We start from the raw sequence: 72,089 nt of genomic DNA on the forward strand, positions 1-72,089 counted from the left end.
TCACCATGTTCCAGGCATTATTCTAAGAGCTTGATAGGTATTAAGTCTCTTCATTAATCATTATAACCACCCCTCTGGGGTAGGTACTATTATCCCCAATTTGCACATTAGGAAAAGAGACACAGAGAGGTTACATGATTTTTCCAGTGTTTTACTACTAACAGATGAAAGAACTGTGATTTGAAACCTCCAGAATATGTGTTTTTTAACTACTGTGCTATGCTGTTAGTCCTGGTTGCTTAAAAGATGAAAGTGTTGAAAATGCCAACTTTCAGTGCCCATCATTATTTGGGACTATTAATGTCTGGAAAGAGATGAATGTTATGACCTATCTCTTTTACCTCAGGAAAATACAATGAATATTTTATAAGTATATACATTTATGCATGTTATATATAGTCACCTACTACAGTAAGAATAGTTATGACTACATTATAGTTCTGGAATTTCCTTATGATTTGTCCTCTCCAAGGATTTAGACATTTCTGGATAATTCTAGAAGAGGCTAATGGAAATGTCCAAGTGCAGATAAATTTGTAGCTCTTATTCCTTTGGTCCCCCTTCACCTTGGGGGGCTGATTATCTCTTTGTATTCCATGCTTTTCCACATTCAATATGAAACCACAATGTACTCATGATTAACTTAGATTGCGGATAATTTTTTACAGCCAAGAATTATCAGTTAGCCTGCACTCAAAATTCTCTCCATGAAATAATATCAGCAGAGCTAGAATTCTTATTATGACTTAGATGTGAATAAGCATGTATCTTTCTAATGTGGTTTGGCTCTGTGTTCCCACCCAAATCTCATCTTGTAGCTCCCATAATTACCACGTGCTATGGGAGGGACCCAGTGAGAGAAGATTGAATCATGGGGTGGGGCTTTCCCGTGCTATTCTCATGATAGTGAATGGGAAGATCTGATAATGTTATAAACAGGAATTTCTCTGCACAAGCTCTCTTTTTGTCTGCTGCCTTCCATGTAAAATGGGACTTGCTCCTCCTTGTCTTCCACCATGATTGTGCAGCCTCCCCAGCCATGTGAAACTGTAAGTCCAATAAACGTCTTTCTTTTGTAAATTGCCCAGTCTTGGGTATGTCTTTATTAGCAGCATGAAAATGGGCTACTATACTTTCTTTGTTTTCCAAAACTAATTTCATATTGCTCCCATATTTTTGTTTTACCTATTTCTTTTAGTGGAAGAAAAAAGAAGTAAAACTTTCCAGTTATGTTTAAACTCTAGTTTAAAATTATCTCTTGTAGGTACAAATACAGTCAGTTCAGAGTTGACACTCACTTTCAAGGATGTTTTGTCCTGGCTGATTCCGATGGTGTGTGAATTGCTGGTTTGGATCCCGGGTATGTCAGCACCTGCCGCAGATCACTGCAGACCTTGTCCTTGTCTCTTCTTGTGAGGTCCTTACTCTCTGAGGTCTCATTGTCCTAAGCACTTCTCCAGTCCCCTGCTCCTATTAGCATCTATGACAGAATGTTGCTGTAAAAAATTTCAAAGGTAAAAATATGTAACTGATGCACCTTAACCAAGATTAAAATGCAGCTGATTTGGGAGAGAAGAACCCTTCAATCAAATCAGTGTGGTGGAAAGGGGTCAGAATACTGAGAGGAGAGCATTTGGGGGAAGACTTTCTTTAGATAATGTGGTGCTAAACCTGTGAACCAGGGTTCTCCAGAGAAAGAGGACCAATAGGATCTATGTGTGTATAAAGATATTTATTTTAAGAAATTGGCTCATGTGACTGTGGATAGTGGAGTGAGTCCAAAATCTGGTGGGGGAGGCCAGCAAGCTGGAGACTCAGGAAGGAGTTGTAGTTCAATTCCAAAATCAATTCCTGGAAAACCAGGAAGAGCCAATGTTGCAGATGAGGCCCAAGTCAGTCTTATGGAGAATTTTCTCTTGTGGGAGGTCAGATATTTTTTCTATTCAGGCCTTCATCTAACTGGATGGGGCCCACCCACATTATGGAAGGCAAATTAATTTACTTAGGCTCCACTGATTTAAATGTTATTCTCATTCAAAAAACACCTTTACAAGAACATCCAGAAGAATGTTTGACCCAATAAGTGGGTACCATGACAAGTGCCAGCATAACCTCTCCCCTTGTTTACTTGGCACCCATATGCATCTTTTAAAATCATACTTAGCTCCCAAAGACAATTACAAGGTCATACTTCCACCTAACATTGTACAACTATCCTGAGTACAACAAAAATGCACTAACCATTTCCAAATAAGATGATGCAAAGTCCTTTAATGATGTTTACTCTTCTTGATATTCCATAACTTGAATACTATGGTGTAAAGTTAACAATAATTACATTCTATGATATAAAGTCAATATGTCTATGTTATGTGAAAAGGGGATAAGAGAGGGGAGATATACACATGCATATACACATATTCATAACAAATTAAGAAAGAAGTATTCATGATATTATGATAATTACAGGTCCTTATCTTTGTAACTGGTCATGTGGCTGTAGCAGGTATTTATAACTACCTTCTTCCACGGCTCATTCCGTATTCTCTTTGCCCTCAGCAAGTATCTTAGCTGGTCATACTTCTTTACCTGGTTGGGTGTTCTAAATCTTAATTCCCGAAGGTTCTGGGCCATTAGGAGTCTTGCCTGAATTGAATTGTTATAGTTTTCCATTGGTATAATCCAGGATGTGGTAACACTAACAGATGCTCTAAGAGATCTTGTGTATTCTAGATATATTCTTCTTTCTCACCTGCATTGTAGCAGGGCAGTCCAATTTCTCCCTAGTCCTCCAAGCACTTTGGGCAAGGAATTCTCTACTCCTAGCTTTAGGCCTAATTAAGAGTTGGGGCCTGCATGGAACTTCTAGGAGAGCTTACAGCTGGTGCTACTGTGAATTGTGGGGCTTCACTTATGTCAGCGAGAATTAAAGAAACCTGAGTAAAGATGAAGAGAGTTGCTAGAAAACTGCATTTAGGAAACAACTACATGTCCACAATAGCCCAGCAGATAATGCACATTTTCCATGGACCAAATGTGGGCCACATTAAGGTTAGACTTGTCCCTGAATTAATTTAGGTTCTACTGAAGAGAAAGGGAAGAGCTTCCAGTAGTGACAGTCTGTGCAGAGTGGGCCACCAGAGAACCAAGCTGAGGAAGACTTGTCCATGTCATTGAAGCTGTTCCTGGCAAGCTCAGAGAGGAGGGAAGCTCTGAAATCCTCACAAAGTACCTGGGTGAAATATCTGCCAGGCCCAGAGAGCATGGTGTTGCTCTATCACTTTCATGCCATGTGGGATATGATGCCACGCTGAACACTTGAGCTTCTCTGAGATGCTCCCAGCCTCTTGGATACACTCAGGAAAATGGGGTACTCACTCACAATGGCCTCAGATTCCTATGAAACTATCTGGGTGTTTCTGTGCCTTTTTCTCCCGCGGAGGTCGTGGATTGCCACGATGTTTCTATCCTGCTCTTTTTTTCCCTTTATTCCTTCATTTCTTCTCACTGCTGGAAAGGTTCTCTACTTCATACTTCTCTCTGGCAGAAACTTTTGCCTTATGTTATGGCTGATTATTTTTCTACTTCTTCTTAGTCACATAATCCTAATGCAAGAAAGGATGCAGGGGACTAATGTATTTTTAGCAAAAACACAAAACACAAAACACTTTGGGAGTAAACTTTTGACTGTTTCTTCAGAAAAGCTTCTCTCCTTTGTGTTGCTAAGATCAGTGGAATTTTATGGGCTTGCCTTGCTTAAGGTAGGGATGTTTGGGTAGAATTCCCATTGCATTAAAAACCTTAACTCATGGTTACTTCTTGCATTACATGATTACTTTATCTCCCTTTGTCCAGTTATGGATCTCTTTTGTTCCTTTTTCTTTTCTCTATTTAATAATCATAAGGTTATTTATCCAGCCTGGGTTAGAGAAGAATTATAATAACCTTATTTCAATGCTTTACTCTTCTTCTTATAAGTCGTTTTTAGAAGCCAGGATCAATCATTAGATTCAAAAGGATGGGTAAGTTGGACAAGAATTAAACTCTTTGAGAAGATACATGCAGGAGATAAAATTCTAGATTTTTCCTAGACAAAAAAGATAATTGAATATTCAATGACAGTGATATCTAATAACTTTAGCATTTTGTCTCAATAGATAGTGAATTTTTTCTGGTGGGGGGGATAGAGGTGTATTTTCAATAGAGATTTTAATTGTGTAATTTGACTTCTAAAAAAATAGGATGCTAGATGGAATGTCTGTATGTGCATTTTCATTAAACATTCTTTTTAATCAGATATATTTAAAGATTCTTGTTTGGGTTAAGTCAGATTTGTCAGCTCTTCAATCAGTTTGTAGTACATTGTAAAAGAATATACTCAAAACAGAGCTAAGCTGTCAAGCTGTGACAACTTGGAATGAGGAAGATTTTCAAAAATTATGAGTGAGATATTTTAAATGTCTCCTTGACATCCACAGCACTATTCAAAATACTTCATCAGAGGCATGTGCTTTCAAAATGTACTTGAAAATTAATGTAAGGAGTGTAATTTGTCAGTCTTTGTCTTAGCAAACGAGGCACTGACAGTCACGGAGCATTCTTAGTAATATAGCACTGACTCTCCCCACCTGGCGCTGCCAGGCTGCGGGAGAGATGGAGTGACCTCTTCAAGGGACAGTGAGAAGGGCCTTAAGCAAAGCAGAAACATAAGAGGCTTGATTCCAAGACCTGTTGATACCTGTTTGAGCTGATGGCAAACGGCAAACTCCATTTGTCCTTTGCCAAGAGGACTGTGTGATTTAGTGATTCCTCGAAGGAGCCATTTCATCCTTAGCTGTATGTTGGGTACATGAGCTATTTGTCCTGACCTCAGCTTATGATAGGGAAGGCTGTGGCAAAGAGACAAAGCCTTGACTATTTATTTTAAATAAGTCCCTTAAGGGACGAAGGAATATCTCAGGCCAGGGGCAGTCCTAAGTTAGCTTCCTCTAAATTCAAGGAAACCTTTCCAACACCTGACCTGGGAGAAACCTCCAGGGAGGCCACTTAATTGGAGAAGGGGCTACGAATGAATCATATTGAGCCATGAACTTTCACGTTTCTTTTCACTGCTTCTCCCTGCCCAGTAAATGCATGTGTTGTGTGCTTGTCTGCGACCAACGTTTAAGAAATCAAAGTGGGAAAGGTACCCAATGCTGGATATTGATGAGAGAGATGTAAAATTGGTTTTAAGGTGGTTCGGCCTTTCATGTGCGTAGAGTTTCTGATGTTTTAAGGTGCACCAAAGGGAAATTCACAGTAGGGACTCATGACAGTGACCCAGAACCCAAAAGTCAGGAAGGCTGGAAATCGGGTTCTAAGAGCCAGGCAGCTAGTGTGTATCAGACCATGGTGGCTTCTTTTCTGTAAATGTGTCTGCCTTTCTCTCTGTGTACAGAGGAAGGAGATGTTTCAAGAAGTGAGGAATGGCCAACATCTTAGATGCTGCGGCAGCATCATGCTAGAACAATGGGGTCTGTGGAAACAGCCTTTGGGCTGAGTGATGAGAATTAACTCAAGGAGGGATGTTTTAGTGGGGGTGGGAAAGCCACAAACTTGTGCGGGAGTGAGTTGAGAAGTGTAAGACAAAAGAATATGGAGGCGGGACAGCTTTTTGGTTATATATATATATATATATATATATATATATATATACACATATTTTTATCATTCCCTAGGTAACCACTTAGGAAAAGGGGCTTTAGAAAGGAGATAGATGTCAAAGGATACAAAATAGCAGATATGTAGGATGAACAAATGTGGATATCTAATATACAATATGAGGACTAAAGCTCATAAAATTGTATTGTCCTAGGGATTTTTGTTAAATAAGTAGATTTCAGCTGCTCTTGTCATACACACAAAAAGGAACTGTGGGAGATGGCAGATATGTTAATATGCTTCACCACTGTAACCATTTTACTATCTGTAAGTATCCCATAATACCTTGTTATAAACCACAAATAGACACAATCAAATTTATCTAAACAAATAAAAGAAAGGTTTGATACTTAGCCTGAAATTATACATCTAGTGAGTGGAGCAGATGTAGGATTCAAACATATGAATGTCTTCCCTGAGGGACAGGGCTCTTAGCTGTGATTATTTTTTCCACTGATTTCATCAGGGCTGTGAAGATGTGGTCACTTACAGAATCGAGAGCCTTCTTCGTCCCAGGGTATGGTAAGTCACACAGGTCATATACAGTAGAGGTAGCTTCCACGGTTTGCTTAGTCTCACAGAAAAATAACATAGCTCAGGGAACGAGTTTTTATTTTTAATCCAGTTATTTAGCTGGACTCACCATAGACATAATTGTCTAATTTGCCCTAGCCCTCCCACATCACTTGAAGTAAATATACTTTTTGAGTGGCCTACTTTTCCGTATCAGGGAAGGTGTAATGATAGAGTATTTTGCTATTTGACTTGTACGTTCTATCTGTAGCTTCTAGAATAAAAGAATAATAGAGACAATTAGTTCTGCTAAATGCATCTTGGAGTCATGTGTTAGCTTATCTATGGATTTTCTCCTTAGATGTTTAAATATTCCCCCTGCAATTTAGGTTTCATCAAACAAAGGAGATCTGATTTAAGATAATTCTCTTGGTAAGAAAGCAATTGCTGCTGCAATCTGCCATTCACCCAGAGCCATTGATCCCAGGATAAACATCCATTTATCAGAGAATTCAAAATAAAACACAACATATGCTGTTGTTTATAGCAAATTGATGAGCAGAATTCCGCATTCTTCCCAGGTTCTCTTATCTAACCATTATTTCATTTACTTTGGTGAAAATTAATGTAAAATATTAGTTTCATCTCTTTTTACTATTATTCTTAATTCAAGCTACAAAGCTAGTTAACATTGTATAAAGTCAGTGTATTATTTTAATCTCATTGTACAGTTTTGTTTATCTAAAATAGTCTTTTTGAAATATTAATAGGTGTTTAAAAATGGTCTCTTTTATAAGCCACTCCATCCTTCGAAGCCATTCATTCTGCAACGTGTTAGTTAGGTGCTTGGGAGGAATTCAGGCATTTGGATTGTGACTTTGGCCTTGTGTGGTGACCTTCTTGCGGCAACCATATAATCATCTTCTGAAAGCTATAGTTCAGGTATAAAAGGGTTGTGGCCATGAAAAAATGCTTTTCATTAGAGTTGTCATTGGATTTTGCAATCTGCACATAGCAAGCAAAATGACCATGAGATGATAATTAAGTGGTCTCTTTATTATTTCAGAGAGGAAAAAAGTTCACAATTATGGTGATTGCAAAGCCTCTGAATTGGAGATAAAAAAATACAACATAAAACACTTGTGTGAGCATAGATTCACTCCTTTCATTTTTTAAATGTAGATGATATTTTTTCTTGAATACTGACTGTCTTGTAGGACAAGAAGCTCTTGACTGAAGGTTGGCATTAAAATACTTGCTGTCTAACAACAGTATAAGCAGATTGTACAAAGGAGACTAATGTTTAATCACCGAAGTTCAAAACCAAGGTTTCTCTCTACAATGGGTGTGTGGAGCCTCTAAAAGATGCAACAGATGGGTACCTCAAATTTAAACTCTTTTGATGATGATTAAGGATTTTCTGCTTAAAAATGATGAAAATAAACTTTCACTGATAGTCTTTGAAGATAATAGGAGAAGATCTATCAGAAAATTATAAATTTTTTGTGGGATTCATTTTAAAGTAAGTGGTTGTTGCTTCTCTGTACTATGTGATGCTACTTTTCTGCCTTTTAATATACGTTTTCACTTGAGCTCACATAAAACTCAGAATGAAGCTGTAGTTATACATAAGAGTGTGTGCATTATTTCTCATACTTTACTAAATTGAAAACCTGATTTTTTTAAATCTCTGGTGAAAAAAAAATAGAGATGGTCCCTACAGAACTGTTAAATCATTTGTCTTTCTTCTCTCAGCTGTTGATTCACCACCTCAAGCAAACAAAACTTACCAACGACCCACAAGACATGGTGGACACGTTCATATATCTGTCTGCTAGTTTTCTCATCTGTAATCTGAATGAGATTATGTGAAATTTCATAAACATCAATTATGAACATTTAAAAAAATTCCTAATAAATTCTTTTTTTTTTTTTTGAGACGAATTCTCGCTCTTGTCCCCAAGTCTGGAGTGCAATGGCACAATCTCGGCTCACTGCAACCTCTGCCTCCCAGGTTCAAGTGATTCTCCTGCCTCAGCCCCCCGAGTAGCTGGGATTGCAGGTGCATACCACCATGCCCGGCTAATTTTTTGTATTTTAAGTAGAGATGGGGTTTCACCATGTTGGCCAGGCTGGTCTCGAACTCCTGACCTCAGGTGATCTGCCCGCTTCGGCCTCCCAAAGTGCTGGGATTACAGGAGTGAGCCACCGCACCCAGCCAAAATTGCTAATAACTTCTTAAATTGCTTTCCCCATGTCATTGAGGAGTTGTTTTGAAAACTTCTTTCCACTGCAGTAGGTCCTTAAAGCATTTCCAGGGAGTTGCCACCCAGGGTTTTACTACCAGAGAAAGGCTCTCTTGAACACATTCACCTTTGATTATGCTTAATGTGTTTATTAACAAGAAGTACATTATGTCTTCTTATAAAATTTGTTATTTTGGTTGTATACCAATGCTTTGCTAATTCAGTAACCACATATCTAATAAATTAATTCTGTATCTTTATTGAGTCTCAAAAAGCATACCATGTAAAGTGCTTGCTTAGTATCTGCAGGATAACTTTTTATATTATAAACTATCAATAATTATTGATTGGACTAGAGAAAGCTGTGAAATTCTAGAGGGGTAAATTTGTACTAAGTATAAATGAAACATCACATAACATCATAGAAGACTTTTTCAGCTCCAGAAGGGCTTTAAAAAAAAATCATCAGTGTATTTTGTAGTTTGGATGGCATACTAAATATGGATGAAAAAAATCGATATTAAATGCATTTATTTAAATTAAAAAATATACATCATATCCAAATGCAATAGCTCAATGGTTGCACTAGAACAATCTAAAAGTTGTTAATTCCACAGCATGAAGCCCTATATATGCAAAATGAGATGAAATCTACTATGTGCCAGTGCTCCAGATTGCTGGCTGCTTTTGCCTTCTGATATATGTGAAAGCTCAGTAAAATGTGCTATGTGAGAAAAGAAGTGAGTGAGTTTATATTATTATTTCTAGTAGAACAAACTGCATTACTTTGTTTATAAAAAGCTTTAGAGGTCCATTGTTTGCTTTTCTCCTATTTTTATTTTAGATTATAAATTCCTCCCAGAATTTAGTGTAGTTTTAAAAAAATCATTACCTTTAAGGAAGTAGTCATAAATCTACATATATTAGCCTTCTTAAAGCTGTATTTGCATAACTGATTTGAAAGTAACATTTGTTATAAGCTTAAGTCTCGATGCTATTATCCCATGGCAGTTAATTTCAACCACTGTGAAATGTCAAGGGTGACCTGTTTATAGTGACTCTCATTCTTTTCCCTTGCCAAAGCAGAAGGCACTAGATAAGCACCTAAATTCTAGGAAGTTGAGGAACAGGCACCTGACACCCCTGATGATTGATTAATCTCCTTCTCCCCCAAATTGAATCAAAGGCATCCACAGCTGTTGGGTGGTCCCACTCTTTATTCCCTTTGACACTTCCTATTGGCTGCTACTAGAGTTAAATCCTGAAATAGACATCTAATAATGGACTTCCACTGCCCTCAAACTTTTGAAGTGTCTTTCCTAGATGGTACCTTGAAATCCTACCCATTCTTTAACGTTCACCTCTAATCTCATTATCCAAGTTGGAATTAATTATTCTTTCCTTCATATTTTTATGACACTTGGCTTTTCTATGTTGTAAGGACAACCTCACATTAGTTGCTATACATCTACTTTTTTTGAATTGATGCTCACTTGGGACACTAGAGTGTGAGGGATTAAGTGAGCAGGGATTTTGTTTATTTTGTTCACTATATCCCCCAGTGTCTAGCACAGTGTTTCCACACCTAATAGGTGCTTAATAAATATTTCTGGAATGGTTGAATGATTCCAATGGGCTTTCAAAGTTTTTTTCTTGTGGTAAGCTTTAAAGAATATCATTGTCTTGTTCACCTCAATATTCCCAGTACAGAGGGCACTTAGCACCTTGCAGAAACAAGAGGCTTTATAACTATTTGTTCCATAAATAGGTGGTTGGCTGAATAAATGAATAAAGCTGTTTTCTCCAAAGCCCAAGATGCTCTAAAAGGCAATTGATCTTTGAAAGGTATAATCCTGAGTATTTAAAGAAATTTTGTCATAAATTGAGTAATTAAAGTAGTAATATACCCACAGCACTAAATAAATAGCTGAACACAAGACAAAACAAAGTGTTCTATAACTTGAAGTGTTCCCACATGAACAGACAGTTTTCAAAAGAAGACTACATGTAGCCAACAGTTATATGAAGAAAAGCTCAACATCACTGAGCATTAGAGAAATGCAAATCAAAACCACAATGAGATACCATCTCCCATCAGTCAGAATGGTTATTATTAAAAAGTCAAAAAACAACAGATGCCGACAAGGTTGTGGAAGGAAAGAAATGCTTTTTACACTGTTGGTGGGAGGATAACTTACTTCAACCATTGTGAAAAACAGTGTGGCAATTCCTCAAAGACCTCAAGACAGAAATACCACTTGACCCAGCAATCCCATTACTGGGTATATACCCAAAGGAATATAAATTATTCTGTTATAAAGAAACATGCACGCATATGTTTATTGTAGCACTGTTAACGATTGCAAAGACATGGAATCAGTCTAAATGCCCATCAATGACAGACTGGATAAACAAAATATGACATATATGTATATGTATCTGTGTGTATATCTATATCTGTGTATATATATCACATTTTATTTATATATATACATATGTGTGTATATATACATATCTATGTATGTGTATATATATGTTTTCATTTGTGTGTATGTATACACACACACACACACACACACACCATAGAATGCTGTGCAGCCATAAAAAAGAATGAGATAATGTCCTTTGCCAGGACATGGATGGAGCTAGAGGCCGTTATCCTTAGCAAACTAATACAGGAACAGAAAACCAAAGACTGCATATTCTTGCATATAAGTGGGAGCTAAATTATGAGAACACATGGACACATAGAGGGGAACAATGCAAACACTGGGCCTATCAAAGGGTAGAGTGAGAGGAGGGAGAGGATCAGGAAAAATAACAAATGGATACTAAGCTTAATGCTGGGGGGATGAAATAATCTGTATCACAAACCCCATGACACAAGTTTGTCTGTGTAACAAACCTGCACATGTACCCCTGAACTTAAAATAAAAGTAAAAAAAAAAGTTCCCAGTTTTTGGATGATGATGTACCAGACACTGGAGATTTACGCTTTTAGTTTTTATTCATGATCCATTTGGAGAGGTCTTCCCTAGCCACCCTGTCCACAGCTGTACCTCTCATCTGAATGTACTTCTTTAATTGGTTTATTTTGTTTCATAACATTTATCCTTACCTCACATAATATTATATTAGTATATTGTTTGTATGCAGTAAAATGTCTACAGTTCTCCTGCTGGAATATAACCTTCATGAGGGCAGACAGGTCTTGTTTCCTGCCTGGAGAATTGTACCTGGTATATAGCAGGTACTCAAACTTTTTTTAAAGCAAATGAAAACATTTTCTTTAAAAGCAAATAGTATCTCAATATTGCCTCCTGCAGTCCTGTGGCTCTACTGTTTGACCATGGGAGTATATGTTATCTCTCCTTATTTATTATCCCCATTTGAAAAATAAAAGTCTTCCTCTTTGGAGATTGAGTGTCGTGTTTATTTTATGCTTGATGATCCCTTGGTTAAGGATGTATTCATGAGAAATAATCAGTACAAATGACAATATTTATGTTAAGCTCTTTTTTTCTGTGAAATTATTCTTTAGAAATTTTGCTGCCTCTAATCTTTCCAATCTGCCATAAGATTATCCGTGAAATTGCTACAAGATTTGCCAGTGGTCTCACGGTATAGGGGCCGCAGCATGAAAATTACACTACAGTATTTTGAAAAAGTACATCAGAATTAATTCATTGTTGTTTTTCTTCTGATCTATAAGCAGTTTAAATTCATACTGGCCTCTGCTGTGTGTGGGAGAGATCCATAGATAATTTGTGCCTTTAATGACAGAGGTTCTCACAATTCTCTACATGAATGTCATGACAGGGAAGACAAAAATCCCTTTTTGCCACTTAGAAATGCAGGACAAAGCAGCTGACAAATGTCATCTGGAATTTTATGTCATACAAACACATATTCCCTGTGTCAGCAAGGGTACGCCTATATGATTTTAGCCGTTTCCTTCTAATTTCTCTAGAAATAATGGGTTAGTTCACACAAGACAGTGTGGAGATTATTGATATAATCACAAATTGAAATGGGACCCTGAGCTCTCTGTTCACAGAAAAACTCGCCTGGCTTTCTCTGTATTTGAAGTGATTAACGATGGTGCAGCATTGTGGGAAAATGGTATGTCTATAATTATATGAAGCCACAGGAGGGAGAGACCCTTTCTGAACCTGGTCTTTGAAGACACCCAAGTTATTTGAGTCTAAGCCATTAGGGGGAAAAACAGGAAGAAAAAAGCAAGAAAACTATAAAAAAATCAGAATATGTAGTTGTGACACTGGTGTAGGGAGAGACTGTGTGAGACAGAAACAAAACGGTTGGGGACATGAAAAGGTAACAGACAGCAGGAGATATTGGTTTAGCAGTTAAACAGGAGACTGTGCAAAGCCAGAGCCCTCATCCCGTTAGCTGACTGGCATCTCCCTGTCATCCCTATCACTCCACCCTCCTTTCTAACCTGTAATATGGAGACAATATTTCTCACCATCTTTTGTGGGACACAGTGACACAGACAGACTGCTAAAAATAGAAAAGACGATGTCAATATTATAAACAATGACGTAGAATAGGCTGGTGTTCACTGTAACCTCTCTCTCTCTTTCTGTCTCTCATATTTGTTAACGTACAGGCCTTCTTAAAATGTAGAAAGACTTAGGACTTATGTGCATTTCAGAATCACCTTTAAGGTGCAAGGGGCGTCTGGGACACTGTTTTCTCCCCAGCAGTTTTGGTGCCCTGCTCGCAGGAGATGGACTGTATTCTCCGGCTGCCCAGGGGCAGAGTTGGGGCTGGCCAGAGGATGTGAATACAAACCGACAGCTTATTTCCATTCCTGACCACTTGGTGCCACTCTAGCTTTAGAAACTGCTCAGCTACAACAAAACCCTGGCATACAGCTTCCTTCTAGGTTGGCTTCTGTGGTTTCAAAGACAGTCATTGTTTTGAAGAAGGTCATTTGGAGAGTTCGGTGGCTGATGTGATTAGAATGTGTACAGCGAATCGCATTCCAGGTGCTTTGTGTGCTAACACTTAGGTGTTATTACCAGCATTAATTATCCAAGGGACATGTAACAAACACAGGTGGGCCCTTGTTGGTTCATTTAAAAGGCAAGGCTCTGCAGAATGCAAACCTCCAGGTAGCCACGCTGGCCTTTAATTTGGAGTTTAATTTAGGGGTAGCTGGAGCACACCAGACCTCGTCTATTCATAGATTGGATGTTATAAAAAGAAAATTATTTCAGTATTAGTTCCTCTCCAATATATGCTGCACACACACACTTACCCCTAGAGTAAAAACAGTCGGCAAGAACTTGAAAATGTTGTTAAATATACTTCCTTGCATGTGATAGTTTAGGTTTTTTTCCTACTCTCATCCTCTTTACTTGCATAACTTTTTATTCATTAGTAAAAATGACATTTTTCTTCATAGAAAGAACCATCTATCAAATGAGTTAACCACCCCCAGGTTGCAAAACACATCACCCAAAATGACACATCTTCATCTTCATCTTGTTCTCTACCTCCCTTTTTCTTCTGGGACCAAAAGGGATTCGAGGAAGAAATTTGTACATTTTTTTTTTTTTTTACAGCATCAAGATGACTTTCTAAAATGGAGGAGATTTCAGTATTTAGCTGAAGGTCCTTGTGTTCTGTTTTAATGGGAGCCTAGGAGGGGGGTTTGCCCACTTTTAAAGATGCTAGTGAGAGCCGTGCTTTTCTGACTCATTAATTTGGAAAGGCAAGAGGAGGCTGCCATTAAGAAATGTCTTTGCAATTAATTGCACGTAAAACCAAGTTTTTTTCTGACACATTTATAGAAATTGCTTTACCTTATTTATGCTGATATGCTTCTGCTGGCCTTAGCCTGAGTGGAACTGGCCCTAGGCAAAATCGCGATGCTGGCAAAATCTGTTTCTAAGCCGCTTCTAATTTTGTTGCTCACCTTTCCCTTCTCTGAATCCAGAACTTCTTTTTTATTTCCCCTTAAACCTTATTAGTTTTGAGTTCAATTGCCTCTGGCATTCCACTTATGAACCGTGGGCTGTCCTTGGGCTTGGGGGTCAGCAAGCTCTGGTAGGACCCTGACTCTGCCATTTTCTTGCTGTGTAAGTTTAGGGAAATGATTTAATTTTCCCATTTTGAATAATCAGAGAAACACGGTATGTGAAGCTTGGTGTCTGGCTTCAGAAGAGTGGAACACACAAAGTGCTTGTTAAAAATGAAATTTTCTAAATCTTATTGTAGACAACTGACTCAGAATTTTAAGGAAAGACTCAGGAATCTGCACTTTTAAAAGTGCTCTAAGAAATTCTTAACACTTACCTAAGTCTGTGAACTCCTGGCTTAAGAAATAAATCTTCCAAGGGGTAACTGTCTTTGTAAAAGGATCAGGAAAAACAGCATCACCGAAAGGAGGGGACGAGTAATGGGGGAGGGGGGTTACTTAGATATCATGGTTTTTTTTTGTAGGGAAGAGATTTGTGGGCAAAACAGGGTGTGATTTGATCAATTTGTGGTCCTGAATCCCATCTAGACAGGAAAAGTTGGGCATTTGATTCAGTATATTGTTTAGGCAAAGTACACAGTACCTCCTTTCTAAAGTGGAGTTGCTAAATCCATTGATTTTATTCCTTCGATGTCATTTTTTCCAACTTTTTAAAAGTTGTTTTCTGTATTAGATCATTCCTCCCACCTTGGCTGATTAGTAGAGGCTTTTGCTGGACTGTAAGCTCCAAGAGGGTGGATACCATGATTTTGTGCTCCTTTGGGATTTCAGGTTCTAGCACAGCACAAGCATGTGTGGTAGGTATCTGGTCAATGAATACCTGAGGTGGGTAGAAAAATTTTCTTAACCTCTAACACGTACTGATCAATCTTTCCTTTTCCTTGTTCCGTTCACCTTTGTGTATACTTAAGGCCTGAACAGATTGAGATTCAGTGAGTAATAGAACTGTTTCAGGGGAGGTTGATGCTCTGGATGAAGCTGGGTTGCATGTATTGAAAATCAGGGATGGCTGGATTTATGGAAGGCAGATTTTGAGGGAAATTAATTCAGTATTGGCTTGTGCCTGGCCATCTTTCTAGTTCAGACATCTAGGAGATTAAAGATCCACTAACCCAATACCAGTCTGATTTGCAGAGCATATTGACCATTTGGAAAATTGAGCGATGGAGCAAGTTACTCCCTGCCGGGCTTTGATGTTGACCCAGACATTTAGTGCCTAGTGAGAAGATTTTAAGGAGTAACAATAGTGAGGATTGTTTTGAACACGGTTAGTATTTCCCTGAGGCAGTAACAACTATCTAATTCTTCTCAGAATTCAATGTACATAGGGGAAATGCAGATTCCTGGGGGCCCCATTCTAGATCAAACCCATATATTGCAAACCATAGGCCTGGAGGAGAGCAGAAGAGAAGCCCAAGAGATTTAATTGGACTTAGTCTGGAAGAGGCTTTTCATGGGGTCCAGATCATCCCAAGTCTCCCACTCTCTTCCCCTCATCAGGGGCACTAACGGGAGCAATATCTGACATGTGTAATTTATTCACTGCTCTCTACATGGGAAGTTCTGGCGTAGGAGTTAGCAGTATACTTGGTCTATATATATTTGACTCCAGGCCTCATCCTTGTCACTGGTTCTTTTTGTGTTTGTTTTTTTTGAGATGGAGTCTCACTCTGTTGTCCAGCCTGGAGTGCAGTGGTGCGATCTTGGCTCACTGCAACACTCACCTTCAGGGTTTAAGCCATTCTCCTGCCTCAGCCTCCCAAGTAGCTGGGAATACAGGTGCCCACTACCTCATCTGGCTTTTTTTTTTTTTGTATTTTTAGTAGAGATGGGGTTTCACCATTTTGGCCAGGCTGGTCTCAAACTCCTGACCTCTGGTGATCCACCCACCTTGGCCTTCCAAAGTGCCGGGATTACAGGCATGAGCCACTGTGCCCAGCCTGGTTCTATAACCAATAACCACATAACTTTTTGAATCTCATTTGTATCACCTGTAATATGGTTTAAGCAAGCAAACTTCTCTCATGTGCTCTGGCTATCCCTGTGCCCATATTTTAAGTGGGTTACAAGAAGAGTTTTGTAGATTTTTGTTATGGTTGACTTTGAATTCTTAATATTAGATGGGTTAGAAGCCCAATTTCTTATTTTCAACAGTTGAGGGCAGTGATTTTCAAAATGTGGTTCCTGATCTAGTAGTGTCAGAATCCCTGGGACTTGTTAGAAATGAACATTGTGAGCCCACCCCAGACCTACTGATAAAATGTTGGTGTGGAGCACAGCAAGCTGTGTTGTAATAAAACCATCCAGACTGTTCTAATGCTACTCTCGTTTGAGAATGACTGAACTTTAGGGAATGTTCCTCATTGGAATAAAATTTTAATGAACACCAATTTGGCTGAATGGATAGTCCTTCATATAGCAGAATTTAAGGAGAACAGATAAAGGCCAGTCAGGGGCTGTGTATGGTAAGAGGAGAGTAAGACAGTATCTTGGATCAGCTACATCACAGTTACCTTAATTGTTTTGGCTAGGGCTGACCTTATGCTTATATTAGAGAAGTTATTTAAGCTCTGAGTTTTGTGGTTCTCGCTTGTAAATTTGGGGGAATAATAGGAGTCCTACTTCACTTGGCTGCTGTGGGGTTAAATGAGGATGCATCAAAGTGCCTCATGCAGTTTGGTGTGCCAGGTGTTGGGTGAATGGTCCCTTGTGTACCTTCACTGAGTGATGTGTGATTCCACTAGACTACAAGCCCAAGGAGGGGGCAAGGCCTGCATCTCTTTTGCTCATTGTTACAGCCGTGGGAGCGAAGACAGTTCCTGACCCAGATATTGTTCAATAAATATTGGTTGTATGAACAAATGAATGAATGAATGAAAAAAGTAAATGGATGAATGACTACACCAGTTTTGTTTGGATAAATTGGCTGATACAGTATATGTATGATGAAAAGTTTACTTTTTGAGGCAGTTTTAACCCATAATAAAAAATTTAAGGGACATACAAGTACTTCCATATCATGTATAAGGGAATAGGGTTCTTGCACTAAATGGTGAAATTAAATTAATATGGGTATTTACTGATTCTATGTAAGTGATTACATGAAAATTTTCAAAATTTCAATTTATGAAATACTGCAGAGATCTATCACTGAAAATATTTAGACAGACTGAAATTTAGGGTAGATCAGCTTTGCAAACACATTTTTTCCCCTTTGGTTTCCTTATGAATCTTTTGTTTTTGACCCTCAACAAATAAAGGTTGCCAGGAAAAAAGAAAGTCTCCAGTGAATTTCTGCCTTTACTTTAATTCATTCCCTTCCTCCTTTTCTTCTTTGTCTTCATTTTCATAACCATTTTTTTTTTCTTATTTGGGTTCCAACTATTTGCCAGTGATGTTAAACACCCTATAGGATTTACTTTTTTTCTAAATTAATTTTTTACCAACCATATTATAACCGCTCCATTTTACAGATGGAAAGACTGTGACTCTGACATATAAGTAATGTAAGCAAAACAGGACTGAAACTTAGGTCTGATTTCCCATCCACCCCATGAGAGCATCTCATCTCATGCTCTTTTCACTATAGCACCTGGAACAGAGAAACATCTTCATTGCTTTTTGGCTAGATGTGGTTACCTGTTACTCCCATACTTAGGAAGGGTAGATGGGCTTTCCAATTCTTAGAAGACTTGCAGGTGAAAAGGAATGGAGTGAAAGTAGCCAGATCATGCGCCATAGGAGGAGGGAGGATGGCCTTTCTTTTTATCTAAGAAGTGGATGTTCAAACATCAGAATGGAGAAAACTTAAAAGGGAAAGGCTTTGGCGACCTTGGATTTGGGCCAAGGAATGCTCTCAATCCTCTTTACTGTTTACTCACCACCCCTTGGTTGCACCTATTCCAAGTTCTATGATTTGAACTTACTTTTTTGCGGGCCTTTGACACTGATTGTCTGTGCTCTCTCCTGCTTCCCGTTCATTCATGGAAACTTGAAGCTTCTGTCAATGTATGCCTGACAAGTCTAGGCAGAAGTGATCTCTCCACTGCATTCGTGACTCTGTTTGACATTCATTTGGCACTCAATTACATATTGCCTTTTGATACCAATAAATTAGCTAAATAAGAACCATTTAATGTTGAATAAGTAGTGTATTGTTTTCCAGACACAACTGTATTGTAAAGGTTCCATAAAAATAGACAGCACTTAAAATAATCATATGAATGAAATAATAACTAATTTTCATTAAAAAACCAGTGTATCAATTTCATCTATTCCTCATATGAATTTGTGTTAACATAGCTGGAAAATGTAGTCCAAAAGGAAAAATAAAAATCAACATAATTCCAGCATCCAAAGATAACTACTCTTAAATTTTAAATAGATTGAGGACAGAGACTATTTTTTATAAACCTGAAATGTGTAACAAGGTTCTAGTCACGTAAGGAATACTCAGGGTACATTAAAAAATTTTATTTCAATAGTTTTGGGGTGCAGTGGTTTTTTTTTTGTTACATGGAAGAATTATATAGTGGTGAATTCTGAGATTCTAGTGCACCTATCACCCCAGTAGTGTACATTGTACCTAAAGTGTAATTAAAAAAAAAAATCTCTACCCTCCCCCTTCCTTCACCCTTCTGAGTCTCTAAAGTCCATTTTACCACTCTATGCCTTTGTATCCTCATAGGTTAGCTCCAACTTATAGGTGAGAACACATGGTTTTTGGTTTTCCATTCTTGAGTTACTTCACTTAGTATAATAGCCTCCAACTCCATCTAAGTTGCTGCAAAAGACATTATTTTGTTCTCAAGATACATACATTGAATAATCCAGCATTTTCCACAAAACATAGTTGATTAAACATAATTGATTAAGCTTACGAGAGAGCTGAATCATATTTTCTTGACTTGACTGTTGACTTTCGCTCCTTCTTTTCTTTTTACACAGCTGACTGTCCAATATGACTTCTGTCCAATATGACTTCTACCCAATGATGTCAGAGACTGTTGTTATGCAGAACTTCTACTCATAGGAAAAATCACACTTCCCTTGGCCAACACTTTACTTTTTGTTTTAAGAAACCAGAAAGGCTATGTTCTAATGTTTTCTTAAGTAAAACTTCCAGGCCCTAACAAGTTGCATTTTTAGAAAAATCTTACTCAACTTAACTCCCCGTGGTTCTGTAATGTCATCTATAGAAAAATATCTTGAAATAGCTGTGTCTCTTTGTGTCTGAAAGATTGCTCTTTCCTTGGTCCATGAAGATTTATAATTATGTTGATTTAAAAAAACTCTCCAGCTTTGACCGTATTTCCCTCTCCCGTTGAATTCTTGAACTGTTATGATGAAAAGATACATGCTTTTTTCTGGATCCTTTTCTTTCTTTTTTTCTCACCCTTTCTTCGAAATGGGATGTTTTGCCAATAGCTTTACTGGTAGTACTATAAAAAGTCATGGCTGAGAGCCTAAGATTTTGGAGTTTCAAGTCCTTACTTCATCACTGTTTAGCACTGTGATCCTGGGCGAGTTACTTAACTGCCTCAGTTTTCACATATGGACAATTGCAACAATAATATTAACTACCTCACAGAAATATTGTGATGTTTATAAAAGACATTATATGATAAGAGGCTTAGCATACTGCCTGATTGGTGCCTCAACATAAGAAGAGCTGTCTTCTCCCCAAAATATCATCCTCCAGAAGATGGGGTGGCTTTTACTACAAAGTTATTATGGAATCTCTCATAAGAGATGTGCTGTACAATAGCACATAAAACCACAGAAACCCTAATGACCTCAGTGAATGCGAGTTTTCCATACCTAAAGCGATCATCTGCCATGATAGGTTCAGAAAAGAAGCCTCCCAAATTAAGAAATAATTAGTAAATGTTCCTGGAGGTTTCACATTATGACTTCAAGTATTGCATGTCACTATGAACAAAATCTTTAAAGAGTCTTTAAAAAGGAAAATTCTGTGTGTTTGGGTTGTGGAGATTAGGTATCTACTTCTATAGGATGAAGAGAAAATGCCTCAATGTAATGCTGATGAGTACTTGAGGCAGGAGGTGATATTGCTACCAGTCGCATCATGCACAATTTCAAACAACTTAGATGGAAGAGAATATAATGAGTGCTAGAAGACTGTTAGACTTCTCAAAATATGCATTCAGAGATGATAATGACATGATGATGAAGACGCATGTGAAGAATTCCAAGAAAGTTATTCCAAGTATTGTGAGGGTAGTAAAGAATAATATATCTAAACTATGTCTAAATTAATGTACTTCATACAATATGTGATTTTAAATACACTTGCATATAGAAATGTACAAAAAATAAACCTTAGAGGAAAATATTTAACTTTTTGTCTCTAAGTTGAAGTTAATATACTGAAGTTGGCTAAAAAACATTTTGGGAATCTTCATATTGAGAAAATGGAGGACTCATATTCTGGGCCACCGTCTGTTCTAGCATATTTGGTAAAGAGTACTAAAAGATTAGCCCCAATCATAGCAGCAACATTTCAAAAAAGATCAAGTCTCTTTAAAAAGTAATCAGTCTGATATTTTGAACTGGAATATGCATATCTTTTGTTATGGGGATTCCTTTTTTTAAAAAATTCAACATTATCTCATTCTATTGATCTTTGAAGCTATCAAATTATGCTTCCTCGATTACCATTTTTCTCCTATCTCAGCCCACCAACTTTGCACACATTCCCTAACCCCACACATATTTTTTCATGCTATAAAAATAAATCACTCTATAACTTTTATGTTGGTATATTTCATGGTAGAGTATTATTCATAACATTCCTGTTTAGTGTATTCTATGTGCCAGTCACTGTTTTAAGAACCTTATGATCATCCTGTTTAATCCTCACAACCACTTTCTCAGATAGACACTACTCTTATCCCATTTGAAACAAGAATACCTGAGGCACAAAGAAGTAAAGCAATTTTCTCTAGGTCACATAGCCAATAAGCAGTAGAGCCAGTGTTGGAATTTAGAGTCTGACTTCAAAATCTCAGGCCTTAACCACAATCCTATACCCCTCCACTGGCTAGGCAGTCTTGTTTATGTTTATTTAATAACAAGACAACTTTTTAATTACAAAAATTGCACATGTTAAATGTTAAAAAGCAATAGTAAAATTGCCAAATTTTTAAAACCTCAAACAATGGTAAAACAGAAGTTGAGAATGAAAACCCCTCCTCCACTTACCAATTTTCATAGAGATGACTATTATTAAAAGTTTGTGTTTAGCCAGGGGTGATGGTATGCACCTACAGTCCCAGCTACTCAGGAGGCTCAGGAAGATCACTTGAGCTCAGGAGTTTGAAACCAGCCTGGACAACATAGAGAGATCCTGTCTTAAGTTTAAAAAAGTTTGTTGAATATTATTTCTAATTATGTAGATATAGATATAAAATATATATTAATAACATCACAGTGAACATATTCTGTAACTCATGACTGATTCATTTATATGTCATGCATGTCGTTCCATGAAAGGATGTGTGGTTCTGCCTTAATTTATTGGTTCCATAGTATGGATGTAGCATCATTTCTGTAGTCATTCCACAATTCATGGCCATTTAGATTATATTCATGGGAATATAGGAAACTATATGAAAATGAATATCCTAGACTTTATCATGTCTGTGAAGGTCAATTCCATTTTTCTCCAGTTCAGGCTTAATCTTGATATTGCTCTTGATGCCTCTTTTTCTCTAATACCCACATAAAATCCATCAGCATATTCCACTATTCTATTTTTAAATATATGCAGACATTGGTCATTTTGGTCATTTCTAATCATCTCTTCTCACTATCATCCAATCCGTTACCCCTTATCTGAACTATTGTCATTACCTTGTAACTTGTTTTTCTACTTGCCAATAGCAGCCAAGAGTGATCTTTTTAAAACTCAATCAGATAAAAATCGCTCTACTCAAAGACTCTCCATCTAAGTCACTAACAGTCAAAGTGCATGCCATGGTCTTTAAGACCCTCCCTGAGCCAGCATCCTACTACTTTTCCCAACCTTGACTTCTACCACATTCCCGTGTACTCACATTACACCAGCCACATTAAAATATCTGCTATTTCTTAAATATAATAAGCACAATTTCTCCTTAAGATCTTTGCATTTGTTGTTCCCACTGCCTACAATCCTTTGAACCATTCTTCCCCCATATTTGCTTGACTGACTTCTTCATTTCTCTTTTAGGTCTCTGTTCAAATGCTATCACATCTTATTTGTTGAATGAGTGTTGAGTGAATGAAATATTTACGCAATTGAATAAATATTTCTGGAGAATAAGTTTCTAAAAGTGAAACTGCTTACTTGTTTTTCCTTTTCAAATCCTTCGTTATTCCAGTCCTCCATCTTATATCCTTGCCTATTTTATTTTAGTATTCTCATGCCCCTCTTCAAAATGCTTCTGTATTCCTGTCTGCTGTTTCTACTGTGGAAGGCTGGCTGGCTCTCTGTCTCTCCTGGGAGCTCTGGAAGAAAAGGAGACACTAGGCAGCTGGTCTGAGTCTCGTGGGCCACTTTGCAAGGCTGTGATTTCAACAGTGACCTTGGGGTGTGACTGAGTTGTCATTAAACAATTTAATAGATGAAATAATCCCCTCTTCGTACTTCAGCCACACTTATTTCTTTCCAAATATCTGGCACCATGTTGTAAACACTCAACACTGTAAAGAAAAGATGTTTTTTTAAAAAAATCTGTCTTATCATATTGGTTTAAAATAAAGAGGATGTATATTGAAATTAGAACAAATCAGAGAAATCCTGGGGTTTTAGTCATGAAATAAAACTTTTGTCCATATGTATCTTTAAAATATTATGGCATTTTTGTTCACCCTTACCACATTCCATTTGAGAAAATCATATGATTACTGTTAATGACAAAGCAATTTATGATTTCCTGGATAACTAGGATAAGAATGAGTAATTAGGATAAAAAAAGATGGAATTTTTGAGCTAGGAGAACTCATTTGTTTATTCCCCTAATTTTCTACAAAAAAGGAAACAGATTACTGTAGAGGTTGGGTGACTCATTCAAGGTCACACAGCTAGTTAATGGTACAGGTCGGTCCTCTGACTCCAAAAATAGTGCTCAGTAGCATCCATGGAACAGTGTCTGTGAACCAAATCTTTTGCTAAGTGAAGTTCTACCTGATAGATAATTCCTGTTCCTTCCAATTGTCCTGACACCCTGCAGTTTAGTTAGATTACGTGATTTGGCCTCATATTTCTTCTGGAGCTAGCTGGATAAGGATCACCCTATTAGGGGGCTTAATTTTGTGCTAATGATCCTTCTTTCTGTCTGAAGTCTTCAGGTTACAGTTTTTTCAAAGAAACTCTGTGCTGCTTGTCCTTTTTTGCTTGCTGCATGACGTGCACATCAGTGCCTCCTGCAGCCTTCCACTTGTTAATTGTCTCTCCTTCCTAATGAAGCCTGTATCAGCTCCAGTGCTAATTGAACTTCGTCCTTCATTCAGACTGTGTTATTAAACAAATAGTCACAGTGTTTGGTCTCACTTTAATAGGAGCATTGATGTTTGCTTAACATCAAAAACTTATTAGTAATCCATTGAAAAGGCAATTAATGGAGGACATGTGGGTAAGGAAATTGAACTAGTCTGCACCACAGGACAAAGAATGGCAAAGACGTTCTGGTTTTCTAAGGTTTAACTGTCTGTATCCTGGTAGTTGCAAATTGATTGTTAGATTCTTGACTCTTAACCCAAATCAATGAATTTATCATTTATGTAAAGTAGCACCTATGTGTCTAATATCAAAGCGAAGGACAAGCTGGCTTATCTGTCTCTGAAGTTTTCAATCATTCTCCCTCTCTCTTTATGACATTTTCCCCAAGCTTTTTAGCAGGACTTATCTTTGTGGTTACAGAAAACATGAACAGGTGAAAAGAAGGTAATGCATCACTTGCAGTCTTCCCACCTATAGCTAACCACTGATAAGCTTTGGTGTGTGTTCTTTGTTCTTTGGTGCTGCATTCTAACACACACATAGAGGCACAAAACTGGATTAGATACCATATTGACCTGTTGTTTATTTTTTAATTGGTCATATATTCTAAGTACCTGTCCTGGACAATAAATAGAGACCTATGTCATCATAGTCAATGGCTTTGATATAATCTCTTGGTTGGATAGGCTGTAATTTATTTCATCATGTTGTTAGAGGTTTAGAAACAAGCGTTTCTTACTTAATTGTTTACATAGCCTTAAGTTAACTTCATTATTTGCATGAGTAATAGTAATACTAGAAAATAGTAATACTAGAAAAAGAAAATTGCTAGACTACTCTGTTATAAAATAATTCTCCTCTGTTTTGTGAGAACATGCAATGTTTGGTACTATCAGGGTACAAATTTATAGGCTACGTAACAACTTTTCTGAGTATCAAATTTTCTTTACTTGCAATTTCACCAAAAAATTATTAAGAAATAACAGGTTGATCAAGAACTATTTTTAAGATAATGGCTTAAGGTGTGGATTTTTCTCTACCTGTATACTCATGAGGATAAATGATACCTGGGTTCAAAGGAGAAACAAACTCAAAATATGATTCTAATGGCATCTGGCAGTGGAGTAAAGCAGAGCAGATCAAATTCTCTTTACAATCCACATTACATAGATATGAAAGGAGAAGAAACAATAACGGGTCACTCCATTTGTTCCACGGACCGGGGATATAATGTGAAACTTCCATCTGTGTTAATGAGTCATGCATGGCTGGCTCCCCAGGCAATATTTAGTAAATGAATAGTGTTATTGCCTGGCAGGGACCCTTTTAGAAAGTGCTGTTGTTGCGCGAACCTAAATATATATATATACATATATATATATATATGTATGTATTCCGGTTTAGCTAGGATTATGATGCATAAAATGTTGGTAATAGGTTTAAAAGATTAACATAGACCAGCTTTCCATGAGATTGTTCTTTATATAAAAAAGTTAAATGCTCTTTCTAATGTCATCATAAAAGTCAGGCTGGAGGATTATCGATTTTTTGGAGGCTTTTACTAGATAGCTTGATAATTGACTCTCTCAAGTTTTAACACTTGGCCCTGGGTTTGCTGTTTACCTTGCTGAAGCAATTTGGTGTAATTAATTTTTATAGCTGTGTTTGCTTTTAGGGTTTATACTTTGGTGGAAAGCTATCTCCAGTCAAAACCTCATAGAATTACTTTTTTCTTTGAATTAAAATGTACAATTGTTTAAAATAAGGGTCTCATCTATAAAATTAAATAGAGAGTAAAATGTAAAATCTTTTAACATCTTTGCAACTACATCAGATAGACATGTCTGTGGATAAGGACTGAAAAGAAACAAAACTGAACGCAGTTAATGTGTTAGGTATTAGAATTGATCCATATTTTTAGTAAAGAATAAGTAAAAATAAGGGAAAAAGAGGCATGAGGTGAGTTGTTGTTGTTGTTGTTTGGCTGGTAACGTCAGTTTTGTCAGTTTGATTCGGTTGGGGCCGCAACTATAGCTTGGCTGCGGGCAGGGCCGGCCTCACAGGTTGCTGAGTTCCAGTAGGGTCTGGTCCCAGGTCTGATGAATCTCCACGTTTCCTCCTTGGCACTGGCCAACGTCTCTTCTAGGTCATCGGTGGTTTTCTCCAACTTTGCCACAGACCTTTCGACAAACTCTGCTCTGGTCTCAGCCTCCTTCAGTTTCTCCTCCAGCAGTTTCATCTCCTTTTCATATTTCTCTTCTTTGGTGGAATACTTCTCCTTTGAGGCCATCAGGGACTTGACGGTCTGGTCCATGGTTTGAAGTTTCTCCTCCAACTGTCTGGCTTGGCTCTCGGCCACCTTAGCTCAAAATTTTGTTAAAATTTTTTTCTTAAATATTTTAAAATTGATTTTTAATGTGATACAAGATGATTGCACAAAGTTAGAAATACAAAGTAAAAAGAGGAAAACAAGGAAAATTGATAATTCCTCCATTCAGATTCATCATGGTGTTAAATTGTTTTATTTCATTCATTCCAGTCTTTTTTTTTTCCTTCAGTATGGGTACATGTTTATATATATTTTTGCTAGTATAATAGAATAATGTGATAAACCTTTGTGTATACACATTTTGTGTACAGTTCTGACTATTTCTTTAGGATCAACTTAAACCCTAAGTTTTAATACTCTGAAGGCTTAGAGTTACCGTGGGGCTTTGGGCTGGAGAGAGGGATTGGTGGTACTGAAGCTGTTGATTACAGGAGAAGAAGAACCGTGCTCTTGAAGTATTCCCTTCACCCCCACTTATAGTAATCCCTCCTGGCGTTGCAGAGATAGCATGGAATTGTTTCTGGCTAGATTATGATTCTGAGGACTCCGGGTTGATTTTTACAGTATGTAAGAAGAAAAAGTTAGAAAAGGTTTTTATGCATGTAAGTCACTCCTAAAAAGTTGTGTAGAAAAATGAAAGCTTATTTGAGATTATTATATGCTATAAATATTCTGATCTATAAGTTCAATTTTTTTTTTCCATTGGGGAAAATATAAATCAGAGTATCTTGAATATTCTTTCTTTAAAAGAGAACATGGGTTCAATAATGGAGACTCACAAATGGAGGAATAAGAGAAATATGAAGTTTTGCTTTTGCAAACATACTGAAGTGGAAAATAGAAAAGCTGAAATCAACAATAACAACAACAAAAACGCCACATCCATTTGGACTAAAATACATGTATATATAACACAATTTTCCAAGCATAAAACGAAAACTCTCACCAAGGGAATGAAAAAAATACCTTTTGAAAAACTGCTGAAATAGGCCTGTTGTTGAAATAGTTTTATTTCCCCTTTAGAAGGTCTATTTACTACAATTCTGGGAGTGAGAGGGATGATTTTGAATAAAGAATAGAGCCATTTAAGATGTTGTGCAGAGTACCAGAATTTATGAAGACTGGTTTCAATTAAAACTAAATGTCACCAGCAAATAGGAGCCAACAGAAATGTACATTTCATTTATTGTATTGGGAGCTAGGGAGGGCAGCAGGGATGAGCTTACACTTAACAGGACTCTCTTTTATATGGCACTAATTTTTATGTGGAGAACTTAGACCTTAAAAAAGCATGTGTTTCTCTCAAATCTTCTTAGCTGTTCAGATTAATTCATTAATTGACAAGAGTTGACATCATACCTCCTACTTGGGTATAGTACAAGAGGAAAAAAATTAAAATATTTAATGCATTTATTCATTCAGCAAATTTGTATTCAGCAGCTGCTCTTTGCTGGGTGTCATTCCTGTCACTGTGAGGACACTGGCAAACCAAAGAGATTGGTCCTTGTCTTTGGGACTCCTAGAGTTGAGGACAGATAATGCATAGGAAGAAACAGGTGAGTTATCTTTCAACAATTAAAATGGAATGATTGGGAGATGCTGGGGGAACACTTCAGGTTGGGTGGTCAGGGAAGGCCACTGTGTCACACCTGAGAGCTCTCCAAGATGATTCCAGAAGTCCACCCCTTTCTCTTTTCAATTTATTGTATCTGTCTTTCCTCCTTCTGTGGCCTTTACCTTCTTGTAAAGCACTTACTATTATTATTTGCTTTGACGGAGGAACTGTAAAACTGAAATAAAGATGCAGTTAAAAAAAAAAAGAGCCTGAAATGCATTTTTTATAAATCAGAAGCTCAGGTGCACCATCCTTTTTTCAACTCCAAGAAAATCATAAATTATTTTATTAGAGGGAATTACCACAGCTCTAGATCTTAATGATTGCTGAACAGGTTTTTTTCTTTTCTAAACATCAAGTTAGCTGCCAGTTTTAATTTTCTTTTGGAATTTACACATTAAAAACATTGCTTTAGCTGTTCAACAAAACTGTCTCTTATATCCAAGGGATGGTGCCAGAGTATGAAATGTGCATCTTGGTTTGATTTCTTCCCCTCCAGCCTGATTCATGAGTAAAAGCCAGCCTTGCATTTTATGACTGGAGGGCTAGTATTCAATACTAATAACTATGGAAAAAAAACAAATTCCAATTTTACTCTTTAATATCTTCATGCCCAGAAGTTTTCTATTCAGGCGTCTGAGAGTGGGTCGACCACATTTCCGGTGTCTTTACTTGATGGTGCTGTGAGGTTCTTTCGCATAGATGATTAATGCAATAATTCTTGCACTTGGGATTTCAAAGACCAGTACAATGGCAAAAAGAAAATTAACACGTATTTATTCAGTGTTTGTTATATGTCAGACACTGGTCTAGGGTATGGAGAAATGGCAGTGAACAACAACAAAAAGAAACTGGCAAAAATGATTGCCCTCTTGTAGAGTATATTCAAATAAGGGAGGGAGAAAGTAAATGTATAAACAAGTAATGCCTCATGGTGATAAGTACTCAGAAGAAAGATTGCAGAGAAGAGATAAAGGGATAAGCAAGGTGGAAGTGAGTCCTGCAATTTTAGACAGGAAAAAGACAAGCTTGGGAAGTTCTTCCTGAGTTGGTCACTTGTAAGGATAGATGGGAAGGGGGCTAGGCAGCAAGCCAATGTGAATGTCTAGGGAAGTTAGGAACTTCCCTAGTGCAAAGGCCCTGAGGCAAACGCTTGCCTAATTCCATCTAGGGCCAGTAGGGAGGCCAGTGTGGCTAGAGGGTGGGAAGAGGAAGGAAGAGTTGTAGGAGATGAGCTCAGAGATGAAGGGTGAGATCATGTAGGTTCTTTTTTTTTTTTCTTTCTTTTTTTTTTTTTTTAATTATACTTTAAGTTTTAGGGTACATGTGCACATTGTGCAGGTTAGTTACATATGTATACATGTGCCATGCTGGTGTGCTGCACCCACTAACTCGTCATCTAGCATTAGGTATATCTCCCAATGCTATCCCTCCCCCCTCCCCCATCCCCACCACAGTCCCCAGAGTGTGATATTCCCCTTCCTGTGTCCATGTGATCTCATTGTTCAATTCCCACCTATGAGTGAGAATATGCGGTGTTTGGTTTTTTGTTCTTGCGATAGTTTACTGAGAATGATGGTTTCCAATTTCATCCATGTCCCTACAAAGGATATGAACTCATCATTTTTTATGGCTGCATAGTATTCCATGGTGTATATGTGCCACATTTTCTTAATCCAGTCTATCATTGTTGGACATTTGGGTTGGTTCCAAGTCTTTGCTATTGTGAATAATGCCACAATAAACATACGTGTCCATGTGTCTTTATAGCAGCATGATTTATAGTCATTTGGGTATATACCCAGTAATGGGATGGCTGGGTCAAATGGTATTTCTAGTTCTAGATCCCTGAGGAATCGCCACACTGACTTCCACAATGGTTGAACTAGTTTACAGTCCCACCAACAGTGTAAAAGTGTTCCTATTTCTCCACATCCTCTCCAGCACCTGTTGTTTCCTGACTTTTGAATGACTGCCATTCTAACTGGTGTGAGATGATATCTCATAGTGGTTTTGATTTGCATTTCTCCGATGGCCAGTGATGATGAGCATTTTTTCATGTGTTTTTTGGCTGCATAAATGTCTTCTTTTGAGAAGTGTCTGTTCATGTCCTTTGCCCACTTTTTGATGGGTTGTTTGTTTTTTTCTTGTATATTTGTTTGAGTTCATTGTAGATTCTGGATATTAGCCCTTTGTCAGATGAGTAGGTTGCGAAAATTTTCTCCCATGTTGTAGGTTGCCTATTCACTCTGATGGTAGTTTCTTTTGCTGTGCAGAAGCTCTTTAGTTTAATTAGATCCCATTTGTCAATTTTGGCTTTTGTTGCCATTGCTTTTGGTGTTTTGGACATGAAGTCCTTGCCCACGCCTATGTCCTGAATGGTAATGCCTAGGTTTTCTTCTAGGGTTTTTATGGTTTGAGGTCTAACGTTTAAATCTTTAATCCATCTTGAATTGATTTTTGTATAAGGTGTAAGGAAGGGATCCAGTTTCAGCTTTCTACATATGGCTAGCCAGTTCTCCCAGCACCATTTATTAAATAGGGAATCCTTTCCCCATTGCTTGTTTTTCTCAGGTTTGTCAAAGATCAGATAGTTGTAGGTAAGCGGCGTTATTTCTGAGGGCTCTGTTCTGTTCCATTGATCTATATTTCTGTTTTGGTACCAGTACCATGCTGTTTTGGTTACTGTAGCCTTGTAGTATAGTTTGAAGTCAGGTAGTGTGATGCCTCCAGCTTTGTTCTTTTGGCTTAGGATTGACTTGGCAATGCGGGCTCTTTTTTGGTTCCATATGAACTTTAAAGTAGTTTTTTCCAATTCTGTGAAGAAAGTCATTGGTAGCTTGATGGGGATGGCATTGAATCTGTAAATTACCTTGGGCAGTATGGCCATTTTCACGATATTGATTCTTCCTACCCATGAGCATGGAATGTTCTTCCATTTGTTTGTATCCTCTTTTATTTCCTTGAGCAGTGGTTTGTAGTTCTCCTTGAAGAGGTGCTTCACATCCCTTGTAAGTTGGATTCCTAGGTATTTTATTCTCTTTGAAGCAATTGTGAATGGGAGTTCACTCATGATTTGGCTCTCTGTTTGTCTGTTGTTGGTGTATAGGAATGCTTGTGATTTTTGTACATTGATTTTGTATCCTGAGACTTTGCTGAAGTTGCTTATCAGCTTAAGGAGATTTTGGGCTGAGACGATGGGGTTTTCTAGATAAACAATCATGTCATCTGCAAACAGGGACAATTTGACTTCCTCTTTTCCTAATTGAATACCCTTTATTTCCTTCTCCTGCCTGATTGCCCTGGCCAGAACTTCCAACACTATGTTGAATAGGAGCGGTGAGAGAGGGCATCCCTGTCTTGTGCCAGTTTTCAAAGGGAATGCTTCCCGTTTTTGCCCATTCAGTATGATATTGGCTGTGGGTTTGTCATAGATAGCTCTTATCATTTTGAAATACGTCCCATCAATACCTAATTTATTGAGAGTTTTTAGCATGAAGGGTTGTTGAATTTTGTCAAAGGCTTTTTCTGCATCTATTGAGATAATCATGTGGTTTTTGTCTTTGGCTCTGTTTATATGCTGGATTACATTTATTGATTTGCGTATATTGAACCAGCCTTGCATCCCAGGGATGAAGCCCACTTGATCATCATGGATAGGCTTTTTGATGTGCTGCTGGATTCGGTTTGCCAGTATTTTATTGAGGATTTTTGCATCAATGTTCATCAAGGATATTGGTCTAAAATTCTCTTTTTTGGTTGTGTCTCTGCCCGGCTTTGGTATCAGAACGATGCTGGCCTCATAAAATGAGTTAGGGAGGATTCCCTCTTTTTCTATTGATTGGAATAGTTTCAGAAGGAATGGTACCAGTTCCTCCTTGTAGATTTCTCTCTGGTAGAATTCGGCTGTGAATCCATCTGGTCCTGGACTCTTTTTGGTTGGTAAACTATTGATTATTGCCACAATTTCAGCTCCTGTTATTGGTCTATTCAGAGATTCAACTTCTTCCTGGTTTAGTCTTGGGAGAGTGTATGTGTCGAGGAATGTATCCATTTCTTCTAGATTTTCTAGTTTATTTGCGTAGAGGTGTTTGTAGTATTCTCTGATGGTAGTTTGTATTTCTGTGGGATCGGTGGTGATATCCCCTTTATCACTTTTTATTGCATCTATTTGATTCTTCTCTCTTTTTTTCTTTATTAGTCTTGCTAGCGGTCTATCAATTTTGTTGATCCTTTCAAAAAACCAGCTCCTGGATTCATTGATTTTTTGAAGGGTTTTTTGTGTCTCTATTTCCTTCAGTTCTGCTCTGATTTTAGTTATTTCTTGCCTTCTGCTAGCTTTTGAATGTGTTTGCTCTTGCTTTTCTAGTTCTTTTAATTGTGATGTTAGGGTGTCAATTTTGGATCTTTCCTGCTTTCTCTTCTGGGCATTTAGTGCTATAAATTTCCCTCTACACACTGCTTTGAATGCATCCCAGAGATTCTGGTATGTTGTGTCTTTGTTCTCGTTGGTTTCAAAGAACATCTTTATTTCTGCCTTCATTTCGTTATATACCCAGTAGTCATTCAGGAGCAGGTTGTTCAGTTTCCATGTAGTTGAGCGGCTTTGAGTGAGATTCTTAATCCTGAGTTCTAGTTTGATTGCACTGTGGTCTGAGAGATAGTTTGTTATAATTTCTGTTCTTTTACATTTGCTGAGGAGAGCTTTACTTCCAAGTATGTGGTCAATTTTGGAATAGGTGTGGTGTGGTGCTGAAAAAAATGTATATTCTGTTGATTTGGGGTGGAGAGTTCTGTAGATGTCTATTAGGTCCACTTGGTGCAGAGCTGAGTTCAATTCCTGGGTATCCTTGTTGACTTTCTGTCTCGTTGATCTGTCTAATGTTGACAGTGGGGTGTTAAAGTCTCCCATTATTAATGTGTGGGAGTCTAAGTCTCTTTGTAGGTCACTCAGGACTTGCTTTATGAATCTGGGTGCTCCTGTATTGGGTGCATATATATTTAGGATAGTTAGCTCTTCTTGTTGAATTGATCCCTTTACCACTATGTAATGGCCTTCTTTGTCTCTTTTGATCTTTGTTGGTTTAAAGTCTGTTTTATCCGAGACTAGGATTGCAACCCCTGCCTTTTTTTGTTTTCCATTTTCTTGGTAGATCTTCCTCCATCCTTTTATTTTGAGCCTATGTGTGTCTCTGCACGTGAGATGGGTTTCCTGAATACAGCACACTGATGAGTCTTGACTCTTTATCCAACTTGCCAGTCTGTGTCTTTTAATTGGAGAATTTAGTCCATTTACATTTAAAGTTAATATTGTTATGTGTGAATTTGATCCTGTCATTATGATGTTAGCCGGTGATTTTGCTCGTTAGTTGATGCAGTTTCTTCCTAGTCTCGATGGTCTTTACATTTTGGCATGATTTTGCAGCGGCTGGTACCGGTAGTTCCTTTCCATGTTTAGCACTTCCTTCAGGAGCTCTTTTAGGGCAGGCCTGGTGGTGACAAAATCGGTCAGCATTTGCTTGTCTGTAAAGTATTTTATTTCTCCTTCACTTATGAAGCTTAGTTTGGCTGGATATGAAATTCTGGGTTGAAAATTCTTTTCTTTAAGAATGTTGAATATTGGCCCCCACTCTCTTCTGGCTTGTAGGGTTTCTGCCGAGAGATCCGCTGTTAGTCTGATGGGCCTCCCTTTGAGGGTAACCCGTCCTTTCTGTCTGGCTGCCCTTAACATTTTTTCCTTCATTTCAACTTTGGTGAATCTGACAATTATGTGTCTTGGAGTTGCTCTTCTCGAGGAGTATCTTTGTGGCGTTCTCTGTATTTCCTGAATCTGAACGTTGGCCTGCCTTGCTAGATTGGGGAAGTTCTCCTGGATAATATCCTGCAGAGTGTTTTCCAACTTGGTTTCATTCTCCGCATCACTTTCAGGTACACCAGTCAGACGTAGATTTGGTCTTTTCACATAGTCCCATATTTCTTGGAGGCTTTGCTCATTTCTGTTTATTCTTTTTTCTCTAAACTTCCCTTCTTGCTTCATTTCATTAATTTCATCTTCCACTGCTGATACCCTTTCTTCCAGTTGATAGCATCGGCTCCTGAGGCTTCTGCATTCTTCACGTATTTCTCGAGCCTTGGTTTTCAGCTCCATCAGCTCCTTTAAGCACTTCTCTGTATTGGTTATTCTAGTTATACATTCTTCTAAATTTTTTTCAAAGTTTTCAACTTCTTTGCCTTTGGTTTGAATGTCCTCCCGTAGCTCAGAGTAATTTGATCGTCTGAAGCCTTCTTTTCTCAGCTCGTCAAAATCATTCTCCATCCAGCTTTGTTCCGTTGCTGGTGAGGAACTGCGTTCCTTTGGAGGAGGAGAGGTGCTCTGCATTTTAGAGTTTCCAGTTTTTCTGTTCTGTTTTTTCCCCATCTTTGTGGTTTTATCTACTTTTGGTCTTTGATGATGGTGATGTACAGATGGGTTTTTGGTGTGGATGTCCTTTCTGTTTGTTAGTTTTCCTTCTAACAGACAGGACCCTCAGCTGCAGGTCTGTTGGAATACCCTGCCGTGTGCGATGTCAGTGTGCCCCTGCTGGGGGTGCCTCCCAGTTAGGCTGCTCGGGGGTCAGGCGTCAGGGACCCACTTGAGGAGGCAGTCTGCCCATTCTCAGATCTCCAGCTGCGTGCTGGGAGAACCACTGCTCTCTTCAAAGCTGTCAGACAGGGACATTTAAGTCTGCAGAGGTTACTGCTGTCTTTTTGTTTGTCTGTGCCCTGCGCCCAGAGGTGGAGCCTACAGAGGCAGGCAGGCCTCCTTGAGCTGTGGTGGGCTCCACCCAGTTCGAGCTTCCCGGCTGCTTTGTTTACCTCAGCAAGCCTGGGCAATGGCGGGCGCCCCTCCCCCAGCCTCGCTGCCGCCTTGCAGTTTGATCTCAGACTGCTGTGCTAGCAACCAGCGAGACTCCGTGGGCGTAGGACCCTCCGAGCCAGGTGCGGGATATAGTCTCGTGGTGCGCCGTTTTTTAAGCCGGTTTGAAAAGCGCAATATTCGGGTGGGAGTGACCCGATTTTCCAGGTGCTGTCTGTCACCCCTTTCTTTGACTGGGAAAGGGAACTCCCTGACCCCTTGCGCTTCCCAGGTGAGGCAATGCCTCGCCCTGCTTCGGCTCGCGCACGGTGCGCGCACCCACTGGCCTGCGCCCACTGTCTGGCACTCCCTAGTAAGATGAACCCGGTACCTCAGATGGAAATGCAGAAATCACCGTCTTCTGCGTCGCTCACGCTGGGAGCTGTAGACCGGAGCTGTTCCTATTCGGCCATCTTGGCTCCTGGATCATGTAGGTTCTTGTCAGCCCTTAGAAAGACTCTTTGGGTTTTGGTCAGAGTGAAGTGGAAAATCATTTCAGGATTATGAGCACTAGAATGTCATGATTTGATTTTCTACAAATACACTAAAAGAGAGGAAAGGAAGAAGTAGGGAGACCAATTGGAGACTATTTCAGTAATCCAGGCAAGAGGAGATGGTGGGTTGGATCAGAGTAGTAGCAGTAAAGGTGGTGAGAAGTCTGATTTTGGATACATTTTGAAAATAAACCAACACATTTTACTGCCAGTTTGGATGAGGGATGTAAGATAAACAGAAGGGTTAACAATGAGTCCAAGGTTTTAGGCTGGAGCAAATGGAAGGATAGAGTTGCTATTTACAGAGAACAAGAGGATTGGGGCTCTTTTAGGGGAAAGATCAGGAGCTTGATTTTGGACATACTCAATTTGAGGTGCTCATTATTACCAAAATGGAGACGATAAGCAGGATGCTGGGAATGAGTGGTTGAGATTGGAGGTGTACATTTGGGAGCAGTCAGCACTAGTGTGCATGCTCTGCACTGATGTGCACACTGGCTTCTACGTTGTTCTGTCTGTGACTTGCATAAAAATAGTCTTTGTGGCACCTTCAAATTGTAATCCATTTCCAAGCCAGGTATCTCAGATTGTATCTCTGGCTTACTTCTGGATTGGGGGTGATTTGATTTATTTTTGTCAATATTCATTTTCCCCTCTGTTCAGTCACAACCATGCAGCTACTTATTATTCCTATTTCTTGAGGGGTGTGGGTAAAGGGTCTGATATTGATTTATAAGCCACAGCAAATTCAGCCCCTTTTGATGCTCCTCTGAAAGGAGGCTCTCTTTGAGAAAGTTTTTGTTACCTTTCCAGTTAATCCATCTTAGAGTTGATTATAATTTTAAGCTTCACGATGCAATAATCTATAACATTTATATAGTGCCATTATCTCTTTCCAAGTACTTTATGAACATTTGTTAATTGCTTGCCGTATTACCCCACGAGGCAGGTAAAGTCCCATTTGCATTCATTGTAAGAGTTTCCTGACAGTGGGGGTTTGAGCCGTGAAGTGACTGCCCATCAAACACCTGGCCAGTTAGGGATAGAGGGATCAATCAGCAAGTAATGATGATGGCTTCATCTTCATTAATTAATATTATTTTAGTACCTACAGCATTCCCTCATAAAAGTCAGAACCCCAAATGAAAATGGTGTTTTCTTTCCCTAGAGACTGTAACGGATGTGATCAACTTGAACAGATGGGAGATATTAAGCACCAAGAGGGTGAATGAGGAGGTGGGCCCAAACTGCCTTCAACATTCTCATTATGAAAACAGAGAATTGTTACCCCAGAGGACTTTAAAGCAGTACTTAGTAACCTGGTAGAGTGAGAGTAGAAGCATTTGGCTGACTGGCTAAATACAAAACTTCATTTTTGCTTACAGTGTTAGAGATTTCAGGCAAAAAATGTTTTCTTTCATTTATTAAAATTCACTCATTGACTGATTTGTTGATACCTCCTATATGATAGGCACTTTATAGGCTCAAAGGCAGATAGCAATATATAAAAAAGACTAACATCTCTGCCTTCATGGAAATTTCTAGAGCGGGAATAATGATAATTAACATTTCAGTACTTATGTGCCAGACACTTTCTATCACTGCATTTAACAAATCTTTTGATTACAACAAGAGTCTTATCATTATCAATATTTTACAGAGAAGAAAACTGAGATATAGAGAGAATAAATTACTTGCTCAAATGCATAGTTAATACATTATGGGGCTTTAGTCCAAAGATAACCACTATGCTTTAGTTTAGTTTTATTTTCTGCATGAAGTATTGTAGTTGAAGGAGATGATTAGTTTGAAGAATTCACCTTAGCTACATACAATGATAAATTTCAACATACTGATCTTAAATTCTTAGGAGCCAAAATGCTTGCATGCAGAATTATGTCACAGGTCAAAGGAAAAAATTGGTCTTACATTGTTGTTGTTGTTTTTTTTTTTTTTTTTTTTTTTTTTTATAAAGAAAAGAGGTTTAATCAACTCATAGTTCCACATGGCTGGTGAGGCCTCACAATCATGGTGGAAGATGAAGGAGGAGCAAAGACATGTCTTACATGATGGCAGGCAAGAATGTGTGTGCAGGGGAACTGCCCTTTATAAAACTGTCAGCTCTTATGAGACTTATTCACTATCAAGAGAACAGCGTGAGAAAAACCCACCCCCATGATTCAATTACCTCCCACCAGGTACCTCCCAAACATGTGGGGATTATGGGAGCTACAATTTAAGATGAGATTTGGGTGGGGACACAGCCAAACCTTATCAATAAGTACCTGAATCAGCATCGTCTCCTTTGTTACTGATCCTGCTCTTTCTTTGCCATTTTATTATTTTTTTATTTTTTTATTTTTATTTTTTTATTTTTATTTTTTTTTTTACCTTTTTTTTCTCTTTCTTTCTTTTTTTTTTTAATTATACTTTAAGTTTTAGGGTACATGTGCACATTGTGCAGGTTAGTTACATATGTATACATGTGCCATGCTGGTGCGCTGCACCCACTAACTCGTCATCTAGCATTAGGTATATCTCCCAATGCTATCCCTCCCCCCTCCCCCCTCCCCACCACAGTCCCCAGAGTATGATATTCCCCTTCCTGTGTCCATGTGATCTCATTGTTCAATTCCCACCTATGAGTGAGAATATGCGGTGTTTGGTTTTTTGTTCTTGCGATAGTTTACTGAGAATGATGGTTTCCAATTTCATCCATGTCCCTACAAAGGATATGAACTCATCATTTTTTATGGCTGCATAGTATTCCATGGTGTATATGTGCCACATTTTCTTAATCCAGTCTATCATTGTTGGACATTTGGGTTGGTTCCAGGTCTTTGCTATTGTGAATAATGCCACAATAAACATACGTGTGCATGTGTCTTTATAGCAGCATGATTTATAGTCATTTGGGTATATACCCAGTAATGGGATGGCTGGGTCAAATGGTATTTCTAGTTCTAGATCCCTGAGGAATCGCCACACTGACTTCCACAATGGTTGAACTAGTTTACAGTCCCACCAACAGTGTAAAAGTGTTCCTATTTCTCCACATCCTCTCCAGCACCTGTTGTTTCCTGACTTTTGAATGATTGCCATTCTAACTGGTGTGAGATGATATCTCATAGTGGTTTTGATTTGCATTTCTCTGATGGCCAGTGATGATGAGCATTTTTTCATGTGTTTTTTGGCTGCATAAATGTCTTCTTTTGAGAAGTGTCTGTTCATGTCCTTCACCCACTTTTTGATGGGGTTGTTTGTTTTTTTCTTGTAAATTTGTTTGAGTTCACTGTAGATTCTGGATATTAGCCCTTTGTCAGATGAGTAGGTTGCGAAAATTTTCTCCCATGTTGTAGGACCTAAAACCATAAAAACCCTAGAAGAAAACCTAGGCATTACCATTCAGGACATAGGCGTGGGCAAGGACTTCATGTCCAAAACACCAAAAGCAATGGCAACAAAAGCCAAAATTGACAAATGGGATCTAATTAAACTAAAGAGCTTCTGCACAGCAAAAGAAACTACCATCAGAGTGAATAGGCAACTTACATTGTTTTTCTCCAAGTTTTTGCCTTGAGCAAGTACAACTTGAGTATTCCATTCTCACATCTTCTCTTTCCTGTTCATCTATATTTAATGAAGATTGCTGGCTCTTTCAGATAAGTTTTATGTCTAGGATATTTGGAAATGATAATTCAGGGCTGGCCTTGAGCAAAATGGTAAAGTATGTTGAGTTAGGAATCTTAGATGCTCTCAGTTTCTCACCATTTTCCCACCCTCTTTTTACTCACTCACTTATACAACACCTTTTCTGTTCCTTTGTACAAATGAAATGAATAAAAATAGCTTAAATTTAACTCTCTCCCCAGTCAATTACTTTACTTTTATAGATTTTATAGATTTACTTTTTATGAAGAAATTTCATGCAAGCATTTAGAACCTGGGCAAGTTTTGGGAGGACTTCTCAAAATGCCTTTTTACTATTGGTGAAGAATGACACAGGGAAAAGATTAGGAACTTTCAGGTTGGATAGAATTGAGTTTTACTTCTGACCCAATCCTTTACAAATTGTGGGGCACTGGAAAGAATAGTAAAATCATTGCAGTCTCATTTTCCTAATCTAACTAGGATTCAATAATTTCTAATGTATGTGAATTGAGCTTCTCTGTGTCTAGTTACTTGATAGGTGCTTAATAAATATTTGCTGTTTGTTAATGTTCATTCAACAGATGTTTGAATTCTTGTTATGTATGGGCTAGGTTCTGGGGAGATAAATTATGGTGCAATGCAAATACCATGAGTGCTGATGAAAAAGACAATAAAAATGATCTTCATTCTGAGCCTCAAACAATAGAGTAGGTGTCCCCTCTTCCATCTCGTCTCCATTTTTTTCCTTTGCATTCATGAGAACAGTAATCACTAAAACACTTTTCTTAGTGTCTTTTATAATCTCCTGTTTTAGTAAGAATTGACTCTACTGATCATCTTGCCCCTTGTCTGTTCTAAGCTTCAAGAAATTGGCCATGAATATTGTTCCTTCTGTTCCTGTGGGTTCCTCATCACTGCTTTCCCCTGTTCTGTTCCTCTGTAAGATATGGAGCCTGGGCATTCTGAGTACAGTTCCTACATTATTAATGTCTGCACTGCACTGCCTCCCTGAAATAGTGATGATCTGAATTAGGCTGTCTTGGGAATAAAGTAAAGGAGTGGATTCTAAACCTAAGTATAAATGGGAAGCAAAGGAGAGGAAGCTGTTTCACAGAGTTCAAACCTGCAAGGATGGCAGCACCATTAACCAAAATCATGAACACCTCCAATGTATGAGGGAAAGGGTGATAGGCCATGAAAGAGACTAGAATTTGGAAGGAAGATCTGGGCTGAGAAGAGAGATGAGGTATGTATCAGGTAGTCTTCTACATAGTGATGATATTTAATTTCATGAGGCTGGATTAACATACCAAGAATACGAAGGGGGTAGGTAGAGAAATACAAAGAGTAGAGAGGAGGATCAAGGTACTGCTGCGGGGAAACTCACATTTAGTGAAGGAGCAGCAAGAGGACCTGAGCTGGATCAGACACCTAGGAAAATAACGGTCCTATGGGAAAAGTGAGTTCTGGAAGATAAATTGACAAGACTGTGAATGGTTACATAGGGAATTAGAAGAATGAGAACTGAAAAATAGCTCTAGAATTTTTTGGTGAAATGGCCATTAGGAATCTTCAAAGAAAGAGATGGGCATGGTAGTTTGAACAGATTACTGTGGAATAAGAGTGAGTGAGCAATCTAAGGGAAGGAGCTAAGTATGAGCTACTCTTTCAAGACTTGAATGGCGGAGAGAGGGAGGGAAGCAGAGACAGAAAGCCAAAGAAGACTTGAGAGTGATGGGACCTCAGGGTAGGTAGATTAGGAGACAACTTTAGGTGGAGGAAAAGGTTCCAGTAGACAGAGAGTAAATACAATCTTAAGTCTCTTCTTAGAGAAGAAGAGTGGGGCCGGGCGTGGTGGCTCACGCCTGTAATCCCAGTACTTTGGGAGGCCAAGGGAGGTGGATCACCTGAGGTCAGGAGTTCGAGACCAGCCTGACCAACATGGTGAAACGCCATCTCTACTAAAAATACAAAAATTAGCCAGATGTGGTGGCATGCAACTGTAGTCCCAGCTACTTGAGAGACTGAGACAGGAGAATTGCTTGAACTCGGGAGGCAGAGGTTGCAGCGAGCTGAGGTCGTGCCACTGCACTCCAGATTGGGCGAAAGAGTGAGACTGTGTCTCAGAAAAAAAAAAAAAAAAAGAAGAAGAAGAGTGGTAGTTCTTTGTTTTAGGACTAGTGAAAAGAAAATAGATTAGATATAGGATAATCTATTGAGGAGGGTGAAGTAATGATAGAATTTAAGGAGAGAGTAAAGACTTAATATAGGCATTTTGTTATCTTTATAGTTGTTTCAGTTAGTTTTATTTTTGAACAATAATTATTCCAGATGAGAAGGATAGTAGATATTTATATTGGAACTCATCACCCATTTCACAGTTTTCATTAGTAATACTTGTAGGCATATACGTACTTTAACATTAAACTTTTACCAGCTTAATTAATAACAGGACTATCAATGTAGAAATTTGTGACTTTACTTTTGAATTTTTCGTTATTATCATCTTGAGTACATAGAATTGCTTTTCTATTTTCTATTTCTATTCACACATTCATTTTAATTATATTTTATGATAAAGAATGGTATAGGTTTTAAGAATTGAAATTATCTAAGGGATCATACAGTTTAAGCCATAGATTAATTTCAACTTATTAGCAGCCAATAGTTTTGTATTGGTTGTGTTTTACTGAAGACATGGCCTTCCTTAGAGTGATGGAATAATCCTATTTCCACAGCTCTGTCTCTAGAGAGACAGGTAGAGAGCTGAGATTTTGGACAGCCCAGTTATTATTCATGTGGCTTCAGTATATTCTCACGTCACAGGGTATGCTAATATCTGTCTCATGCAGTTCTTGAAGCAAATATGAGAAATTATACTTTTTAAATCCTTTAAATAGTTAAAATGTACAAAGATTCATATTTAATGTTACTTACAGGCCTTGGAGAAACCCATTGGCTTATTTTGATGATCACTATTTTACAAGTTTTGAATTCTGTTAATTATAAGATGTGATGTATTAATTTAAAAATAAAAATTTTAGGCTGGGCGTGGCAGCTCATGCCTGTAGTCCCAGCACTTTGGGAGGCTGAGAAGGGCAGATCACTTGAGGTCAGGAGTCTGAGACCAGCCTGGCCAACATGGCAAAACCCCGTCTTTTTTAAAAAATACAAAAATTAGCCTGGCATGGTGGCGCGTGCCTGTAATCCCAGCTACTTGGAAGGCTGAGGTAGGAGAATGGCTTGAACCCAGGAGGCGGAGGTTGCAGTGAGCCGATATCACGCCACTGTATTCCAGCCTGGGCAACAGAGTGAGACTACATCTCAAAATAAAAAAAAACAAAAAGCAAACAAACAAAAAAAAAAACAAAAAACAAACACCAAAAAAAAAAACCCAAACAAAAAAAACAAACAACAAAAAAGATTTTAATTTTATTAATCTAGTATCCAATGTTTTTATTTAAGCACTCAACATAAGTTTAACATTCTGTGTTTACCATGTTACCCACTTCCAAGATAGATGATAAAAAGTGTTAGATTCAAAGACAAGTGTTTACAAATACCTACTATATGCCTAGCATTTTATGCAGTGTTTGGTGGTGTGGAATCTTATTTGAGAATAAAATTAAATATAAAATTGTCCTTTTTAAGACTGAATAAAGATGGCTAACTAGATGTAGCCAGGAGAAGCATCTGCCACTAAGGGAGCAGGGCATCAGGAAGACTGGCATACTCCAAGAAGATTATCGGAGGGAAGGCATTGAGAATGGATAAAGGGAGGACACAGATGCTTGGCTGAAGGGGGAGGAAGCTGGGAACCCTGGACAGGGCTACGGTGCCATGCACAGGGACTCATTCCTGGCCCAGTGACTCTTGGGGAAAGAGTAAGTTGAACAGGCAAGCAGTGACATGCTCTCACCACGGATCTCTGGAATCCTGGCAGCAGGAGACCCCACCACTCCCATGGACACTTGAGCTGGAAGGGAGAGCTTCTTAGAGGTAGTAAGGGCATGACTCCAGCGTCTGTGGAGCCCTGAGGGTTTGGTACAGGAATTTCTGCAATGGAGCATGGCCAGGAACGCCCATTCCTCAGGCTCATCATGCTTCCCTAGGAGACATTAGCCTTAAGGGAGCTGTTAGACTGGAACAGAGCAGGGTGATCTTGCTTGTGAGATCAGCCTATTCCAAACTGAGTGCACTCCTGTCTTCTGACCTCTCTCAGGGCCCCAGCCTGGCTGAGCTTGTTTGTGGTGCCAGCCCCAAATGCCCAGTTGGGCCACATCATAGCTCTTTTGCTGGTAGACTGTGCCTGATCATCAAAGAGCTCCAGTAGAGTAGCCCCCACTGACACACACCCTTCCTTATACCATATGCAAAAATAAACTCAAGATGGATTAAAGACTTGAATTCAAAACCTAAAATTATAAAAACCCTTCAAGATAACTTAGGAAATAACATTCTGGTCATAGGACCTGGCAAAGATTTAATGACGAAGCTGCCAAATACCATTGCAAGAAAAAGAAAACTTGACAAATGGGACCTAATTAAATGAAAGAGCTTTTTCAGAGCAAAGGACACTATCAACAGAGTAAATAGACAAGCTACAGAATAGGAGAAAATATTTGCATTCTCTGCAATATCTGGAATTTATAAGGAACTTAAATTAACAAACAAAAAACCAACAACTCCCTTAAAAAGTGGTCAAAGGACATGAACAGACAATTTTAGAAGGAAGACATACATGTACCTGACAAGCATATGGAAGAATGATCAACATCACTAATTATTAGAAGAATGCAAATGGAAACCACAATGTGATACTATAACATCTCATACCAGTCGGAATGGCTATTACTATAAAGTCAAAAAATAACAGATGCTGTTGATGTTGTAGAGAGAAAGTAATGCTTATACAGTGCTTCTGGGAATGTAATTTAGTTCAGTTATTGTGGTGAGCAGTTTAATGATTTTTCAAAGAACTCAAAACAGAATTACCGCTTGTCCCACCAATCCCACTATTGGGTATATACCCAAAAGAATATTAATCATTCTACCATAAAGACACATGCCTATATATGTTCATCGCAACACTATTTACAATAGCAAAGCCATAGAATCAACCTAAATGTCCATCAATAGTAGACTGGATAAAGAAAGTGTGGTACGTATACACCATGGAATACTGTGTAGCCATAAAAAAGAAAAAAATCATATTTTTTTGCAGCAACATGGATGGAGCTGGAGGCTATTATCCTAAGTGAACAAACACAGGAACAGAAAACCAAATACTGCATGTTCTCACTTATAAGTGGCAGCTAAACCTTGAATCCACATGGACCCAAAGAAAGGAACAACAGATACCATAGCCTACTTGGAGGTGGAGGGTGGGAGGAGAGTGAGGATCAAAAACCTACCTACTGGGTACTATAATTATTACCTGGGTGATGAAATAATCTGTACACCAAACCACCATGACATACAATTTACCCATATAACAAACCTGCACGTGTACCGCTGAACCTAACATAAATGTTAAAAAGTTATACATAAAATTGCCAAAATGCAAATATCTATTACTCATATCTATACTGTATGGTTGAAGAACAGGGAAAATCATTATGCGTTGTTGTAGTTTGAGACAACTCCATTACAAAGGAGGCTCAAGATAGATTCTGATGATGGGGAGAATTTGAGGTAAGTGAAAAGGTGAATAGGCAGTTTCAACTAGCACCAGCCTATAGTATTTCATTTTAGCTTATAATCATAAATTGTTTATAGCAATTTCTGTCTGTACACTTAGACATGAGTATAAAAATCTCAAACATCTTAAATTTTAATCATTAGGTGTCATAGCAACATCAGCACTCAAACACAGGACTCTGCACACAGACAAGTTCATAGCTGGTAAAGTGTTGGAAAGTTCAGGGGGAGACAACTCTCGTTAGACGTGATAGGGAGCCAACTTCTGCCATAGTTTTGGGGAAATGATGCAGGAAAGTTCCTTTTATTTCTTCAAATAGTAAAAAATGCTTATGTATCACTGAGGGGCTACAATGAACTATTTACTTATTTTCAGTAAAAACAAACAAATGATCAATTGATTGGACAAAGCTCCTGAATAATAAAAAAGCTTTATTAGAAGGTTTAATTTACACATAGTATTAACCCATTTATGCCTGCGGTTGCAATTTTTTGAATTTTTTGCAATCAGACCTTGGCGATGATCTTAAACAGTAGGATGTAAATAACTCCCACATTCTTAGCATTCCAATAATGGAACACTAGGCATAAATATTAAGGGCCAGGGCATGAATCCAGTGGGAGAGAAACAAATTTCCCCACAGTGTGTTGTTTCCAGAAGAGGGAGGGACACTAGGAACACAGAGCAGCAAACATCCGCCCTTATATAGTTGAAGTCTGTGTCCATTGTAGTATCTGATATTCCGTACGTAATACTGTAAGTGGAAAATTTCCCTGAGTTTGGTACTTGTAAAAATGCTTTGCTTTGAGAATTGAGTCACAGTATGCCCAAATCTAACAGCATTGTCTGTTGGATTAATGAAAGTACAGGAAGGCTACTTTGACAGCTCACTATTGCAATAGAACCCAGGTGCTTTATGTCTTTTTCCCTCCTCCATTCTCTCTATAATTCTCCTGTTCCCTCTCTAGGTTTCTTACTTCCTGGTCACAAAATGGCTGCCGAAGTCCATAAACTAAATCCTAATGTGAGTGAACATGATCAAGGTAGGAAACAGAAGATCTGTCAGGGTTACAAAAGGGACAGATTTTAGGTTCTTTTATCTTTTTGTAAGGCACAAAAAATCCCAGGAAAACTCCAGCAGATTTGTTTTATTTAAAAATTCGTTATCATTGAGGTATAATTTATAGTAACATTCACCAAGGTTAAGGATGCAAATTAAGCTTTCACCAATGTATACAGTCATGCAACCCATACCACAATAATTCAGAAAGTCAAGATAGAGTACCATTTCTTTAACCGACTATCTTAAAAATTCTTCTGTCCATAATGATATTTTTATAGAGCTGATCCTTAGATCTTAATGAAAGCTGACATTTCAATAATAGCTAATCTTTATTAAGTGCTTTCTGTGTGCTAGTCACTACACTAATGTTTGCCACACTTTACCTCCTTTATTATTTTTGAAGTTTGATCATGTTTGGACTTGATATTTATCAATATATAATAGTTGCACATATTTTTGAGGTACATGTGATATTTCGATACATGTTTATAATATGTAATGATCGTATCAGGGTAATTGAGATAATCATCACCTGAAACCTGTATCTTTTATTTGTGCTAGGAACATTCATTCTTTTCTTCTAGCTATTTTGAAATATACAATAAGTTATTATTAATTATAATCTCTCTAATATCAAATATTAGAACTTATTCCTTCTATCTAATAGTATTTTTGTATCCATTAACCAACTTCTCTTCATTCCCCACTCCTCCTTTCCTTCCCAGCCTTTGGTAGCCATCAATCCACTCTTTTTAAAATTTTTAAAACAGCAGCATAGAATAGGTTTTATTAACAGGGCTGTCACTAGTATATATGGTGTATTTGTGTGAAATAGCAAAGGGTAGCCCCTCTGCTTGGATGCAGGAGACAAGGCTGTCTAAGTAGACCAGGGATGGAGTTTGGCTTTCTCTTTCCTCCTAGACATCTTTGTGGAGTACATAAAATTTTGGATGAGAAAGCCTACTCAACTGTTCCCGTTTTATAATACAAAAACTTCAACTTTAGAGGAGTGAATCAGCCCATTCTAGTTTATGCAGCATGGGGCGTATCTTGGCTTTTGATGATGGGATTTTATTCACTGGTATCATTGTTAAGTCTATGGAGAAATGTCCTTGGCTAAACAATTCCTTGAATTTCTTTGTAAGATTTTGCCTCCTTCTTATTCAGTATTTACCAACTCTTATATATTTATTCAGGCTTATCTCTTTCCTCATTGATTTAATAGCATGAAATCATTTTCTCAGTTATGACACTATTAACTATTATTGCAATTACTATTTGTTCATAGAACCTCATATAATTTTATCTTTTTAGTGGAAATTAGATATAGCTGATAATATTACAATAATTTTAAATTGACTAGTTACTAGCATTTCATGTAAATTTGTTTGCATTGAGACATGTGAAAAGCTCTTATGTATTAAGTTTCCTATTTTTGATAAAATTATTCTTGCTAAAAAACTCAAACCTCTTTGAATATACATGTATTTTCTTTTATTAGTCATAGATAGTTATTAGGTTTTAATGAAATTGCTTGATGATGCCATAACATAAAATGAAAAATCTGGTCAAACATTATATGCCTGGAACAATTTTTATATAATTTTATGATTTTAAAGCTGTCATGGATAGTCCCAGGGGAAATATCTTTGGGAATTGCAAAACAATTGTGTTTGAAATGAATTGTTTAGAGTTGGTTAGTCTACACTGGATTTTCAAATATAAATTGTACTGGAATTTTCTTCTTTTACTTGAGGTTGAGAGAAAGTAAATTAAAATTAGATGTTCATTTCTTGCTATTTAAGTCCATGGTTTACCCATCTTGCCTTCTGAAAAATAGGTATAATTAGATCTCTTGCATAATTTACTCACTATTCTATAAAAAGCAGTGTACAGATTATTGAGAAACTAGAAATGATGGCAGAAAAGTCTCCCGATTAGGAAATGATCGATTAATTTGTTGCAGTTGATAAAATATTAGTGTCTATATTCAGATTCTAGGACTATAAAGCAAATAACTTCACCTGTAGCATGTATTGTGACTTAAAATCAAAGAGGCTTTCAATTACTTTGAGGCACACTCCTTTTTGGGATAAACTTATTTTATTGTTTTTTTCCGTTTTGTGTTTCTTTCTCAGCAACAATATTTCTCCTTGAAATTTCACAGCAGATCTCTTAAGCAAAGGAAGATTTTTTTTTAAAACTACACTTTTATGTTTGGGACAGCACATTACTCTAGAGCTGTAGATCTTAAAGTGTGGCTTTTCTTTCAGCTTTCAGTAGCATTAGCATCACCAAAGATCTTGTTAGAAATGCCAGTCCTAGGGGACCATCCCAGAGCTGTCCGATCAGAAACTGGGATGGGCCCAGGAATCTGTGTTTCAATAAATCCTTCCAGGGGATGATGATGCATGCAAAAGTTCGAGAACTACTGTTCTAAAGGAACTTAATACATCCAAATTAACTATGTTGCTATTAATTATTTGCAATATTTTAGCCTGGGTAGAATTGCTAAGTCACAGGATATGAACATATTCAACAATACCAGGTAATGCTAAATAGTTTTATAAGTACCTGTTCCAATTTAGAGTTCTACAAGTAGTAAATAAAAATCTTACTGTCTTATCCCTAACTTTGTCAGACATTTTAATTTTTATAGATCTGGTGGGTGTGAAATGGTATCAAGTTATGGTTTGAATTTGAATATACTTAATGACTTTTAGCATCTTTTCATGTATTTATATGTTTGTTGGTCAGTTACATTTATTTACACTTAAGTAAATTGCTTATTTTTACCTTATCAGTTCTCAATTGGGTTTTCTTTTTTGATTTATAGGAGTTTTAAAAATATTCTGGATACTAATCCTTTGTCATTTTGTGTTTCATATCTTTTCCCTGGTTATGATTTTGACTATCACTTTTCCTGATGTATCATTGAAGAAGTTCACAATTTTAAGGTAGTCAAATCTATTTGTCTTAATTTTGTTCCTATGATTTGTTTAAAAACTTACTCTTTATGCAGAAAACAGAACTATTCTCTGATTTTTTTTTCTAGAAGATGTTTAAGGCTTTGTCTTTAACATTTAAGTTTTTATTATACATAAGTATCACATATGTACCTATATATAAAATTATATATGTATACACACATTTTACTGAGGTTTAATTCACATATAATAAAATATATACCTATTTAAAGTGTATAGTTTGGGTTTTGACAAATGCATACACTCGTAACCACTACCACAAGCAAGAGGTCGAATATTTGCATCACCTCAAAAAGCTCCCTTTACAGTCTGTTGCTCCCAAGTCACCTGGCCCCGACCAACCACTTATCTGTTGAATAACCAGAGATTAGTTTTGTCTTTTATAAGAATTTCATATAAATGGAAACTTACAGTATGTATTATTTTGTATCTGGCTTCTTTCACTCAGCATAATGTAAATGAGATTTATCCATGTTGTTGTATGTAGCAGTAGCTGTTTCCTTCTTACTTTCTATTTGCTGAGTCTCATTCTATTCTATTGTGGCATAGTCCATAATTTGTGCATCTATTTGCCTGTTAATAAACTTTCAGTTTTTTTAAAATTATTTTGAAAAAAGTTGTCATGAATATTTGTATTCAAGTTGTTGTATGAGCATATGTTTATATATCTTGAAAAAATAGCCAGGAATAATAAGTTAATATTTAACTTTATAAAAAACTACCAAAATGTTTCAAAAGTAGTCCTATTTTGTATTCCACCAGCCATGTATGAGAATTCAAGTTTCTTCACATTCTCTCCCACACTTGGTATTGATAGTCTTTAATTTTAGGCATTTGAATGTGTGTTTAGTAATATCTCATTGTGGCTTCTGTTTGCAGGAAATTGGTTTTTGTGATGTATGGGAGGGATTCAATTTCATTCTTTTTTTTCATCTGATCAACCAATTGTCTCAGTACCATTTAGTATATAATACAAAATTCCTCATCGATATGCAATGATAGTTCTATCATATCCTGAGATGATACTAAAACTGTAAAAACTGCTATGAAAATGGGCACTCTCCTTTTTATAGAGCTTGGAGTAAAATGTAAAAGTTTAACAGGCATATTTAATTTCATGCTTTAAGTTAATCAATATTTTAATAAGCTTCCTTTAGAAATTAGAATGCTTGTTAGTAAAGTCATCACTTATTCAACCCTAACTTATTCTCTTCTTGCTCAGTGTCTTATCTATTTTTTTCTCTTTTAAAAAATTCTTAGCCTTGAAGCTTTAGATGTGTTTTTTAAAAATCCTATATTTTATCTATAATTTTCAGTGGTCTATACTTCATCTGTACTCCAGATATGTGGTTAACAATATTGCTGGCCGTGAACGTCCTCTTTGTTTTAAGATTTATTCTTCCTCTGAGTAAAAGAGAAGTAGGTATCCTAGAGAGAGAATTTGAAAAATATGGAAAAAATGAAAGTATGAAGGTGAAAACTAAAAATCACCTGTAATCTTTCCTCCCAGACGTAATCATAATCTGCATTTTTAGTTTCCATTTGTTTATCAAAATTAGACATACAAATGTTAAAGAAAAAGTAATTTGGAATCATTTAGTGTTCAAAGTTAGTCTTTAGCACTTTCTCCTTCTCAATTATATCTTTAGTGTACGCTTTAACATTCTTTAAGTATGTAGTTTGTTCTAGAAGCATTATTAAGACTTTTGCATTTGACTACTGTTAAATTGTAAAATTAAAACCTAATGAAAAGTATTTACAGAATTGTGACTGTATATTTGGAAATTTTAATATAAATAAAGTTATTTTAAGACATAAGGCCAATAATAAAATATATGTAGCTATAGTCACAATTGAGAAAATATGTTGTAAAATACATCATTTGCAATATTATTTGAGTTAAGAACTATGTTTGGTCTATTTCTGAGTCAAGAATGTTAAATTGTGCTAATGTTTAGTTTTATATCACATTTTTTAAATAGAAACCCTATAGTGCAGTAAATAGTGTAAATTGAATTAATTTGTTTTTATGTTTCCATGACAAAATTTATACTTTCATCTTCAAAGTAGATGCTTCAAATTTATTTTCTAATATTTAAATTCCCTAGTTAAGAGTGGAGACAAGAAAATTTAAAATGTCTAATCTCTTAGGGTTTAGAAATACAAGGAATTATTGTGTGTGTTGGATTTATTACTTTTGTAGATTAAAATCAATGGGATTTTTGCAATTAATGACAAAATTGCATATAATGGTCTTTTGGTATTAATAGACTTAGTAAGCCATCTGTAGCAGTTTTCAATTCTCAACATAATTGCATAGAGTAGTTTGTTTTCCAAGGAAAAATCTCTAGACAAACTATGCCTCATTTTACTTCTATTTTAAGCTAATCCCCTGACTGAATCTTAGATCTATGAGTTACTCTTCTTTGGAGATTTGGGAGTTTGCAGAAGTGTGGAGATAATAAAATCATGATTTGATAAGTTGCATACTGTTCAGGGATGGCAGGTTCTTCCTATACCAATGTCAGTGTTTTATTGTTTCTGTATGTGTGTGGGTGGGGTAGGGGAAAGGTGAAAATAACATTCTCTCCTTCCATTTGGGTGCACAAGTTTATCATTTAGACTTAAGAATGTGTCATCTATCTAGAAATCAGTTGGATGAAATGGAATCTGTGAACTCACATTTAGTTATGTGACACAGATGGTCATTTTTCTCCTAACACATCAATGTGTGCCTGTGAATGAAATCCAAAGACCCTTTTGTTTTTCCTAGTGTGAACTTCAGGTACAAGAGTTGAGTTGTTCTTACTCAATTCATAGTAATCTCATTGTTATATTTTGGTTGTTTGACTCTCCAAATCTCGTTGAAATTTAATCCCTAATGTCAGATGTGGGGCCTAATAGGAGGTGATTGGGTCATGGGTGCAGATCCCTCATGAAAGTCTTGGTGCCGTCTTCGCTGCAGTGAGTGAGTTCTTGCTCTATTAGTTCCCAGAGAGCTGGTTGTTAAAAAGAGCCTGGCACCTCCCTCCTCTCTCTTACTTCCTCTCTTGCCATGTGATTTCTGCACAGACCTGCTCGCTTTCATTTTCCCTGAGTGGAAAAGCCTGACGCTTTCATGAGATGCCCAGTCTTCTGGCCAGCAGAATTGTGAGCCAAAATAGACTGTTTTTCTTTATAAATTACCCAGTCTCAGGTATTTCTGCACGGCAACACAAACTGAATTAAGACACTTATCATTGCTTTACCTTTTATCTTCTACGGTGTTTTTTTTCTTTTATCTTCTACCCTGATTCTAACCTATATATAGGCATCATCTTCATTGAATTTAACATATAACATACCATGTTATATGTTGTTCATATGTTCATTTAGGTATATGTCTGTAACAAACATGCTGCTTTATTTTGGGGTGTCTTCAGTTTATGTAGATGATTTTATGCTACAAAATACACTCCTAATATTTTCTCTCAACATTAAAAATATTTATTATTAAATATTATTTGTTATTTTATGTTTCCATTATATGTATTTATTACATTTTACTTACCCATTCATTTAGTGATCAAAACCTTGTAGGCCTCCAGCATCTTGGTATGAGAAAAAATGCTTTAACTATCATCTTCATATGTGGCTCACTCTTTAAGGACGATTGTTGAGTGCTGGGATGTTCTCACACTCAATGTTCTTCCACCAGTAGTTCACGAGGCTTTCAGTAGTTGATGCTATCTGACCTTTTACATTTTGCCATTCTAATGTATGTAAAGTGGCATCTCCTTTTAATTCGCATTTATCTGATTACTAATAAGGCTAAACATCATATTCTTATAAACCATTTAAGGTTTTCATTTTTGTAAATTGCCTATTCATAGCCTTGCTCATTTTACTTATCGATTTCCATTTTTTTCTTGATGATTTATGAGAATTCCTTTTATATTTTTGTACTTATTCCCTTGACTGTCTTAAATATTGTGAATGTCTTCCATCAGTCTGTCATTCATATTTTGTTTATGACATGCTTCACTGAACATGAATCTTTCATGAAATTTGATTGCATTAAAATTAATTTTTCCCTTTATAGTATCTATTTTGACTATTTTAAAAACTGATTTCCTAATCTACCCCCAAGGTCTCAAATATATTCTTTTGTATTTTTTCTTTAGCTTTATAGTTTTGTATATACTGTGTTTTTCCGTTTATATAGAGAATTTACTTCATAATGCATCCTATTCCTACTGATTTATGATGCCTCTTTATTACAAAACTAATATATTGTTTCCCACTGGCTTAATAGTCTATTCTTGCACCAATTACTACCTATTTATTGATCCATCTCTATCTATTTATCTATCCATCTGTCTATTCTATCAACTATCTTTAATTGTTTGGCTTAGTAATATCTGCTAAAGCAAGTTATTCATTTTCTTTTTCTAAACTGTCCTGCTGACTGATTCTGTGTTCTTACTTATAATTGTGGGAAGAGCCTATGAAATTGCAAATTTTACTCAATTCTGTTTTTGGAATGACATGATATAAATAGAGTAGTCTGAGTGACAATTGATGTGTTTTAACCATTTAGTGGTTACTCCTTGAACATAGTATAACTTTCTACTCAGTTTTAAAAATCTTTAATAGAGTTATTTTTTCCTGCGCTTGTTAGGAAGACATTTTATTTATTTGTTTTTCAACTTTTAAGTTCAGGGGTACATGTGCAGGTTTGTTATATAGGTACATTTGTGTTATGGGTGTTTGTTGTATAAATTATTTCATCACCCAGGTGTTAAGCCTAGTACCCATTAATTATTTTTCCTGATCCTCTCCCTCTTCCCTCTCTCCACCCTCCTATAGGCCCCAGTGTGTGTTGTTCCCCTCTATATGTCCATGTTTTCTTATTGTTAAGTTCCCATTTATAAGTGAGAACATGTGGCATTTGGTTTTCTATTCCTGCATTAGTTTGCTGAGGATAACGGTTCCACCCATGTCCGTGCAAGGACATGATCTCATTCTTTTTTATGGCTGCATAATATTCCATGGTGTATATGTACCGCATTTCTTTACTCAGTCTAACATTGATGGGCATTCCATATCTTTGCTATTGTGAATAGTGTTGCAATGAACATATGCATGCCTGTGTCTTTATAATAGAAAAATTTATATTCTGTTGGGTATATATCCTGTAATAGGATTGCTAGGTCAAATGATAGCTCTGTTTTTAAGTCTTTGAGGAATCACTACACTGAAGAAAACATTTTATTTAGGGTGATTCCTAGATATTTATTTGATATTTTGCTGTGGCAGTGACTAGTATTTTCTTTTCTATTATATAATTTAGTTAGTTGTATTGGTAAAGATATATCTATGGATATTTTTGTTAATAGTTTACTTACAAGCTTTCATAAACTTATTAGTAAAGGTATCCACTTTCTTCAATGTTCTATGTAAGAAATAATATAATCTAAAAATTACAATTTCACCTTTTTCAAAATCTTCATACTTCTAACCTATTTTCTTTGTTTTGTGGCATTAATCAAGTCTTCTAGTAATACATTAAATAGTGGTGGTATTTCTGATATTGTGCTATTGATTATGTATTTGCTGTAGAATTTTGGGCAGATATTTATCAAGTTAGGAGAGCCTTCTATTGTTTCAGTTTTTCTCAGTTTTTTTTGTTGCTTTGTTTTGTTATTTGGTTTTCTTTAAATAATCCTGTAAAGTATTGAGATTTTTCAGATGCCTCCCTGCATCCATTGGAATGATCATATATTTTTTCTTCTTTAGACTATTAATATGGGGCATTATGATGACTAGATTTTCTTATGTTACAGTTGCTACATTCCTGGGATAAAATCTGTTTGACTGTGATACAGACATTTTAATATAGCATTAGAACAGTAAATGTATATCTTATTTAGGATTTTGGGATCTATGTTCACATATTGAAATGATCCTATAATGTCATTTTCTTATATCCAGACTTTGGTTTGAGGTTAATCATTAGCTTTGTTATATAATCAGGAAGCTTACATTCTTTTTCTACTTACTAGAATTTTTTGAATAAGATAGAGACCATCATTGTCTTCATAGCATCTGATAATGAACCTAGGGTTGATTCACAGGGAAGTTATTGACAGCTTTATGTCTATCACAATGTGATAGACACACACAGTGGTAAATACATAACAACCACCTTTCCAGGGTTTGTGTTGGGGGTGGGGAGTAGGGAAAATTCCTGATTTAAGTGTTATCCAGTTTTTGTAGTGCAAATATTGCTACTACGCCCTATTTCAAACTATCAATGTGAGTCGCTGAATGTGAAGTTGCAGAGATATGCACCGTCAGCTCCTATGACCTGGCACAGGCTGGCTCCAGCCAACCACCTGTCTGTCAACACAGAGACTATGGCAACCTCTAGAGAGGAGTGGCATCTCCTTCACTTTCACCTTCCTCGTCTTTAGCACATTCCTTTTTTGGCCAGCTCTAACTCAGAAGAGGGTTCTAGGAATCTTATTTCTGGTTTAACAAGTTATTTTTGGCTTCATGGAGAACAAACTGCCATTATTAGTACTTTTAATTTATTTGGTGGTTATTGCCCTCATCAGCTTTACTATTTGGACATTTTACATGTTTCCAAACATGTACCCTTTTTATCTAGGTTTCAAATTTGCTGGCATATAGTTTTCCACAGCATTTTTATATTTTTAATACTTACTAAAATTATTTACCCACTTTAATTATAATATATACATTTTTAATTATTTTTCTTGATATGTCTTGCCAAAAGTTTGCAGTTGTATTAAAATACTTTTCATTTAATCATCTCTATTTTACTGATTTCTATCCTTATCTCTATTTTCCTTCTTTCATTTCCATTACATTTTTCTTGTTTTGATTTTTGCTCCTTTAACCTGTTTATAATATCCCTTTTTGTTCATTATGATGTTTTTCTCCCAAAAGTTTGTGTTATCTGATATCAATTTGTTTTCCTGACTTTATTTAGCATTATCATTACTTGGTATATCTGATTTATTCCTTTTGACAGGATTCATGACCACTACCCCAAAATACGGCACCTCTGCCTGTGTGGAAACAACAGAAGCAGGAAGATTACTCTCATTTTTCTCTGGCCTTTTTCCCTTGAAGCAGACCATAAAGAAGAATCTGACCTTCCTCTGAAGGAAACCTTCATTCCAGACATACCCTCCCTATATCCAAAGAACATCTTTATCTTTAAAGACACAGAGATGCCAAGAAGAATCTGAACAAACAGGCTTTGCCAGATTCCCCAGTTTACTAATATTGGACCATACTCTTTTGTTCTTCAATCATACTTCTGCATGATGTCCATAAAAATACACAGTTTTCCCCATTCCTTTGGGTATTTATTCCTGAAAGCCTCTGTGTCATGTAAAACTTATATTAAATAAATTTGTATGCTTTTGCTTGTGTGCTTTTCCCTTGTGTCTTTTTTTATGAGGGTTTTGGCCATGCTCTCAGCGATGGGTGAACAAAGAAATATTCTTTTCTCCTTTGTACTTTATTTTCTTTTTATAAGAATTCATTTACATTTATTATGAGTTTCAGTAAGTTTGGATTTATTTCTACAACTTCATTTGACAATTAAATCTGTCATTTGTTCAAACATTATAAGGATTTGAAGACACTTCAACATATACTGCTCACTCCCAACTAATATATTCTTGTTATCAAATATTTTACTTCTGTTTTTTTCTAACCATGCAAATTAGATGACTTCATAATCATCATCACTATATCCTAGAGTAAATTTTTATGCACATTTATCATTTCTTTTTGTTCAATATTCCTTCTTACATTTTAGACCTTTCTTCAGCATTAGTTTCCCTACTTCTTGATGTATATTTTTTCAAATAACTTTAATGAGTATATGTTGGTTGTAAAGTTTTTGTCTAAAAAATGTTTATTTGGGCTGGGCGTGGTGGCTCACACCTGTAATCCCAGCACTTTGGGAGGCTGAGGTGGGTGGATAACGAGGTCAAGAGATAGAGACCATCCTGGCCAACATGGTGAAACCCTGCTCTACCAAAAATACAAAAATTAGCTGGGCGTGGTGGCAGGCACCTGTAGTTCCAGCTACTAGGGAGGCTGAGGCAGGAGAATTGCTTGAACTCGGGAGGCGGAGGTTGCAGTGAGCTGAGATCCTGCCACTGCACTCCAGCCTGGTGACAGAGTGAGACTCTCAGAAACAAACAAAAGTTTATTTGCCTTTTCTTCTTGAAAATTAGTTTTGTTAAATTTACACTTATGGACTAACATTTTTTTTTTTCTAAAAACTTTGTGAAGATTTTATTACTCTGATTTCTGGCTTTCCTTGTTAGTGGAGTGAAGTTGGCCACAGCTTTGTCTTTTCCCTTTGGCTGCTTTTAAGATTTTCTCTTTGTCTTTGTTACACTTCAGTTGTGATTACTATGTGTCTTTTTGATGTTTATTTTTATTCATGCTACAGATTGTTTACCAAGCCAAAGTGTTACTGTCCAAAAGTAATGTTAAATGTTTAAATGTTCTTACCTAAGTATTTTTTTCCTCTATTTTTCCCCAATATTTCTGGAACTCCAATTGAAGTGTGTTAAATATTTTTACATCTTAACTCCTTTCTTCTTTTTTTCTTATTGTGTTTCTTTTCCACTCCTGTACTGAATTCTGAGTTATTTCTTTAGATATGTCTTTTAGTTCATTAATCATCTCTTCAGAGGTGCCTAATTTTTTGTTTAACCCATCCAATATATATTTAATTTTATCCATTGTATTTTCTAGTTCTAAAACTTCTCTTTCTTTTCCAAATGTTGCTGACAATTTCTAATAGTTGATTCCCCACCCTTTCATGTTTTCAACTTCTTTTTTTCAATTTCTTAATCATGTTAAATATTTTTTTCTTAATTTGTATTCTAAATCTTTTAATTCTAGTGTTTGCATCCTTCAAAGATAGACTTTCATTTAAACCTCATGTAATTATGTCAGTTTTCAACTTATTATTTCTATTTCGAGATAAGGAAAACTAAAGCTAGGAATGCTAAATAATTTACCCATGTCAAAAATTTAATAAATGTCGGGGCTAGTATTTTAACTCTGATTTGCTTGACCTCAGAAATGCTGTTGGTGTGCTCATACTTGAGTCTTCCAGTCACTATCGATTGAGCAACTAATACATGTACCAGTAGATCTCATACTAGACTCTGAGTGTGTTGAGTGTGGGAATAATGCTATATTTAATATTATATCCCATGCATTTGTTAAAAAGCATAGAAAACTGGAGACACTTAATATTTACAAGGTTACATGGCCAATCATTGTCATAGGATCTTGCTACTGGATCTCCTATTATTGCAGATTAAGTACATTTATAGGATCAGTTAATATTTGGCTCATTAACCCCAGACTGCCTCTGTAGTAGGATGTGAGGGCTAATCTTATGGACAATTATGGAATATCTTTGGTGTCTTCATTTATATTTAGTTCCATCCTACTACTTTTAGGTTGTGGTGTTTGTTGGGTCTTTCTTTACCTTGCTTATTTGGGCTTTTGTGGTAGTTCATTCACTAATGTTAATCTCTTTTTTTTCATCAGTCCATCCTGGATGCTACTGCTGCATTATTCTCTCTAAAGTGTAGCTTTTATTGTAAAGTTCCTTGACTCAAAAACTTTCAGTATTATCTCTCTATTGCTTATATTACAATGTCTAAATCATTGCCATTGGCATTCATACCAGTCTTTAGTACAGTTCCAGTTTTCTATTTCAAGCTTAATTCTTCCTACTCTCTGCATAATGACAACAGCTAACACTTACTTTGCACTTTCCCTGTGTGTGGCACCATCTTGGGAGCTTGGTATGTATCATGTCATTTAATATTTGCAACAAATCTAGAGATATGTACAATTATCCTTGTTTTGCACATGTGGACCCTAAGGCTTAGAGAACTTAGACAATTTGCACAAGTTAACACAGCTAATAAGTGCTCAAGATGAAATTTGAATCCAGATAGTCTCACTCCAGAGCTGATGTTATAAATTACCCACTGAACATTGCTTACTTATATCCTATTGCCCTATTCTAAAACCAAAGGGATTTGTTGTGTCCCAAACTTACATCATACTTTTTTTGCTAATATTTTATTTTTGTCATGACATGACATGACATGACAAAACCTAACACACACCCAGTTTAAATTTTATTTCTTGCAAATCTTCCCTCATTTTTCAACTCTTAAAATACTACATGTGCCTCTCCTTGTCACAGAAACATTTATTTCAGTTATCTTTGCATGGGTCTTTCCTCCCTGGTTGTGGTTTAGGGATCAGTGTTTCCAGGATAGATGATGACTTTAGCTGACTTTCAGCAGCTAGCATGTTGTATTACTGCATTGTCACACTGCTATAAAGATACTACCTAAGACTGGGTAATTTATAAAGAAAGGAGTTTAATTGACTCACAGTTCTGCATGGCTGGGGAGGCCTCAGGAAACTTACAATCGTAGCATATGGCAAAGGGAAGAAGCAGGCAACGTCTTCAAAAGGCAGCAGGAGAGATAGAGGGTGCAGGAAAAACTGCCACTTTTAAATGATCAGATCTCACGAGAACTCTCCCTCTATCACGAAAACAGCATAGTGGCAACAGTCCCCATGATCCAATCACCTCCCACCAGGCACTCCCTCCACATGTGGGGATTACAATTCGAGAAGAGATTTGGGTGGGGACACAGAGCCAAACCATATCACTAGGGATCTGAATCAGCAGAAAGAAGTTTGGACGCTGCTTTTGCCGCTTTGTAGGTGGATCATTTTGACAAAGCTGCTCTGAACGCTCTCCAAGTTTCTTTCTGTTGCAGGACTCTTCCTTAATTCAGCTAAAGATGGGGTTCTTGTCCGTCCCACGGCCACGAAAATTTAGGCTTGCAGATGGCTTAAAGGGGGAGTAAAGCAGGGTTTTATTGGGAGAAAAGGGAAAAAAGGGGGAAACAAGGACTCTGGCCCTCCATGAGAGCCGTTCCCACTAGGCAGTTTGAGTCCCAGGTTCCACACAGGAAGAGGTGGGGCCAGGGCATGAACTTCCCTCGGCTCCATACAGCAAGAGGCCCTGCAAAGGGCGTGAACTTCCTGAGGCTCCACCTCAGCGGGCAGGTTGGTTGGAGTTTCTCTAGGGACCTCCTCCCATTTGGCTGTCTCATTTCCTCACCTATGAAATGAAGAGGCTGAGCTACCTCACAGGGCTGTAATGAGAGAGCAACAAGGTAATGCAGGTAAATCTGATGGCAGGTAAGTGGTGTGTACCCAGTGCTACCTTTTGTTCTAGTCCCACTTAGTTCAAGCACAGGCCCTTGTTTATATTGGGTATGGAGTAAACAAATTGTAAGAGTGAATGAATCTCCATTGAGTCTCTCGTTGACAAACGCCATGAGTGTGCTCTGCTACTGCAGTTTTTGCATGGGATTTTCCTGATGTTTACTCCTCCGCTCAAATAAAAACTACCAACCTTGTGGCACATTTTTAAGGCTACCTTACTTTTTCTAGGTGATAGTGGCTCTAATTGGTTCGAGAGAGAAACTAATCCTTTCTCTTAAATTAGTTGTCTAATGATTCTTTCTCCGAGGGCAAGTAAGTCAATCCATTTCAATGTAGAGACTCCTATAATGAATCATTTGTGGGAGTTCTCTGTCAGGTTTAAAGGAATTTAATTTGGATACATTGTATTGGCTTTTTCAAAGGACCCTTTAAGAGGGTTATTTTCCTCATACGTATAACTAACACTATTTCCATTTTTATTCTTGTCCTCATGAGCAAATGGCATAGAGTTTGTTGTTTGGATAACTGGAGAGTTGAGAATAGAATTCATCATTACTGAGATTACTTTCAACTTAACAAATGAGAAGTAAAAACCTCTTGTGTTTGTGAGTACCATGTAAAGTGGCTACAATCAGTAGGTCACAATGGGTCCTGCCACAACTATATATGGAATTCTCTCTTTCCACTCTGTATCCCTGTCTGTCTTCCTTCTGAGCAAGATTTAGGAAACTTCTCTTGGAGCTGTCAGCTTTTGAGTCAAATTCAGAGTTCTACGTGATGTTTTTCTCATTCTTCCATCTCTAGTTTCACGGAGAAGATAAGAAACAGTTTTTTTGGAGTCCATATCTGGTCTCCAAAATAGTGTTTTAAAAAGGTCATTGTGATAGATAGTCTATAAAGTCTTAGTTTTATTTACATATTAATTTTCTGATACTCTTTATTTATTTGACTCTGTTTTAACTGTGAGAACAGCTCTTATGATGAATACCTTGAAGAAAGAACATGAAATTGTCCTTTTGGGTACTTTGTTATAGCTACAAAGTGTCTACTCTCTCTGCAAATGTAATCAAGTGAAGCAATTTTTCATACAAAGCAAAATAGAGCTGTTGGCTGTAGTCACTGTGAAGACAGGAAACAGAACAAGGCTAATCACTGGAGGAGAAGACACAGAATGAATTTTGTAAGAAATAGGCCATCTTCCTCACTAGGCAGGGGTGTGTGTGTGTGTGTGTCTGTGTGTGTGTGTGTGTGTTAGTTCCCACCACTCTGGAGAATAGGAATATTGATGACATTAACAGAGCTTATTAATGATCGTTGTAACTAACTCCATCCACCTAATTAAATCATCAGCTACAATTGGTAACAGGGGAGTGTAATTTAAATGGAACTATTCTGACAAAGTAGTTTGCACTACATTCCTAAATATTTAATACTCCCTATGGCTGGATTAACTGGAATATTTAAGGAGCTATTTAGCCAGGTCTTTCAAAGGTGATGAACAGACATGTTCTATGCTTTTAAAAAAAGACAAATTAATTATAAATAAACTTCTACTTAAAATCTTCTGTCATTGGGCATAATGTAGAGTGGGAAATTATAATTAAAACCATTTTCTTTTATTTCATTGATAAGACAGATACACCCCTAAAGGAGAATCTATTTATTTTAAGCAATTTATTAAGACTAGAAAGTAGAGTAAAAGCAGAGTAGAATATATACATAACGCAAGCACACACAAACACACACACACGCACACCACACTTGCATTAAAACATGCCAAAAACTAAATAAGAGACATAAATAGTGTATCATTCAGAAAGTTTGTTTACTGAGCATCTACTATGTAGTAATACTACAATAGATGGTGAGGATATGGTTAACAAAATGGAAAAATATGGTATTATATTAGGGGATGTGGATATTACAAGCGCAATAAGTGCTGCAAAGAAGAAAATGGGGCCGGGCGCGGTGGCTCAGGCCTGTAATCCCAGCACTTTCAGAGGCCGAGGCGGGCGGATCACGAGGTCAGGAGATCGAGACCATCCTGGCTAACATGGTGAAACCCCATCTCTACTAAAAATACAAAAAAATTAGCCGGGCGTGGTAGCGGGTGCCTGTAGTCCCAGCTACTCGGGAGGCTGAGGCAGGAGAATGGCGTGAACCCGGGAGGCGGAGCTTGCAGTGAGCCGAGATCGCGCCACTACACTCCAGCCTGGGCGAGAGCGAGACTCCGTCTCAAAAAAAAAATAAATAAATAAATAAAAATAAAAAATAAAAGAAGAAGAAGAAAAGGGAACTGACAAAATCTTTAACACGGCATTGCTATCCATTCTAGGTCCTCACAGGAGAAAGAGCCATGTAAAATGATGCCCACCTCTCCAACACCTGCCTCGCTTTTTCTAATCAGTCCGTTTGCTAAGTGATTGGATACAATCTTAGTAATTTTTTTTTTGTTTGTTTTTATCCCTTTAGAGAAGCTTAGATTATATTTCCTCTATGGGCTTGTGGAAAACAAAAGTATTGCTATCTCCTGGCACTTAGACAAGAAAAGGGTATGCAGATTTGCAGCACCTGCTGTCTGCAATTCTCCTTATTTGTTATTGGGATCAGGTTTATAGTTCCTGCAGACCAGAAAGCTCCCACCTCAAATAGACCCTGGTTTCTCATTTACTGGTTATTTCCCTTCCTTCTCTGGTTGCAAGCTGGAGCAAAGGAGTTTATCAGGGCAGCTTTTAGGCTCCAGATGGCAGGGAAAGCCTGGGTGTCCTTGTAAGAAAGAGAGGAGAGAACAGAAAGTTAACATTTCCTAACACTAAAGACCGCTTGTCTTTTGTTGAGAAAATTACCTACTATGTCTTTGTATTATGAACCGGATGTTTTTCTGCTGATTCCTACCAAAGTCAAAGAAAAATAGGCTATACTGCTGTGGTCCTTCAGGATGGCTTTTGTGTATGTATGGCTAAGCATTTGAAATAGGTCTTGTGGATTACTTCAGACAGAAAAGAAAGTGTCAGGCAGGTGAAAAGAGGGGAGCGTTTTTCTGGCAGAACAGCATGTTTAAAATTCTTGGGAAATGTCATCCTTAAAGATTGGAGAGATGTCCAAAATGGTTAGCAGGGAGAAGGAGTTGTTTGAGATGAGCCTGGGGAAATAAGAAGGATAGCTTTATTTTTTCGTTAGACTGCGTAGAGATTATGGATTTGTGGGTGTCAAAAAAATATCATCCCTGTTGGATTTTTAAAAGTAAACTTGCACATTTTTTTTTTTTTTTTTTGAGATGGAGTCTTGCTCTGTTGCCCAGGCAGGAGTGCAGTGGTATCTCGGCTCACTGCAACCTCCGCTGCCCGGGTTCAAGCAATTCTCCTGTCTCAACCTCCTGGGTAGCTGGGAGTACGGGCATATGCAACCATGCCCAGTTAATTTTTGTATTTGTAGTAGAGACGGGGTTTCACCATATTGGTCAGGCTGGTCTCTGACTCCTGAGCTCAGGTGATCCACCAACTTCGGCGTCCAAAGTGCTGGGATTACAGGCATGAGCCACTGCACCCGGCCAACTTGCACATTTTAAAATACTTTTAAATTTACAGGAAAGTTGCAAGATAGTAGAGAGTTCTGCTCCACACCCAGGTTCCCCTACTATTAACATACTACGTTAGAATGGTTCATTTTTCACAATTAATGAACCAATATTAATACATTATTGTTAATTAACTGCATACTTTGTTTAGATTTTCTTAGTTTTTACCTGAATGTCTCTTTTTTCTGTTCCAGAATCCCATCAGGATGGCACATTACGTTGGGTTGTCATGTCTCTTTATGCTCCTGTCCGTTCTGGCAGTCTCCTTGTTTTTGATGACTTTGAGGGTTTTGAGGAGTACTGATCAGGTAATTTATAGATTGTCCCTCAATTGGGATTTGTGTGATGTTTGTCTCATGATTGGACTAGGGTTATGAGTTTTGGGGAGGAAGAGTAGTACAGAGGTAAACTGCCATTCTCATCACACTAAATCAAGGGCACATCCTATCCATAGGACTCATCTATGTTGATATTAACTGAACATCTGGCTGAAATTGTGTTTGTTAGATTTCTCTACTGTGAAGCTCCTCTTGTTTTGGTCCCTTTCCAAACTGTACCCTTTGGAATGAAGTCCTTATGAACAACCTACATTTAAGAAGTGGGAGTTATGATCCGCTTTGAGGGCAAAGTGTCTAATTAAATTATTTGTAATTCTTTGCATAGAAAATTTGCCTCTTCTGTCCTTTTTTTTTTTTCAACTTTATTTTCTTGCTCAGATTGCTTTGGCCATTGGGAGCTCTTTCAGTTGGCTTCTTTTTCCCGTTGATGTTACCATTGTGTGTGCGTTTATTTTAATTTTGTTTGTTTGTTTGTTTTTATCACTTCTTTACCTCCTGGCATTGTAGAATACTTCAGGCTCATCTTGTATCTTCCCTACCCCAGCCCTAGAATCTGTAATTTCTAAGAGGAGCTCTGGTTTCTCTTAATGAAAAATGATGTTAAAAACAAAAATCAGGGCTTTAGATTAGCTCATTGCTACAGGGCTGTCATTGCTTCTAGGCCTTCTCAGCTGATGGATTAAGGAAATGCATGTGTGTGTAGTAGCTATGTATATACACACATCTGTAAATGTTCCTACGCGTGTCCATCTGCATCAACATCAAGCTAAACATGGTTAATACTGATGCCTCCAACTCAAATCCATTACCCCATGATCATTCTAGTCTCTCTTCCATGTTTGAAACCTCTCACTCCAACAGTGAGAAACCTGGCTCCCACCATCTGCTGTCCATTTACTTAATTGTTCAATTCCAATATACATACACAGTGGTTTCAGAATCATTCCCGCTGTTCTTTCCCTCCTGTTTTCTGATCTAGAAGGCATGCATTTGACAATGGTCTGAGTTGAAGCTCCAAATGCCTGCCTCCCTTCTTTCTTTCCTTCCTTCCATCTGTCTGTCTGTCCATATATCTATCCATTCTCTTTTCCATTTATCCAGTGAATACACATTTTTAGAGCTAAGTGAGCTCATTGACTTTTAGAATAGGGTTATCACTGGTAGGTTTGGGTGGATGAACTAGTACTATTTATTATAGCAGACTCTGTTAACTAAATTCTATTAACCAATATGCCATGTTAACCCATGTTTTCTATTCCCCTTGCGAAATGCACTGTTGGTTGCTTTTGGCAGGTTGAAGCCTTTCGGTGAGCCAGCTACTCTTTATCACGCTCATGTTTATCTGTTCCCACCACATGAGATTTACACAAAATGAGAGATAGTTGTATTTACTTCTAAACCTGTTTGACATTTTCTTCATTTTATTTTAGTTATGTGATTTAATTAAATATTACACAAACTAATGAAATTAACCAGTAAAAATTCAGAACTCTCTTGAATACTTTGGAAACTCTCAAAACAGAGTAAAGATGGCTGTTGATTTGGGGTGGGAAAGATAGTTGTAAAAAATTGGAATTTTTTTTTTAACCCAGAAAGGTTGTTTGCCAATAATGCTTCTCAAGTGTATTTAAGTTCTCATACAACTTTAAAAAAACAAGTGAAGGACAATTATGGTAATGTGCTAAGGAAGCCATTTATGAAGGAGGGAAAATGTGCAACTTTTATTGGTGTAGACTCACATCAAAGAAAATGCCTTGGACTTTTACCAAAGACTCACAATTCATGTACATTTAAAAATGAACAGCCAGGCCAGGCACGGTGGCTCACACCTGTAATCCTAGCACTTTGGGAGGCCGAGGTGGGCGGATCGCCTGAGGTCAGGGGTTTGAGACCAGCTTGGCCAACATGGCGAAACCCTGTCTCTACTACAAATACAAAAATAGCCAGGCATGGTGGTGAGAGCCTGTAATCCCAGCTACTCAGGAGGCCGAGGCAGGAGAATCGCTTCAACCTAGGAGGCTGAGGTTGCAGTAAGCCAAGATTGTGCCACTGCACTCCAGCCTGGACTACAGAGCAAGACTCTGTCTTAAAAAAAAAAAAATAACAACCAGGTGTGGTGGCTCACACCTGTAATCCCAGCACTTTGGGAGGCCAAGGTGGGTGGATCATTTGAGGTTAGGAGTTTGAGACCAGCCTGGTCAACATGGTGAAATCCCGCTTCTATTAAAAATACAAAAAATTAGCTGAACGTGGTGGTGGATGCCTGTATTCCCAGCTACTTGGGAGGCTGAAGCAGGAGAATGACTTGAACCCGGGAGGTGGAGGTTGCAGTGAGCTGAGATCACGCCACTGCACTCCAGCCTGGGTGACAGAGCAAGACTGTCTCAAAAACAAACAAACAATAAATTAACATAAAAAACTTATCACTTTGAACTGGGCACAGTGGCACGTGCCTGAAGCTGAGGCAGGAGGATCACTTGAGCCCAGGCGTTCCAGTCTCTAGTGTGTCAGGATCGCGTCTATGAATTGCCACTGCACTCCAGTCTGGGCAACATAGAGAGATCTTGTTTCTAAAAAACAAAAAGCAAACAACAACAAAAAAGCTCTCTCACTTTGTTTGATTTTTCTGTGATAAATCATCTATCCTATCTGCTTTGGAGAAGTGGATCTACTGCATTTCTATTCTTGATGTGTATTATGACTTTAATAGACTTTTATAGCTCAGTTTGGAAAACTAGTCATGACTAAAAATTTGTGTTCAGAGTTCTAAACAATAGTGGTAAACATTTAAGTTAGCACCTCTGGAGCTTGTGCTGGACATCTTATACATGCCCTTCCCAATCTGTTTTCTTTTTTTTTTTAATTTTTTTTTTCTTCCTTCCAATCCACTTTCTACCTTTCTCTCCTCTCGGTGCCCAGGAAGCTGGCCTGTAGAGGTTATGTCAGTGGTGACCCCTTGCCTTCTGGCTTTTTGCTGGATTAGCCTAATGTTGTATCCTTCTGGGAGTTTGGGGAGCTGATGAAAAGTGAGGCACGAAGAATGTTTCTTCCAATTTTCTTTTTGCAAGGTCACCTATAGCTAAGTATGTCTCTCCAACAAAATCACTCTTCCTCTCAAGGCAGATTCCTTTACATGAACCTCATTTCTTCTAGATTCTGAAAATTGCTTCCTCTGTTCATTCTTTGACCTAGTAATGGTAACTGCTCCACTGCTTTTAGATTCAGATTACTGCACTATCCCTTTTTCATCTCTACACTCACATTCTGTGGATCAGCCCTTTATGGAGAAATACTCTTCCAGTTATTGTGAACACATTCACAATACATACACTATAGTCTGTCTGAAATATAATCTAATGAAAGATAACTAGGTTGGAGGGTGGAGGTTGAAAGAACTAGGTTTTTTTTGTCCAAATGGCATCATTACTTATAGGGTGACCGCTGATAAATTTCTTAAGTTTTCTGAATCTCAGTTTCTTCCTATATGAATTCACTAGCCTACCAAACGATTGGAGAGAAGCGTTCTCATATATGTGAAAGAGGATAAGCAACTATCCCCCTCCTAGTTCTACATTCAGGTAGGGAAGTAAAAGGGAACTAGGGTTTGTTGAGCACATGCCAGGCATTCTCACATCAGACTCACAGCTACTCCATGATATTTGGTGTTATTCCCATTTCATCAATCATGAAACTGAGGCTAAGAGCTCCTAGGTTGGTCACACAACTAAACTGTCAGTTTCTTTATCAGACCAATTACTGGTTCTATGCCCAATATCCAGCATGTTTAGCAGAGGTAGGTGCTTATGAACGTTTGCAGGAAGAATGGATATGGGAGGAAACAAAAGGAGGCAGGATTTGGATCCAATTCTGAATGACTCCAAAACCCATCCTAGTGTGGTTAACAAAACATAATTCCTAGTATTAAATAGATGAAACAAAACTCTTTTCAATTTTGTTGTGGACTAAATTATGATCTCTTCTTGTATGTTTACTATTATATCTATTTGACTTAGATTTAATGAGTTAATATTTATCAGGAAAACACACGCTGATAGATGGGATGGCACAAAGGTATAGATAGATATTGCTGGAGTTTATGATGTCATAATCCTCCCAGGCTAGAATGCTGTTGCCTGTAAAGCACAGAGAATATTGCTGGACCTACTTAGCTATCTTGACTGATAACAACCTTAAATAATAGGCATATTCCAATTTTCCTTAGAGACTTATCAACCTATTTTTGTTTAAGACATTTGTGTCTTTTTTGCTGAGGGCTGAGGTTGGGAAGTAGGTATGACTTTATTATATCTTATGTGAAATAATGCTTTCATTTGTCATGTATATTTAACCCATTCGTATTTCGAAAGCGTTTTTGCTTTAGCATTTTGGAATTTAAATGAATTTGTTACCTTGCACATGTCATTGATTTTATAAATTTTGGTAATGAACCTTTACTGCCTTACAAAGCAAGTCAAATTTTGCAGGCTGTCCTCTCATGACAATCTCTTCATCTGCCTAGATGATCATGATATGGAGAAGTAAGCTGAGGATCAGATTGTTTTCTGCTGATGGCACTTCAAGTGGGTAGCCTATATGATTTGGCTGTTGTTGCTTGTGTAAACACATGGAAGTACTGTCATGTAAAAGTCTGTCATTTTCTCTTAGATATTTATGCACACGCAAGTATACATATATATGCACATATGTGTATACATGTATGTTGTGTGTGTGTATATTTCTTCCTGTTACTCAATTTTATCTTTTATTCTCGATTCAGAGGGTACATGTACAAGTTTGCTATATGGGTATATTGCGTGATGCTAGGGTTTGGGATCCAAATGATCCTGTCACCCGGATAGTGAACATAGCCCCCAAAAGGTTTTCAACTCCTCCCCAGCTCCCTTCTACCTGCTTCTATCAGTCTCCAGTCTATTGATGCCATCTTTTTTTTTTTGTCCTTGAGGCAGGGTCTTGCTTTGTTACCCAGGTGGGAGTTCAGTAGCGTGATCACAGCTCACTGCTGCCTCAACCTTCTGGGATCAAGCAATTCTCCCACCTTGGCTTCCCAAAGTGCTGGGATTACAGGTGTATGCCACCATGCCCGGTATATTGATGCCATCTTTATGTCCATGAGTACACAATGCTTAGCTCCCACTTATAAGTGAGAACATGTGGCGTTTGGTTTTCTGTTTCTGTGTTAATTCACTTAGGATAATGGCTTCCAGCTGCATCCATGTTGCAGCAAAGGATATGATTTTGTTCTTTTATATAGTTGCATATTTCATGGTGTATATGTACATTTTCTTTATCCAATCCACCATTGATGGGCACCTAGGTTGATTCCATGTTTTTGCTATTGTGAATAGTGCTGTGATGAACATATGAGTACATGTGTCTTCTTGGTATAGTGATCTATTTTCCTTTGGATATGTACACAGTAATGGAATTGTTGGGTTCAATAGTAGTTTTAAGTTCTTAGCGAAATCACCAAACTGCCCTCCACCGTTGCTGAACTATTTACATTCACACCAACAGTATATAAGTGTTGCCTTTTCTCAGCAACCGTGTCAGCATCTTCTGCTGTTTTTTGATTTTTTTCTTTTTTGACAGAGTCTCACTCTCTCACCCAGGTTGGAGTGCAGTGGTGGGATCTCACCTCACTGTAACCTCTGTCTCCAGAGTGCAAGCAATTCTCATGTCTCAGCCTCCCAAGTAGCTGGGATTACAGGTGTGTGCTACTACGCCCTGCTAATTTTTGTATTTTTAGTAGAGATGGGGTTTCGCCATGTTGACCAGGCTGGTCTTGAACTCCTGGCCTCGAGTGATCCCTCTGCCTTTGGCTCCCAAAGTCTTGGGATTACAGGCAAGAGCCACCATGCCTGGCCTGTTTTTTCACTTTTTAGTAATAGCCATTCTGACTGGTGTAAGAGGGTGTCTCATGGTGGTTTTGATTTGCATTTCTCTGATGATTAGTGATGTTGATTGAGCATTTTTTCATATGATCCTTGGCCACTTGTACATTTTCTTTTGTAAAGTGTCTATTCATGTCCTTTCCCCACTTCTTGATAGGGTTATTTATTTTTGTTTGTTGTATTGTTTAAGTTCCTTACACATTCTAGATATTAGACTTTTGTCAGATGCATAGTTTGCAAATATTTTCTTCCATTCTGTAGGTTGTCTGATTACTCTGTTGACAGTTTCTTTTGCTGTGCAGAAGCTTATCTTAATTATGTCCCACTTGTCAATTTTTGTTTTTGTAGCAATTGCTTTTGAAGGCTTAGTCATAAATATTTCTGAGGACCAATGTCCAGAATGGTGTTTCCTAGGTTGTCTTCTAGGATTCTTATAATTTGAGGTCTTACATTTAAGTCTTTAATCCATTTTGAGTTAATTTTTCTATACAGTGAAATGTAAGGGTCCAGTTTTATTCTTTTGCATGTAGGTAGCCAGCTATTCCAGCATCATTTATTGAAAAGGGAGTCCTATCCCCATTGCTTACTTTTGTTGACTTTGTTGAAGATCAGATGGTTGTAGGTGTCTAGTATTATTTTTTGGGTTCTCGATTCTGTTCCACTGGTCTTTGTCTGTTTCTGTACCAGTCCCCTGCTGTTTTAGTTACTTCAGCCTTATAGTATAGTTTGAAGTCAAGTAATGCGACACCTCTAACTTTGTTCTTTTTGCTTAAGATTGCTTTAGCTATTTGGGATCTTTTTTGGTTCCATATGAATTTTAGAATAGTTTTTTTCTAATTCGGTGAGAAATGACTTTGGTGGTTTGATAGGAATAGTGTTGAATCTGGAGATTGCTTTGGGCAGTATGGCTATTTTAATGATATTGTTCTTGCAGTTCATAAGCATGGAATGCTTTTTCATTTGTTTGTGTCATCTATGATTTTTTCTTCAGTGTTTTGTAGTTCTCCTTGTAGAGATCTTTCACCTCCTTGGTTACATGTATTCCTAGGCATTTTTAAATGGCTATTGTAAACGGGATTGCATTCTTGATTTGCCTCTTACCTTGAATGTTATTAATGTATAGAAATGCTACTGATTTTTGCACATTGATTTTGTATCCTGGAATTTTACCAAAGTCATTTAGCAGTAACAGTAGCCTTTTGGCAGAGTGTTTAGGGTTTTCTGTGTATAGGATCACATCACTGGTGAAGACAGTTAGTTTGACTTCTTTTCCTATTTGGATGTCTTTTATTTCTTTCTCTTGTCTGATTGCTCTGGCAAGGACTTCCAGTACTATGTTGAATAGGAGTCGTGAGAGTGGGCATCCTTGTCTTGTTCCAGTTTTCACATGTTGCTATTTTTAAGTTATTTGCTGAAAAGTAACTTCATCTCTTTTGTGTAGGTACTGTAGCCAAAGTAAAGATAGTTCATGACTATCTTAAATGCTCTTCAAGTGAATGTTAAAATTTAATGGCTCATCACTAATGACTACCCTTTTTTGTTCACAATTTTGCTTAGGCTAAGAACTTGAGAGTTTAGCAGTGGTTAGAAATTTCAAACAGATCTTGCGAGTATTGGGTCTGTAGAGAAGTTCTAAGGCAAACACCAAAAAAATGGACAAATCTTCCTGTTAGTTCTGTTGCATTATCATGACGGGTTGTCAAATAAGAGGGCATGAATATGATAGTTTACTTTCATATTAATCAAATCCTGCTTTACTGCCATCACAAAACCTTCTCAGGTCATGATCCAGCCGGTCTGTTTCTTAAATATGGTTTTATAATGTCTGTGTGAGGTAATTAATATTAATTGTGGCTTCCCTTGGTGTTATATTATCCACTGCTATTTGTCATTTGCTGTAAATTCTCTGGTTGGAATTCACTGTGTTTCTGAAGTGTGTATTAATACACATTCTTGAGTTACAGTCTACCATCTTGAGAGACATAGTGGCCATTTGGCCTCTGGGCAGTAGTCCAGAAACAAAAATGTTCAGTGATCTTGTAATGTAATTTAAAAATTTGTGGCCATAAACTTTTCTCTGTGGGGATTTGTTGGATTCTTTTTTCTTTTTTTTTTAATCCCTAAGGCTTAGTTTCCTTCTAAAAATTGGAGGAAATACTGGTGCCTACCTCACAGAGTTGTTGTGAAGATTAAATGTCCTAATGTATGTAAGATAATGAGCCTGACGTGTGGCATTTAGTAAG

The 72,089-nt window shown here is 37.4% G+C and overlaps 1 long non-coding RNA gene across 1 annotated transcript; it reads left to right on the forward strand.

Moving 5' to 3' along the window:
• The first annotated feature begins 886 nt into the window (after nucleotides 1–886).
• Nucleotides 887–56,151, forward strand: LOC134810029 (uncharacterized). The gene is made up of 2 exons (XR_010157097.1): nucleotides 887–1,049; nucleotides 55,746–56,151. It is a non-coding gene; the product is annotated as an uncharacterized LOC134810029 (long non-coding RNA).
• Nucleotides 56,152–72,089: the final 15,938 nt, after the last annotated feature.

Source organism: Pan troglodytes, chromosome 4 (genome assembly GCF_028858775.2).
Source record: "Pan troglodytes isolate AG18354 chromosome 4, NHGRI_mPanTro3-v2.0_pri, whole genome shotgun sequence".
Lineage (NCBI taxonomy): Eukaryota > Metazoa > Chordata > Mammalia > Primates > Hominidae > Pan > Pan troglodytes.